Source organism: Carex rostrata, chromosome 5 (assembly GCF_964058835.1).
Source record: "Carex rostrata chromosome 5, lpCarRost1.2, whole genome shotgun sequence".
Lineage (NCBI taxonomy): Eukaryota > Viridiplantae > Streptophyta > Magnoliopsida > Poales > Cyperaceae > Carex > Carex rostrata.
This window is the reverse complement of record NC_135922.1, coordinates 642498-713027: the sequence shown is the minus strand read 5'-3', so window position 1 is coordinate 713027 and position 70530 is coordinate 642498. Positions and strand designations below refer to the sequence as shown.

The 70530-nt window shown below is 37.7% G+C and overlaps 7 protein-coding genes and 1 long non-coding RNA gene across 10 annotated transcripts; 6 read left to right on the top strand and 2 right to left on the bottom strand.

Annotated features, from left to right (window-relative positions):
• The first annotated feature begins 19672 nt into the window (after positions 1 to 19672).
• Positions 19673 to 23140, top strand: LOC144554158 (Peptide chain release factor 1). 2 transcript variants are annotated; one of them, XM_078302425.1, is made up of 9 exons: positions 19673 to 19981; positions 20059 to 20334; positions 20432 to 20480; positions 20593 to 20671; positions 21054 to 21128; positions 21317 to 21394; positions 21594 to 21752; positions 22353 to 22448; positions 22801 to 23140. In XM_078302425.1, the coding sequence occupies exons 1-9, from the start codon at positions 19768 to 19770 to the stop codon at positions 22990 to 22992; spliced, it is 1218 nt and encodes a 405-aa protein (XP_078158551.1). In that variant the 5' UTR covers positions 19673 to 19767; the 3' UTR covers positions 22993 to 23140. The 2 variants fall into 2 exon arrangements, with proteins under 2 accessions (XP_078158551.1, XP_078158550.1); XM_078302424.1 differs by having other exon boundaries at positions 19676 to 19981; positions 20050 to 20334.
• A 518-nt stretch (positions 23141 to 23658) lies between these two features.
• LOC144554160 (pyruvate dehydrogenase (acetyl-transferring) kinase, mitochondrial-like) lies at positions 23659 to 25500 on the bottom strand. The gene is made up of 3 exons (XM_078302426.1): positions 24596 to 25500; positions 24223 to 24439; positions 23659 to 24130 (listed from the first exon to the last, which is right to left on the bottom strand). The coding sequence occupies exons 1-3, from the start codon at positions 25433 to 25435 to the stop codon at positions 24072 to 24074; spliced, it is 1116 nt and encodes a 371-aa protein (XP_078158552.1). The 5' UTR covers positions 25436 to 25500; the 3' UTR covers positions 23659 to 24071.
• Positions 25501 to 28121: 2621 nt separating this feature from the next.
• LOC144554088 (myosin heavy chain, cardiac protein) lies at positions 28122 to 30450 on the top strand. 2 transcript variants are annotated; one of them, XM_078302316.1, is made up of 6 exons: positions 28122 to 28291; positions 28514 to 28707; positions 28893 to 29000; positions 29479 to 29958; positions 30066 to 30167; positions 30253 to 30450. In XM_078302316.1, exons 2-6 carry the CDS (start codon positions 28528 to 28530, stop codon positions 30427 to 30429), a joined length of 1047 nt encoding a protein of 348 aa, XP_078158442.1. In that variant the 5' UTR covers positions 28122 to 28291; positions 28514 to 28527; the 3' UTR covers positions 30430 to 30450. The 2 variants fall into 2 exon arrangements, with proteins under 2 accessions (XP_078158442.1, XP_078158443.1); XM_078302317.1 differs by lacking the exon at positions 28122 to 28291 and having other exon boundaries at positions 28511 to 28707.
• A 9624-nt stretch (positions 30451 to 40074) lies between these two features.
• Positions 40075 to 42441, top strand: LOC144554153 (acyl transferase 4-like). The gene is made up of 2 exons (XM_078302413.1): positions 40075 to 40637; positions 41380 to 42441. Exons 1-2 carry the CDS (start codon positions 40221 to 40223, stop codon positions 42220 to 42222), a joined length of 1260 nt encoding a protein of 419 aa, XP_078158539.1. The 5' UTR covers positions 40075 to 40220; the 3' UTR covers positions 42223 to 42441.
• Positions 42442 to 42614: 173 nt separating this feature from the next.
• On the bottom strand, positions 42615 to 46451 carry LOC144554087 (ABC transporter A family member 2-like). The gene is made up of 12 exons (XM_078302315.1): positions 45504 to 46451; positions 45281 to 45376; positions 44984 to 45184; positions 44711 to 44870; positions 44379 to 44626; positions 44151 to 44268; positions 43926 to 44002; positions 43746 to 43835; positions 43510 to 43653; positions 43128 to 43418; positions 42907 to 42987; positions 42615 to 42821 (listed from the first exon to the last, which is right to left on the bottom strand). Exons 1-12 carry the CDS (start codon positions 46449 to 46451, stop codon positions 42654 to 42656), a joined length of 2622 nt encoding a protein of 873 aa, XP_078158441.1. The 3' UTR covers positions 42615 to 42653.
• A 12385-nt stretch (positions 46452 to 58836) lies between these two features.
• LOC144554788 (uncharacterized) lies at positions 58837 to 60469 on the top strand. Its single transcript, XM_078303137.1, has 3 exons — positions 58837 to 59769; positions 59937 to 60133; positions 60217 to 60469. Exons 1-3 carry the CDS (start codon positions 58882 to 58884, stop codon positions 60344 to 60346), a joined length of 1215 nt encoding a protein of 404 aa, XP_078159263.1. The 5' UTR covers positions 58837 to 58881; the 3' UTR covers positions 60347 to 60469.
• Positions 60470 to 62772: 2303 nt separating this feature from the next.
• On the top strand, positions 62773 to 64439 carry LOC144554789 (uncharacterized). The gene is made up of 4 exons (XR_013511751.1): positions 62773 to 62918; positions 63061 to 63164; positions 63482 to 63636; positions 63908 to 64439. It is a non-coding gene; the product is annotated as an uncharacterized LOC144554789 (long non-coding RNA).
• A 3508-nt stretch (positions 64440 to 67947) lies between these two features.
• On the top strand, positions 67948 to 69617 carry LOC144554430 (uncharacterized). The gene is made up of 5 exons (XM_078302749.1): positions 67948 to 68213; positions 68638 to 68874; positions 68976 to 69059; positions 69206 to 69335; positions 69426 to 69617. The coding sequence occupies exons 1-5, from the start codon at positions 67951 to 67953 to the stop codon at positions 69615 to 69617; spliced, it is 906 nt and encodes a 301-aa protein (XP_078158875.1). The 5' UTR covers positions 67948 to 67950.
• The last annotated feature ends 913 nt before the right edge of the window (positions 69618 to 70530 follow it).

The following is a 70530-nucleotide window of genomic DNA, read 5'->3' as shown; positions in this document are numbered from 1 at the left end:
TCTTTGAACCAACCAGATACGACCTGAACTTGTCAAGAGCAAAGACAACAGCAAGAAGTTCTTTCTCGGTAGTCGTGTAATTCATCTGGGCAGGGTCTAGCACCTTGCTAGCATAGTAGATGGCACATGGCATCGTTCCCTTCCTCTGCCCAAGAACAGCTCCTACTGCGTAGTCGCTCGCATCGCACATGATCTCAAAGGGAAGAGACCAGTCGGGTGGTTGCAGGATAGGTGCTGAGATGAGAGCCTCCTTCAAGCTGTGAAAAGATTTGACGCATTCTTCAGTGAAGACAAAGTCAGACTCCTTGATGAGCAGATTGGTCAATGGCTTAGCAATCTTGGAAAAATCCTTGATGAACCGACGGTAGAATCCAGCATGTCCAAGAAAGCTTCGAACTCCTTTGACGCTCGTCGGAATCTCTAGTTTCTCGATCACTTCGATCTTGGCCTTGTCGACTTCTATGCCTTTTGAGGTCACGACATGTCCAAGGACGACTCCTGACTGGACCATGAAGTGGCATTTCTCCCAGTTCAGAATGAGATGGACTTCCTCACATCTCTGCAAGATCTTGCACAGGTTGGTCAGACAAGTGTCGAAGCATGTTCCATACACCGAGAAGTCATCCATGAAAATTTCAACCTCTTTCTCAATGAAGTCTGAAAAGATGGCCATCATGGCTCTTTGAAAGGTTGCTGGTGCATTGCACAGACCAAATGGCATCCTACGGTATGCGTACGTACCGTAGGGACAGGTAAAAGTGGTCATTTCTTGGTCTTGTGGGTGAATCGGTATCTGGAAGAAACCAGAGTAACCATCCAGATAGCAGAAGTAGGAGTGATCTGCAAGTCGTTCGAGGAGTTGGTCAACGAATGGCAGAGGGAAATGGTCCTTGCGTGTGGCTGCGTTCAGCTTCCTGTAGTCGATGCACATGCGATGTCCCGTCACCACACGGGTTTGGACCAGTTCATTCTTCGCATTTCTCACCACCGTTGCCCCTCCTTTCTTTGGCACCACGTGGACTGGGCTCACCCACCTACTGTCAGAGATAGGGTATATAATACCGGCGTCTAGAAGCTTGAGAATTTCTTTCTTGACTACCTCTTTCAGGTTCGGATTGAGCCGTCTTTGGTGCTCAACAGATGGCTTGTGATCATCCTCCAAGAAGATTCGGTGTGAGCAGATGGACGGGCTGATCCCCTTCAAGTCGTTGATCGAATACCCAATCGCCCCTCGATGAAGTGTCAATTTCTCCAAAAGTTTGGCGGTTTGTTCGGGATTCAATTCGGCGTTTACTATAACGGGGAGAGATTGATCTGGTCCAAGGTACTCATACCTGAGGTTGGCTGGTAGAGGCTTGAGCTCAAGAGTGGGTTTCTCTGCCTGGGCTTTGATGCAAGTCGCATCACACTCCTTGCGAGTCGCATCAGGTGTACTTGAGTCGCCTCTATTAGCTCCAAATTCTCCAGACCTTGGGATGCGACTCGCATGGGGTTGATGCGGGTCGCATCCAGTCTCACCAAAGGCAGCTGCTTTCACATCTGCTCCACATACTTCCGAATTCGTTATTTCAACTTGCATTTCAGACAGAAATTCGAAGTGCTCGTTCATACTCTCATTGGTCCGCTCAAGAAGGTAGTCTTCTACCAAATCCGTTAAACATTCTTCGATCACATCTACTCGGAAACAAGATTCGGTTGAAGGATACTTCATGGCGCGGTCGATTTGAAAACACACTTTCTCTCCTCCAAAGTTCATGGTCAGCGTTCCCTGAGAGACGTCGATGATTGCACCTGCTGTTCTGAGGAAAGGTCGTCCCAAGATGATGGGGACTTCCTTATCCTCTTCCATCTCCATGACAACAAAATCGACAGGTACGAAATACTTACCGACTTGAACTGGTACGTCTTCCACAATGCCAAGTGGTAGTCGTACCGAGGAGTCTGCTAGTTGTAATGACATTCGCGTTGGTCTGAGCTCACCTACCCCCATTCGCTCGTAGATCGTGCGTGGCATGAGACTCACGCTTGCTCCTAGATCGCAGAGAGCTTTCCTGATTGTCGCCTTTCCTATGATGCAAGGAATGGAGAACTTACCTGGATCGTCCAATTTGGGAGGTAGGTCGTTCTTCAGAATGGCACTGCATTGTTCTGTCAACTTCACCGTTTCATTTCCCCCCAAGCTTCGCTTATTGGACAGAATATCCTTCAGGAACTTGGCATAGGAGGGCATTTGAGTCAAGGCATCGGTGAACGGGATCGTGATTTGCAGGCTGATACCTCGCATATTTAGCCTATATTTGACTTGATTTCATACCAAATTCATGTTCCAAATTGTCAAAACCATGTGCATTTCATTGATATATTCTTAGAATTTGGTACTGCTGAGAGTTTGTTTGTTTTCTGCAGGATTGGAGCAAAATACACGAAGAAACGGCATTTTTGGACACCTTGGTACGGCCCTTACCAAACTTGGTACGGCCTGTACCAAACTTGGCCGTTTCAGCCTTCTTCCCACCTTGTACGGCCTGGCCGTACCAAATTGGTACGGGCCGTACATAGGTGCCGCCTGACAGAATTCAAATCTTGGCAGAGGCTATATATAGCGGGGGATCTCTCCATTTTCGGGGATGGGACTTCATTCCAGATTGAGAGCTCAGTGAAAGAGAGAAAGAGGGCAAAGGAGCAAGAAGAGAAGATCAAGGAAGAGGAAGAAGCGAGAATCGACGGATCTACACCTTCTCCATTCCCGATCTTCAATCTAGTTCTTTCATGACTTTCTCTATCTCTTTTCTTGTATATCTGAACAGATCCATGACTTGTGAGTAGTAGACTTTCGTTTCTAGGGTTTGTAGATGGATTTTCTTGATTTGTGTTGCTTTTCTTAATTTGGATCTTGTATGAACTCTTGTGATTGAATTGATTGTGAATTTGCTTGTCTTGATTGCTTTGTGTTTCTGTGATTGCATGTGGTGTGCCTATAGTGGTAGATCAACCCTAACAAGGTCATGTGACCATTGCCTTCTCTCAACCAAACCAATCCCTTTAGGTAGACTTGATCGAATTGAAGCCGAAAGGTTGAATTCTCTTCTAATCGACAGATTAGAGGTTACCTTAGATCTCCAATCAATCAACTAGAGGATCTGGACCAAAACACGAGAGTTGAGGTTTAGAAACCCTAGAAGGTGAAGAATTGAATCCAAAACTTAGATCTTGAACCAACAAACGAGAGTTGAGGTTTAGGAACCTTAGGTATGGTCAATTGAACCTTTATCAAGAGTTTAATACAAGGTACCAGCAAGAAATGCATCAACTCGAACTTGTAAGCTCTGTTCTGGTAAACCAGTACGGCCCTTACAAGAGTGGTGCGGCCTACCCGTACCAAGCCCCATACGGCTTGGTCATACCAGGTTGGTGCGGCCTGGCCGTACCAACTTGGTAAGGGCCGTACCACTAGAGGCAAATCAGAGATGAAGTCTGAAACCCTTGAAACACCTTTTATCCCAAATCAAAACACAGTTTATACCTTTTCTTGCACATTTACTATTCTATATCATTGTGTGATTGCTTGAGTTGATTCCTTAGGAAAATTAAACACCAAAACCCCTTTTTTCTCACTTCTAGTCTTTAGCTAAGCTAAGTAAAATTCTAGATAAAGAAACCGTCCCTGTGGATCGATACCCGATTATACTCCTCGATAGGGTTGTGCACTTGCAACCCTAATCGGAAGGTGTAACCGAGGTTTAAAAGGTACGCTCCCAAGCGTACCGAAACTTGCGTTGCGCTTTTACGCCGATCAAGTTTTTGGCGCCATCAAGTTTTTGGCGCCGTTGCCGGGGACGGCTATCATTCTCTGGATTTTTGCTTATCTTAGCTAATCTAGATTTTAACTTGTATCTTTTCCTTTACGCTACTCTTTCTTATTACTAAAAACTGGCTCTCGAACAACCTCCTGCAGGAAAGTTCAGATTGAAATACCAACTGAGGAGCAGAGGGCCACTCTTTGACGACACTCCTCCAGACGACACTGTCCCTGCCCAGACCTCTCTCGACGCGACTCGAGTCACATCAGACGCGACCCGCATTGAAGAAAAGATGTCCGAAAATCCGAGCAGAGAGGACAGGCGTGAGCGAGAGGAGGACAAAGACAGAGAAGCAGAGCTGACCGATCAGTCTGACCACGAGATGGATGACTTCATGCCCCGAACCTTGAGAGAGTTCAATGTGCCAAGGGCTGAAGATGTGAGAGGTGCAATCCGGCTGCCGCGCATTCCAGGACAACAACCTAACTTCAATCCAGGGGTTGTCAACATGGTGCAGCAGAACACCTTCCATGGACTCGATCACGAGGACCCGCACTCCCATCTCCAGACTTTCCTCGAGTGCATCACGACCATCAAGACCAACGGTGAGAATTCTGATTACACCAAGCTTGCTCTATTTCCTTTCACTCTTAGGGACAAAGCAAAGAAATGGTTGGGATCTTTACCCAAGGACTCGGTTTTGACTTGGAGGGAACTGTCCAAATTGTTTTTGACCAGATTTTTCCCTCATAAACGAACTACCAAGGTAAGACATGACCTGACCAGCTTTAACCAAATTTTTGATGAAACCCTGAATGAGGCATGGGAAAGGTTTAGAGAATTGCAATACTCTTGTCCACACCACGGTATACCAGACTGGCTCTTGATCCAAACGTTTTACGACGGCTTGAACGAGAGCACTCGTGCTTACGTCGACGCTGTTGCGGGAGGCGCGCTGATGTCAAGGGAGCCTTTAGAGGCTATGAACTTGATAGACAGCATGGCGCAGAACCAGCAGTGGTCCGGCCGCGAAAACTCACGACGAAGAGGAGGCCAAGGAGGTAACCAAGGACGTGGCAAGTACGAGGTGGATCACATCACTGCTCTCACCGCCAAGATGGACGCCATGCAGAGAGCGATGGACAAGCTCAGCATCAAGGCAGTCGAACAGCAACCTCAAGCCTGCGTCATGTGCGGAGATGAGAGGCACGCTTACGAGCAATGCCCGCTGGCGCAACAAGACGAGGAAAGCGAGCAGGTCAACTCTCTCAACAGCGAACCTTCTTTCTTCCCGAGACCTCCTTTCAGCCGGTCTTATTCCAAAGATCCGGTTGAGCAGCAGCATTGGAGGTCGAACCAGAACAACCCTGCACCGTTCAACAACTCTTCTTCCAGACCGCCCTTCAACAACAACAACTTTCAGAGACCATCCTTCAACAACAACACATGGAACAATCGAGCGAACAACAACTGGAACAACCCCCCTCCCAACAACAATAACTGGGGCAACCCATCTTCGAGCAACAGCAACAACAACGGCAACAGGAACTTCTACCAGAACGCTTCCTTTTCCAATCAAGGCAACCGAGCAGCTCCATCTGATCCCCCAAAATCACATGCGCCTACCGGAGTGAATGATTTCACCCATGAGCAGGGCAAGATGAATCAAATGATGTGGGAGCAGATGCAAAGCATGACGACTCAGATGGCTGCCCAAAGCAAGTTGTTGGAGCAGCTGAGCCAGATGGTCACCTCAAGCCAACCTCAACCTGGGAAGCTTCCAGCTCAACCAGAACCCAACCCGAGAGGAGAGGCTAAGGCGATTACTCTGAGAAGTGGAACCCACTACGATGAACCACCACTGCCAAGTGACATCGCGGCTGATCCAGCACCTGACGCGACCCTGACCCCCGTGCATACTCCGGCAAGCGAGGTAAATCCAAGACGAACTGATCCCATTCCACCTCAAGCGAGTACGGATTGTACCAGCTCAGCGAAGCCTGTACAACCTTCATCTGAAGCGTCAGGGAGTCAGAAGAAGAAAGGAAACCAGAAACCACCCCCGTACCGGCCACCCGTTCCTTTCCCCCAGAGATTAGCCGAGACCAGATTGAACGAACAATTCGCCAACTTTGCAAACGTCATCAAGCAGCTGCACATCACCATTCCTTTCACCGACGCTCTGACTCAAATGCCCACCTACGCCAAGTTTTTGAAAGACATTTTATCCAACAAGCGAAGCTTAGAGGGGCACGAGACGGTCAAGCTGACGGAGCAGTGCAGCGCAATTCTGAAGAGCGAGCTACCCCCCAAACTGGACGACCCTGGAAAGTTCTCCATTCCATGCACCATTGGGAAGGCCAAAATCAAGAAAGCTCTATGTGATCTTGGAGCGAGCGTGAGTCTCATGCCACGCACCATCTATGAGCGCATTGGAGTGGGGGAGCTCAAGCCCACAAGGATGACGTTGCAATTGGCGGACTCTTCAGTGCGACTCCCACTTGGCATAGTGGAGGATCTGCCAGTCCAAGTCGGGAAGTATTTTGTACCCGTCGATTTCGTAGTCATGGAGATGGAAGAAGACAAGGAAGTCCCCATCATTCTGGGACGACCTTTCCTAAGAACAGCTGGTGCGATAATCGACGTGAGACAAGGAACCCTGACTCTGAACTTTGGAGGGGAGAAGGTGAAATTCCAAATTGAACGTGCCATGAAGTATCCGTCACAATCTGAGACATGTTTCCGGGTTGATGGGATAGAAGAGCTCTTAGCTGATCTAGCTGAGGACTACTTTCTTGACCAAGTCAACAACTCGCTGCGCCATCACTCTGAATTCTTATCCCAGCTGCCAAGCGAAGCAAGCGAGTCAATCTGTGCAGCAGATGTGATTCCTGAAGATCTGGAGGATCTCCGATGCAAGTTGGATGGATCACACGAGGACCGTACGACACACCCTGAGACGAGTGGCGGAGCAGAGCTTGACAAGGCTGACGTCTTGACGTTGCACGAGTCAGATCACCCCGACACGGCTTGTGTCAACGATCAGCCTAAGCGCCCAACACCCGAACTCAAACCTCTCCCAGCTAATCTCAGATACGAGTTCCTCGACCCAGATAAAGCTTGTCCTGTGATTGTCAACGCGAGTTTAAACCCCGATCAAACTGCCAGACTTCTGGAGAAGCTGAAGCTTCACAAGGGCGCCATCGGGTACTCAATCAAGGACTTGAAAGGGATCAACCCAGCAATCTGCTCACACCGGATCCTGCTCGAGGATGATCACAAGCCGTCTGTGGAGCACCAGCGGCGACTCAACCCCAATCTAAAGGAGGTGGTGAAAAAGGAGATCCTCAAGCTCCTAGATGCAGGCATCATCTACCCCATCTCTGATAGCAAGTGGGTGAGTCCCATCCATGTGGTGCCCAAGAAGGGTGGCACAACAGTGGTGAGAAATGAGAAGAACGAGCTGGTCCAGACTCGTGTGGTATCTGGGTACCGCATGTGTATCGACTACAGAAAGCTCAATGCTGCCACGCGCAAAGATCATTTCCCACTGCCATTTGTCGACCAACTTCTTGAGAGGCTGGCCAATCATTCTCATTTTTGCTATCTTGACGGGTACTCAGGATTTTTCCAGATCCCCATTCACCCGAACGACCAAGATAAGACCACTTTCACATGCCCCTACGGTACGTTCGCGTACCGTAGGATGCCATTCGGTCTGTGCAATGCACCTGCCACCTTCCAGAGAGCCATGATGGCTATCTTCTCGGATTTCATCGAGAATGAGGTTGAGGTCTTCATGGACGACTTCTCTGTCTATGGAGCCAGCTTTGACTCATGTCTAACCAACCTCTGCAAAATCCTGGAGAAGTGTGAAGAGGTCAACCTGATCCTAAACTGGGAGAAATGTCACTTCATGGTCCAAGAAGGAGTTGTCCTTGGACATGTGGTGACATCCAAATGAATTGAGGTTGATAAAGCCAAGGTGGAGGTGATCGAGAAGCTGGAGATCCCAACAAATGTCAAAGCAGTCCGAAGCTTTCTGGGACACGCTGGCTTCTACCGCCGATTCATCAAGGACTTCTCAAAGATCGCAAAACCGTTGACCAATTTGCTCATCAAGGACTCTGATTTTGTCTTCTCAGAGGATTGTGTCGACTCGTTTCATCGATTGAAAGGAGCCCTTGTCTCAGCACCCATCTTGCAGCCACCAGACTGGTCCTTGCCATTCGAGCTGATGTGTGACGCGAGCGATTATGCTGTGGGAGCAGTTCTCGGGCAGAGAAAGGAGAACAAGCCATGTGCTATCTACTATGCTAGCAAGGTGCTAGATCCTGCCCAGATGAACTACACGACGACCGAGAAAGAACTTCTGGCTGTTGTGTTCGCTCTCGACAAGTTCAGATCCTACTTGGTTGGTTCCAAGATAGTGATCTACACAGACCATGCCGCGCTCAGGTATCTGGTGAGCAAGCAGGATGCCAAACCTCGCCTGATCAGGTGGATCCTCCTCCTGCAAGAGTTTGATATTGAAATCGGGGACAAAAAGGGAGTCGACAACACTGTGGCTGACCATCTATCCCGGCTTCGCTGGAAAGATGAGGACTCTGCTAACCTGCCAATCAATGATTCATTCCCTGATGATCAATTCCATTCGATCTCTGCCATGGAGGAGATAAACTCGGTCGGTACATCGATGCACACGACCCATGCTGTGCAAGATCGGACATTCCACGCCGCGGACCAAGTAAACACCAAATCTGTGCCCTGGTATGCGGACATTGCGAACTATCTAGCTTCAGGAATACTCCCTCCTACCATGTCCTACCAGCAGAAGAAGAAGCTTCGATCGGATGCCAAGTTTTACTTCTGGGATGACCCCTTCCTATTCAAAACTGGCGTTGATGGCATCTACAGACGCTGTGTGCCATACGACGAGACGCGCTCCATTCTCGAGCACTGCCATTCCTCATCATACGGGGGACACGCTTCATTCTCCAAGACTGCTTCAAAGGTCCTACAATCCGGCTTCTTCTGGCCTACCCTTTTCAGAGACGCTAGGTCCTTCGTTGCAGCTTGTGACAAATGTCAGCGCACCGGGAACATCACCAAGAGGAATGAGATGCCTCTCCACTCTATTCTTGAGGTAGACATCTTCGATGTCTGGGGCATTGACTTCATGGGACCGTTTCCACCCTCTTGTGGGAACGAATACATCCTGGTGGCAGTTGACTACGTCTCCAAGTGGGTGGAGGCAGTGGCATGCAAGAATGCGGACTCCAATGCAGTGAAAAGACTGTTCACTGACATCATCTTCCCTCACTTTGGAGTCCCGAGAGCCGTCATCAGTGATGGTGGCAAACACTTCATCAACCGCCAGTTCGACAATCTTCTCAGTCGTCACGGAGTAACTCACAAGGTGACCACTTCCTACCATCCTCAAGCCAACGGTCAAGCTGAGATTTCCAACAGGGAGATCAAGTCTATCTTGGAAAAGACAGTTGCAAAAACGAGGAAGGATTGGTCGCTTAAGCTGAGTGACGCACTGTGGGCCTACCGTACAGCCTTTAAAACGCCAATTGGGATGAGCCATTTCAAACTGGTGTACGGAAAGTCCTGCCACTTGCCCGTGGAAATCGAGCACAAAGCATACTGGGCTACGCGGGCCATCAACATGGACTTGCTTCCAGCTGGAGAGAAACGCATCCTTGACTTGCACGAGTTGGAGGAGATGCGCCTGAATGCCTACGAAAACGCGAGAATTTACAAGGAAAAGACCAAACGGATTCACGACAAGCGCATCGTGCCTCGTGAGTTCAGTGAGGGAAACCTTGTCCTTCTGTTTAATTCTCGACTGAGGGTCTTTCCAGGAAAGCTGAAGTCCAGATGGTCTGGTCCATTTCGGGTAAGAACAGTGTTCCCGTTTGGCGCAGTGGAACTTGAGAACAAGGAGGGGCAGACTTTCAAAGTCAATGGTCAGCGTCTCAAGCATTACATTGCTGATCATCCCCGAGATATGCCCGTTAACTTGGATCTCTCTGATCCCGCCCCAATTGAAGCATAACAGAGAGATGGTCGAGCTTAAGACCTAAAACAAGCGCTCCTTGGGAGGCAGCCCAAGCCCATTTTTTTGCTTTTTCTGCATCTTAAGAACAGTTAGACATGCATTCATGTTTCTTTTTTTCTGCATCATAAGCGAGATTGAGAAGTCTTCAAGAGCCAAAAGAACAGCAACCTTCCCTGATACAGCTAGGCCGCACTGACTTGGTACGGCTAGACCGCACTAGGTTGGTACGGCCAGGCCGTATCTAGGGTTGGCACGGCTCACGAAAGGCCGGTACGGCCAGGCCGTACCTAGGGCTGGGCGACGCAGAAGGGCATTCAATGCCGCACTTCTCTTCTTAAACCCCTCCCCTCCCCGCACCCCTTCCCTTGCCGTACCTCTCCCTCTCTCTCTCTCTCTCTCAATCTCTCTCTCTCTCTCTTTCTTCCTCCCTACCGTACCTCCACCTCCTTCTCCTTTCTGCCGCGCACCACCGCCCTCCCTGCCGCCTCCGTTTCTCACGTACGGCCCCGCACCACGTACAGCCCGTACCAGCGTAGGCCGCACCCCTTCCTCTTCGGGTAAGTTCTCTTCAACCCCCTCTTTCTTTTCCATTTTTGGTAATTTCATTTTCGTTTTCATTGTTTTCCTCCTTCCATTAGAGGTTCTGCCAATTTTCTGCAAACCCTAACCCTGGTACGGCCTACCCGTACCAGGCTGTACGGCCTGTACCAGCACCAGCACAGGTACCAGACCTTGTACCAGTGCTTACTTGTTTCATTTGAATTGACCAATTTCTGTGTTATGTACATGGTTTGAGGATTATAAGCACTAACTTTACCAATCTGGTGTTGGTACCTATTTGTACGGCCTGTGCCAAAGTCCGGTACGGCCTGTACCAAGTTCTGTACGGCCTACCCGTACCACTTTGTGCGGCCTGGCCGTACCTGATTACGTCCGGCCTACCCGTACCAGACTTGTGCATCCCACCCGTACCAGTCCAGTCAGGCCTCCATCTGCTTAGGTCTTGTGTGAGACGTACATGTCCGACCCATACACAGAACGTCAACGCAAATACGCTCAACAAGAACGTCAAGAGCGTCTTCGCGAGATGCGTCGGCAACTCTCGCACACCCCCACTCCTTCCGGGTCTGATTCTGAGTCCTCCGTCCCCTCCGCTTCTGGCCCCACGTCATCTCGTCTCTCCGGCCGGAGTAGCTCCAGGAGCGCATCGCAGTCTCGGGATGGAGGAGAGTCCTCGTCTAGGAGTGCCTCTCAGGCCGGTTCTGGAGGTGGGCACGAGAGCCCATCCTACCAGCCTTCTGGTACACCCTCCAGTGACCACGCCTCCGACTCCTACGGCACTGATGAGGGTGTCTCCGACTCCACCCAGCGCGCAGCGCAGTTCCACCAGACCCTCCGTCAGAGAAAGTTCGCCAATACGAGGATCGTAGACTTCTCGGCCCTCCAGACTCTGGGACTTGACCAGGAGTTCCTACGTCTCACTGGTCGGATTGGGATATCCTCTTCCTTCTGGAGCATCGCCCAGAGAGGATACTCGGGTCTCACCCTTGAGTTCCTCTCCTCTCTGGAGCTTCGATATAACAAGAAGGATATTCCTTATATCAAGTTCCGCCTTCGTCAGGGGGTTCACCGTGTTTGGCTCTCCCAGTTGCGCGAGTGGTTTGGTTTCGCACCAAACCCGACGACGGACTCCCTCTCATTCGCTGACGATCTGGATCGCAACCACTTCTGGGAGTTGATCTCTGGCAAGAAAGCGGGCTCTGCATTCAACCTGGAGTTCAAGCAGCTGAATGTCCCACATCTCGTCCTCCGCTGTATACTGCGGATCCTCGGCGGCACCTTCTTTGCACGTGGCGAGACGATGACCCGTGCTAATGTCGAGGATCTGCAGTTGCTGGATCATATGCTGCGCCCTGACGACGCACTCGAGCGGCCCGATCTGATGCTCGCGATGATCCACCACTGGCTCGGTCTCCAGCGCGCCACCAAGGTTGGTGGCATTGTCTCTATCTCCGCCTACGTCACGCTCATTGCTGAGCGACTTGGTGTCCAGATCATCGGAGATGAGGAGTGCAAGGGCCCCCGCCATTTCACTCTGACGGCCCTGCACAATTACAAGTTCATCCAACCAGCCGCAGCACGTGATGGACGAGGTGTTTGGGCATGGCGCCTCGGCGACCAGGCCAGCTATGTCATGCCCTTCCCGGTCACTCTCTCCTTTGACGACCGGAGCACCTGGCTGTTCACCCGTCCCCCTCGTATCCAGCAGGGCCCCGCACCACCTCCACCACCACCACCACCACCACCACCCACGGACGATGTGGAGATGCTCGACATTCCCGTTCAGGATCAGGATGAGCATATGACTCCTCACTCTCCACTCCAGATGCCTCCCTCTCCTGGTCAGGTCCCTCTCTTCTCTCCGCAGGGACCTTTCCCTTCTCCTGCTGCAGGCCTTTCCTCATTTGGTGCTGGACCTTCCACCTTCGGTGCTGGACCTTCCACTTTCCAGCCTGGCCCATCCACTTCCACATATCAGGCTGGCCCATCCATTTCCTCAGCTGGTCCCTCTCATGAGCCTACCATGCGCGAGATGTACGCCCTCATCTCCTCCATGCAGGCCACCCAGATCTCCATTCAGGCCTCGCAGCGGGCCATCCAGGAGACTCAGTCCGGCTTGCTCGAGTCTCAGCTCGCCATTCAGGAGACGCAGGCCGCTCAGGGGGACGCTATTTTCGATATTCGGGCCGATGTCGCTCAGCAGGCCCTGAGTATTCAGCGTATGGAGCGACAGATGACTGACTGGCGATTCTTCATGGACCACGGTCACTGGCCTGACCCACCACCACCCTAGACTTCTCAGGTTCGCTTTCCTTTACCCGAGCTTTTACATATTCTTTATCTTTATGTCTTGAAGCATTGAGGACAATGCTCAGGACAAGCTTGGGGGGGAGACATTTGCATGTAGGTCATGTTTACTTTATCGTTATTTTTACTTGTACTTTTTCGTATTTTCTTGCATTATTAGGTGAAAATTTGCGTGAACTGTTAGAATTAAGAGTAACTTTGAAACATTTCTAGTCGTATTTAGGACAGCCCTGAATGAATTAGAACTAACCCATGATTAGTTGATTGAACTACTTAAGTTGAGATGTTTTTAATGATTGAAAAAGATGAAAAATTTAGGATTGTATCGAACGAAATTATTTGAATACACTGAACTATACCTTTAGGAATGGAGATTTTCTATTGGAGTATCCGTTGGTATGAGCAAAAGAATATAAAAAAAAGAATATAATAAAAGATGGAGAAAATAAGAGTACTGGCAATAAGTCCTATTGGGCGCCTTTGAGCTCGTCTCCCAAAATAAATAAAAAATGATGAAAAGAGGAGCAATAAGCGAGTACTGGCAATAAGTCTGATTCAAAATGAATTAGACGCCTTTGAGCTCGCCTCCCAACCTAGGAAATAAAAAAATGAATGAATAAAAAAAATATATATAAATAAATGTATGATTTTGCTTGTACCAACACATGTTTGAAATTTTCTTACCCAAGTTTGTTTCAAGCTTGGGGGAAAATTAAAATAACCATGAATAAAAGCATAGATTTGGTAAAAGAATAAAATTGTTTCGATCAAACCTAATCATGAAACCTTTACAATCATTAAAAGCATCTCAAAATAAGAAGTTCAATCGACCAATTGGTGGAGTGAATTACGGTTTATAAAGAAATGTCCAAACTACAACTAAAATGATTCTAGAAATTCTTAACCATAGCAGATTCACGTAAGTTTTCACAATTAGATTTGCAACAGTATTTAGATTTAGTTGTCTAGCTTCGAATCCAAGTTTGAATCTGTTTGCTTGAGGGCAAGCAAAGGTTTAGCTTGGGGGAATTTGATACCTCGCATATTTAGCCTATATTTGACTTGATTTCATACCAAATTCATGTTCCAAATTGTCAAAACCATGTGCATTTCATTGATATATTCTTAGAATTTGGTACTGCTGAGAGTTTGTTTGTTTTCTGCAGGATTGGAGCAAAATACACGAAGAAACGGCGTTTTTGGACACCTTGGTACGGCCCTTACCAAACTTGGTACGGCCTGTACCAAACTTGGCCGTTTCAGCCTTCTTCCCACCTTGTACGGCCTGGCCGTACCAAATTGGTACGGGCCGTACATAGGTGCCGCCTGACAGAATTCAAATCTTGGCAGAGGCTATATATAGCGGGGGATCTCTCCATTTTCGGGGATGGGACTTCATTCCAGATTGAGAGCTCAGTGAAAGAGAGAAAGAGGGCAAAGGAGCAAGAAGAGAAGATCAAGGAAGAGGAAGAAGCGAGAATCGACGGATCTACACCTTCTCCATTCCCGATCTTCAATCTAGTTCTTTCATGACTTTCTCTATCTCTTTTCTTGTATATCTGGACAGATCCATGACTTGTGAGTAGTAGACTTTCGTTTCTAGGGTTTGTAGATGGATTTTCTTGATTTGTGTTGCTTTTCTTGATTTGGATCTTGTATGAACTCTTGTGATTGAATTGATTGTGAATTTGCTTGTCTTGATTGCTTTGTGTTTCTGTGATTGCATGTGGTGTGCCTATAGTGGTAGATCAACCCTAACAAGGTCATGTGACCATTGCCTTCTCTCAACCAAACCAATCCCTTTAGGTAGACTTGATCGAATTGAAGCCGAAAGGTTGAATTCTCTTCTAATCGACAGATTAGAGGTTACCTTAGATCTCCAATCAATCAACTAGAGGATCTGGACCAAAACACGAGAGTTGAGGTTTAGAAACCCTAGAAGGTGAAGAATTGAATCCAAAACTTAGATCTTGAACCAACAAACGAGAGTTGAGGTTTAGGAACCTTATGTATGGTCAATTGAACCTTTATCAAGAGTTTAATACAAGGTACCAGCAAGAAATGCATCAACTCGAACTTGTAAGCTCTGTTCTGGTAAACCAGTACGGCCCTTACAAGAGTGGTGCGGCCTACCCGTACCAAGCCCCATACGGCTTGGTCATACCAGGTTGGTGCGGCCTGGCCGTACCAACTTGGTAAAGGCCGTACCACTAGAGGCAAATCAGAGATGAAGTCTGAAACCCTTGAAACACCTTTTATCCCAAATCAAAACACAGTTTATACCTTTTCTTGCACATTTACTATTCTATATCATTGTGTGATTGCTTGAGTTGATTCCTTAGGAAAATTAAACACCAAAACCCCTTTTTTCTCACTTTTAGTCTTTAGCTAAGCTAAGTAAAATTCTAGATAAAGAAACCGTCCCTGTGGATCGATACCCGATTATACTCCTCGATAGGGTTGTGCACTTGCAACCCTAATCGGAAGGTGTAACCGAGGTTTAAAAGGTACGCTCCCAAGCGTACCGAAACTTGCGTTGCGCTTTTACGCCGATCACAGGCCTTTGATCACCTCAGTGAATTTCGCGAATTGTGCGTTCAACTTGTTCTCAGCTAATCATCGAGGAAAGGGCACAGGTGATCTGTAAGGTTTTTCAACTCCTTTCCCTTTCTCTCTGTCAGACTTGTCAGATTCTTTTGATGCGGGTCGCACTATACCAATGCGAGTCGCATCCAAAGGTTCTTCTGGAGTCGATGCGAGTCGCACTGTGGTGGTGCCAGTTGCATCAATTAGAATCTGATCAGTTGGGAAAGCTGGTTCATCGTACTGGGTCCCACTCCTCAGTGTGATCGCCTTAGCTTCTCCTCTGGGGTTTGGTTCTGGCTGCGCTAGAAGTTTGCCAGGTTGAGGTTGGCTAGAAGTGACGATATGACTCAGTTGCTCCAACAATTTGCTTTGGGTGGCCATTTGAGTTGCCATTGATTGCATTTGCTCCCACATCATCTGGTTCATCTTCCCTTGCTCGTGTGTGAAGTTCGTCGCATAGGGAGGCACATACGGTCTGGAAGGGCCAGCTTGAGGTGCTCGGTTGTTCTGATTGGGGAAGGAGGCGTTTTGGTAGAAGTTTATGTTGTTGCCTCCTCCAGAATAATTGTTCCAGTTGTTGCCGGATGATGGATTGATGAAGGAGTTATGGTTGTTGGTGGGGTTGGTGAAAGGGGGCCTGGGAGCATTGTTGAAAGGCGCAGGGTTGTTTTGATTCCTATTCCAATTCTGTTGTTCCATTGGATCCTTGGAGTAGGATCGGTTGAAGGGAGGTTTTGGAAAAAAGAAAGGTTCATTGTTGATGGAATTTACCTGCTCGCTCTCCTCGTCAGCTTGCACCAACGGACATTGCTCGTAAGCATGTCTCTCATCACCACATATGACGCATGCTTGAGGTTGCTGTTCAACTGCTTTGACGCTGAGCTTGTCCATCGCTCTCTGCATGGCGTCCATCTTAGCGGTGAGAGCTGTGATGTGATCCACCTCGTACTTGCCACCTCCTTGGCTACCTCCTTGGCCTCCTCTTCGTCTTGAATTGTCACGGCCGGACCATTGCTGGTTCTGCGCCATGCTGTCTATCAAGTTCATAGCCTCTAAAGGCTCCCTCGACATCAGCGCGCCTCCAGCAACAACGTCGACGTAAGCACGAGTGCTTTCGTTCAAGCCGTCATAAAATGTTTGGATCAAGAGCCAGTCTGGTATACCGTGGTGTGGGCAAGAGTATTGCAATTCTCTAAACCTTTCCCATGCCTCATTCAGGGGTTCATCAAAAATTTGATTAAAGCTGGTCAGGTCATGTCTTACCTTGGCAGTTCGTTTATGAGGGAAAAATCTGGTCAGAAACAATTTGGACAATTCCCTCCAAGTCAAAACTGAGTCCCTAGGTAAAGATCCTAACCATTTCTTTGCTTTGTCCCTAAGAGTGAAAGGAAATAGAGCAAGTTTGGTGTAATCAGCATTCTCACCGTTGGTTTTGATGGTCGTGATGCACTCGAGGAATGTTTGGAGATGAGAGTGCGGGTCCTCGTGGTCGAGTCCATGAAAGGTGTTCTGCTGCACCATGTTGACAACTCCCGGATTGAAGTTGGGTTGTTGTCCTGGAATGCGCGGCAGCCGGATTGCGCCTCTCACATCTCCAGCCCTTGGTACATTGAACTCTCGCAAGGTCCTTGGCATGAAGACATCCATGTCGTCGTCAGACTGGTCAGTCAAGTCTTCTCGCTCTCTATTTCTTTCTGCATCCCTGTCCTCCCTGCTCGGATGTTCTGACATTGTCTCTGTGATGCGAGTCGCCTCAGTAGTGATGCGAGTCGCTTCGGTTGTGATGCGAGTCGCGTCAACCTCTGTGCGAGTCGCTTCAGTCGATGTCTGAGCAGGAACTGTATCTTCTGGAGGTGTTTCGTCGAAGAGTGGTCCTCTACTCCTCAGTTGGTAAGTCAGCTTGTATTTACCTGCAGGAGGGGGGATGAAAGCCAGTTTTTAGTAATAAAGAAGTAAAGCAAAAGAAAAGATACAAACTAAAATCTAGATTAACTAAGAAAAGTGTAAATCTAGAGAGGAATTGATAGCCGTCCCCGGCAACGGCGCCAAAAACTTGTTCGCTTCTCAGAGTGTGCTTACAAAGTTTCAGGTACAACAAGTTGTACCAGTTTAAACCTTGAATTTACTCTCGTCTAAGGTTGCAAGTGCACAACCCTATCCGTGTAGTATATTAAGGTATCGATCCTCAGGGACGGTTTAATTCGATTCTAAATTTCTACAAATCCGAGTTAAGTACTAGAAGTGTGAAGGGTTTGGTTTGAATTCGTTTCAATTTCCTAATTTCGGGTGTCAATTCAATTAACAGTAAATGAAAGCAATTAAAAGTTTTGGTTTTGAACAATGATAAAAGGCGTTCCTAGGGTTTCAGGTTTCATCCCAAACTTTGCCTTCTCTGGACCTATCATGCGACTCGCATCATCTCTGATGCGACCCGTATGATGCGACTCGCATCATCTCTGATGCGGGTCGCATGGCCCTCGAGCAGAGCTGACATGTGTTCGTATCTAAGTTGATTTCTTGTGCGAGGCTTCAACCTGTGGCTCTCGCCTACTGGTATCTAACCTAAATTGATTGTCTGGTTAACTAGAAGTATCTACAACCTTTCGATAATAGAAATTTCACCTCTCGGCTACTATTGATCTTAGATCTACCTCAAATGCTCAATCACAATTACAAGATACATCAAGGCCAAATTACTAGAAGAGATGCTATAGACATCTAACAGTAGACAATCAAGAATCAATCAAGAAATCACAATCAAGCAAACAATGAATACTCAAACAACAATCACACAAGTTCAAACTTAGATCGAATCATCATGCAACTCAAAGACAAGGTTTAGAGACTACATCCTAACCCTAAGAACTAGAGATCTACTCAAGCATAGCAAAAGAAAGCATAAAAGAGAGATAGAATAGGCAGATCATAATGAAGCTCGAAGATCCAAGGTGGATTGGAGATGATCTTGAAATCTTCCCTTCTTCTCCTCTTCTTCAATCAAGCTCCAATCTCCTTCTTCTCTCTTGATCTCTGCTCTCTAAGTGTACTCGAATGTAAAGGGGGAAAAAGCTCCCCGAATTCTGGCATAGGACCTCCTTATATAGGCAACAGAGTTGACTTTGGGCTTGTCAGATTTAATTTGAACTGGGCGGCAACAGTTTATGCGACTCGCATCAGGTAGATGCGACTCGCATCAGATGGTCTTCAAGAGAGAGCAGTGAGGGTCGCATCGCAGGTCGCTTTGGGCTTGGATGCGACTCGCACCAGATGAATGCGACTCGCATCAGAGCTTCCTGAAGTCTGCCAATTGCCTGATTTTGCCCAATTTCGCCTGATTCCTGCAAAGTAAGAACCAAAACTTAGCAGTACCACATTCTATGGATGTTCAATGTAAAAGGCACCCTTTGTTGGTTCAAAACATAGATTTTCGTATGGAAACAAGTCGAAATGATAGGTCTAATAATGTGATAACAACTACTACACGGTAGGATTATGCGCTTGTAATTCGACAGAGTAGAATTAGGATAACTAAGTATATATTTATATATACTAAAAGTTAGTAGTACTCATTTAGATCATCAGTATAGAATCGACTCTACTGAGCTCCATGATCACACATCAGACGTAGATACCTCTGATTTGTTTCTATACGATCGGATGGCATGAGAAAGAGAGATCTGATATCAAAACCCAGATAATTTATTATTACAACAAATAATTTATCCTATTTAAGTTTTGAACCCATGACCTCCTACATAGAGACTGTGTATCTTTGTCACTAAATTAAATGCTAATTTTTAATTCAATTTTAAAAGATTGCTTGTTAGAAAACTAAATAACTTAAACTAAACCTAAACCTAAAGTTGATCAATCTAAAAAGGTTGCGAGATGCAAATTTATAGTGCTTAGGCTACCGTCATACTAGACTGAATTCTAATTAACCATTACTCCAAACTTGATTCTCTAATGATGTTTAGCAATTGAGGGATCCTAATTCACAATTAGTCGGATACTAAGTGCATGTAATTTATGCGATTAGTTCAAATGTCCAAACGAAACGAAGAGTTTCCAAACTTTACTATAACACACATTGTCCAATTCTCCAACTTTGGACTTTAGGTGTCCCCGTAGGTCAGCAGTAGACATTCAAAATTTTACAATTTGAAAACACAAATAATACATTTATATCAAATACAACTTCTAAAATCAAAAATGTAATTTTCATACCATGACCACTTTCGATGATATTTTGATCATGGCATCAAAGTACGACAAGTCACATTTTTAACACACTAAATGGGGTTATGGGGGGTATGGAGTTATATATTATAGCGGCCCCACCTGTCAGCAGCTCAGTCGACTAAGAATTGTATTCATCTTCTCTTCTCTTCTCTTCTGCTTCTGGCGGCGATCCCCTAAATCTATGAACTGAATCGAATCGAATTGATGGTGCTGAGACATCTGCTGCTGCACCAGGCGCGCCGCCTCCGCCTCTGCCCCCGGCCACTGTGCTGCTCAAAGAGTCTCTATTCGAGTGGCCATGAACGGAGACAGCAGCAGGACGAGCTCCCTTCTCACCTCCTGAAGATAATGGAGCAACGCATCTCCTCTATAGAGCACCGCCATTCCCAACTCCTTCGGGAGGCAGAGGCCGAGGCAGGTACTTTATTCATTTCAATAATCATTCATTCATTCAATCAATACTATGTCTATGCTAAAGCAAGATAGACAGCTCAGGCAGTCCCCATGACTACTCAAGGGCAAATAAGGAATTGAAGCAACTGGCCTCTTCTATCCACCTTATCCAAACCTTACAAGCCAAAAAGCAGGAGATCAACCAACTCAGATTCATGTTGTCTGATCCTCAAGAAGAAAAAGATGTGCGTGAGATGGCAACTGATGAGTTGAATCAAGCTCTCATTCAACAACAAAACCTTCAAAACTTATTATTCAAATCTTTACTTCCCAAAGATGATGCTGATGCCAGGGATTCCATACTTGAAGTTCGAGCAGGTCAATTTACCTTTTACTCTCTTTTCTACTTCATTTTAATTCAACAGGTTTTCATTATAATTCTACAGGTTTTCATTTTAATTCTACTTATCAACAGGTACCGGGGGAGAAGAGGCTTCTCTATTTGCCATGGACATTTTCAAAATGTACAACCAATACAAAATACCCCCTTTCTTCTTCCTAAATTATGTACCTACCCATTCATCAACCACTGTACCTTAAGGAAACAAAATGGATTTCATAATGTTGGCTTCACAGGTACGAGAAATTCTCGCACAAAAGTGGATGGAAATTTGATGTTATTCAAGTTATGGAGTCTGATTTAAAAGGATACAAGGTAATGATCATTCTCATACTCAAAATCGTAGGATGTTATATGTTCACTTGCACACATATGTATAATGTACAAATTGATTCATGCACAAGGGAAGGGAGAGAGTAATTGTGTCGGAATACTGAGAAAACTAATTAATTATATGTACTTGGGCCTAGAAGCAAATTTTATGGTTTCATGACAAAGGGATAAGACCAGCACCTCATTAGTATCAGATTCTCTGTTTACTAAAATAGAGAAGAGATTGTGCTGGGCCTTTCATACATAGATCCAAGTGTATCAGTACCGTATGCTTGTCTGTATCAGATAAGGGTATGGTATCTGGGTAAATAAAAATTGCTTGTCCTTGTTAGTTTTCTGCATTATTTTTTTCTTTTAATAATAGGAAGCAAGTGGAGCTATATGTGGAACTGGTGCTTACGGAAAACTAAAGTTTGAGAGCGGCATTCACAGAGTTCAGGTTTCACTTTTTGGACAAATTTCAGCAATCTCTTTTTTTTTTACTTTTAGAAAACATTTCATCAATTCCCCCTAAAATAGCCTCTCTTTTTTGTTGTGCATGCTACATGTGTGATATATTAACACTTTGCAGAGTCAGACATGACTGTTTCTTTTTAATAACATATTTTAAGCTTACTAATTTGGTAGAGAGTGCCACTGACAGAGAAGTCAGGACGGGTGCATACAAGTGCAGTCTCAGTTGCAATTCTCCCACAGGCTGATGAGGTACCTTTATATATATATATATATTTCGAAATGTTTTGAAACAAGCCCCTGCATTTTATGCTTGCTGTTGCAACTTTTGCTCTCTAGCATTTGAACTCAGAACGTCAACAATCACCTGAGCTACCTATGATATGATAGGTTGGAGTGACAAATCTTTTTTATTCATCATGTTTAAAAAAAAAAAAAACCTCTGCTGCAGGTGGATGTCCAAGTGAGAACTGAAGATTTGAGAATAGACACGTACAGATCAGGTGGCTCTGGTGGTCAGTCAGTGAACACAACAAATAGTGCTGTAAGAGTTACACATATTCCCTCGGGAATCACCATTGCAATTCAAGATGAAAGATCACAGCACATGGTAAATTCATTTTCTATAATTCTTTCTTTTCTTTTCTTTTCTTTTCTTTTCTGTTCTGTTAGCATTATATGCTCCATTTGTTCCCAGCATTTTTCTTACCTGGAACTAACAAAAAGCATTCATTTCATTTATATTTGACCCAACACTCTTAATACGCAACCCACATCTGGTAGAATATGTATGCTCTGTTAAATGGCAAGTAGGCCCTTACCTAGCAACATATTTTTATTTCTTTTTGTAAGCCAGAATGAAACCCTATCAAATAACTTCTAGGGTCAGGTTTCATTAGCCGATAACCTACAAATAATTGATGTTAGTTGCAATATGCAAACTATGAGCATTATTTGTAAATATGAACTCAACAAAGAAGAGTGCTATTGTTTCTGTTGTTTAAACCAAATGGAATATGGATGCGATAGATAGGTAATCAGGGAAAAACAAATTTCTTCATCTAGTTTTTACATTTCCAGAGGCTGCATGCATGCTAGTATAGCATTTTCAATTATGCATCGAACAATGCAAAGAAAAAAAAGAACACAGTCAACCTATATTTAATTTACCATAGCTTTTTATATAAATGTGGATGTGTTTTTATGTCAGAACAAGGCTAAAGCTCTTAAAGTGCTGCGTTCTAGGCTGTATGAAATAGAGAGAGCAAGACTTCACATGGACCGATCAAAGCTTCGATCTAAACAGGTTTAAACTCGTTCTTGTTTCCTTTTATCATATGATATGGTCCAGTTGTTACAAGACTGCATTAGGTGTGCCGGTTCAGTCAGGTCATTGACTACTGATATTGGTCCAATATTCAACTTGGTTTTGATGTGGGGTCACATGTTGGATTGACATCCTTGATTCCTTGGTCTAATTTCAAAAATTGAATATATATTTTTCTTTGTTTGCTAAATTGTTAGAGCGGGTGTGATATCTCACTATCCCTTAATAGATTGGGCTACTTTCAGCAAGATTGGATCCAATAGAGAATATATTGCTTGGTTAATTTGTTCTAACTATGGAGTTATGTTCATTTGTTTTGTGAAAATATTAGATCGGGAGTGGAGATAGATCAGAACGAATCAGGACATACAATTTCCCGCAAGGACGGGTCACAGATCATCGGGTAGGGATCACTCACCATTCTATAGAAGATATATTAGCAGGAGAAAGCCTTGATATTTTCATCGATGCTCTTCTTTTGAGGGAGGAGATGGATGCAATTGCCTCCTTCACCTCTGAATAATTAATTAATATGCCATTTTTATTCCTTTTATGTCATCCAGTTGGATGGTTTTAAGTTATGTAAGCTATCTTATAGTGTTTAGGAGTAATAAAATTGCAATTATTTTTTTTGCTGTATTTTGATTAATAATTTGGTTTTATTAAACCTTAATACCTTATTATCATTAGCAGGAGTTAAAACTTTGGACTGTGTGACAGCATCAGCATGCCATGCGATACTGATACAGAGAACTCAGTGTCACAGAATGGCAGATGCATTTTCTATGCAATTGCTAGGTATTCAGAACATGAGACTAAAACAAAATTTCTATATATTTGAAGGGGTTTTTTGCTTTTGATTTGAAGCTGTCAGTCTGAATTAAAACAATGTTAATGGTCCAGTTACAGTTATTACAGCAATGTTATGGTCGTACCAGTTGGATGTTATATGAAATCATTCTCATACATAACAATCAATGGTCAAATTAATGTATACTTGAGGAATCACCACCACACAGTTGGTACTTGGTAAAGTAAATAGAATAATAAAATATAGTGTTACAAACTAAGCCGAAAACAAAGAGAAACAATCTTGGAACCAAAATTATACATAGTCAGGTTAGAGTACATGAGCGGAGAGCACTGCATAAAAATTCTAGAATGTACCATACACTCTGATACAAGCACATGAAGAAAAAGAAACTCGATCTAAGAAAGAAAATAGAGAAAAGGAGAAACATTACATTAGCATGTTATTTGCCATTTTGGCAAGTGGCATAGCCATAATCCAACAAAATTCAGAAATTTCAAAGGCAATCCTTATTGAAACTCAGTGCAAGATCGACATATACAATAATCACCAATGATAGTGATACCACTAGAATCATTCATTCAATCTAAAGAGGTAAACATGCATCACATAATTCAGAAAAAGAAAAGAAAAGGGATGGCGCACTGCATAGTATATACAATTATCAGATTTACCCTCGGGATGTTCCGATGGGATTTGAGATGAGACGACTGCTCAAATCAGCACTTTTTTTAGATATAGAAAGCGATTCCATCTGTCGAATCAGAAGAGGGTGGAGCATTCACATTCAGTCATGGAAGCGGCTCTTGCGAATCCCCCAGTCGAGACAGATGGAGGTATGCATCCGTACCTACAACATAAAATAGAAGCCAGTGGACAATTAATTGATATAAATAAATAAACCTCTCCTCTCCTCTCCTAGGAAGCAATATAATTACGTACCATATCCTTCCATAGAGATGATCTGGAGGTCGCCACCAAAATAACGTGCATAGAGTCGGCTGATGGGAAGCCCACATCCGTACCCGGCCATGGTGAAACCTTCGTTCCCCACTGTGCTTCCATAATTCTCATCCACTGGAATTCTTGCTGTACTGTACAGGTACGTAAATATTTTAGGGAGCCCACTTCTTGCTATGCCTCCACCTTCGTCCGAGATCTGCATTCCATGTATCAATCAGATTACAGTTCCATGTATCAATCAGATTACAGTACTATGTGTATGTGCTAGTAGAAAGTGTGCATGAAATTAAGGCTGGTACCAGTATGTTCCTATATGAAGCCAGAAACCATGCACGTATACATAGTTACATACCTTGATTGTGACATCTTCTATACCATCTGCCACTATAATTCTAACAGGAGGTTCAACCTTGTCGGAATCCATAAAGCGTTCTTGTACCGCTCTCAATGAATTCTTGACCAACTCGAACACCATCAAATGCAGATGCGGCGGTACATATGGGAAAGTAAAGTTGGGATCTCCAAAGATTTCAATCTCAGGAGCAGAACCGTATTCACGTAAACAGATTGCACGTGCATCTTCACTTGCGGTACGTGCCACCTCTACAGGAGACATCTTTGTATGGATTTGACCTACACAACCCGGTTGTGGATTGGTATCATGTAAGGCAACATGCTGACCTATGAGCATACGAATACCAATTCTAGACATGTAAAACCTGTCAAGAAATTGTTGGATTTCATCAAGGTCAGGGTGCACGTGGGTAGGATCAGGATCAGGATCAAGTTCAAGTTCCTTCTTTAATTGATGAACACCCAAAGCCATGGTGGGGACGACGTTGTTGTGACGCACCTTGATCATACGAATCATGTTGGTGAAGGCGAGTTCATGTGTAGCATCTTTGATGCAAGGGAAAGAGCGAATGTCTCTGAAGGAATCGAGATACCAATCCTTAACTTTCAAGATTGCGGGTTTAGAAGAGAGACCGAAGGGGAGCGAGTCGAGTTCAAGAGCACGCCTGGCGATGCGAATGGCGAGTTCTTTGTGTAAGAATTGTGCGGAGAGGAGGAGGCGTCTCTCTGTTGGGCGGGCCCCAAAATCCATCATGTAACGGAGACTGACACCTGTCTGACGCATGCAACCCCAGCGCTGTACCTCCTCAGCTGCCGCCTTAAGAGCATGAGCAGCCATTCTTTCTTTCTCAAGGGAAGAAATTGGGAACTGGCGAATGGATAGGAATACGATTCAATCATCCTATTCATTATTCATATTCCTAGGATGAGGATTGTGGAGGAATCCATCTATCTATCTATCTGTCTCTCTGTCTATCCATTCATTCATTCATTCATTCTGTCTCAATCTCAATCTCAATCTCAATTAATAATTATCTTTTTACAAGATTAATTCTTTCTTTATTGTAAATTATCTGAACCGTTCAATCATTATTTTCACTTAACAGCTCCTTCCTCCTTTTCTCCAACCTTATGTGATATGTCATAGTGTGGGGCCCACTAAACCCTAAACCCGTTTTCTCTAGTGTGTGTGGTGAAAGTGAAAGTGAAAGTGAAAGTGAAAGTGAATGTGAAAGTGAAAGTGTGAAACCCCTCAATTCAAAACTGAAACAAAGAAAACAAAAACATTATTGAGTATTAATCATTTAACTTATTAATCTATGTGCTTAGTAAATTATTGAATAGGATAACATCATACATTTCTCGAATATTAGTTTAGGTCAGCGGAAGGCATGTTCATTCAGAAAGCATAAGAATTTGACTGAAACACTTATACTGATACTTTCTTTTACCTAAGCCTACTCCGGCACGTTACATACACTGATTTTTATCCTTCCTTTTCAGCAGAGGAAGGGAGGAAGAGGAGAGGTCCAGCTAAAATCAAAGGGCATATTAGTCAATTTCATTTCTAAATTAATTAAATATAATGTTAAATAGAAGAAATAACATTAACTTTATATGGGGATATTGAATATTATGGTGTTTTAATGGGTTCAAAAGTTTAGATGAACACACTAAATTTTTTCCCTAAATATTATATTATGAACTTTTGAGGGGAACTTCGAAGTTTTTGAGGGTAAACATGAAATTCTCCTTTAGTAATAATTAGAGCGGAGTAGGTTTGATGGGATGAGATTGATTTTGGATTCGATGGGCTCCAAGCCTCCAACCCTCCAAGACTGTCCAATCCGCTTTAAGATTCTTTTTTATCTTAGAAATAATCTTAAAACAAACTCTTATACCTACAACATGCACTATATTTCTTTTGACCCGGTTGGTACTAAATTATGTTGTTATAAGCAATTTTTTGCAATATTTAATTAATTTGCAAAACATATAAAATTAAATTTTACAGTTTCTTTGTTTGAGATGTGTGCATGTTTAATTGCTATACCGATATGATTGTCAAAGAAAAGTCAACGAAAAGCATCACGACATGATCCATGCATGATGATAACAAGTTATATGGAATGATTGGATACGTGATGGAATGATAAGGTACATGATTCACACGAACTAAATGGAATGGTCGGAATACTAATTGGATGTTGAATCATAAAGATCATAGAGATCATAATTAATTTATCAATTTTATCATTTTAATTTGTTCATAAAAAGATGAGGGTCCTCCCCTCCTAATTAGTAATTAGTAATTAGTAATTAGTAATTACCCCCTCAAATGATTTTTCGGGTAATTAAAAATAAATAAAATAAGTGTTAATTTACATAATAATTGATGAGTGTATATTTGTGAATGATTCTGATAATAATAATGTAAGTTGAGTTTAAATAACAAATGGGTATTATTATTATATAAGCGTAAAATGTGTAATAATTAAGTATGGATTCTATAATGAGTTTACAAGACTAGGATATCCCTTGTGAGACATTGTAGTGAGGATATATATAAGAGGATAGATTGTGAATGTTATGTCGTATTATAGAATTAATGGAATGGAATGGAAAGGATAGGATGCTCCCTTAATTTTTTTTCGTAATTAATTAAGTGATACTGATTTCTAAAATGACATATATATATATAGAAGTAAGATGTGGATGGAAATGAAATGAAAGTAAATGAATTATTTTTGATTACTGAGATGTTGACGCGTGGCAAGAACATACATATATAACATCTGATGCTGATTGCAATGCCTACTCAATAAATAAAATAAAATTAAAACAACAAATTGACGTCCTTCGACCTTCGTCTTCTTCATGCCGACTCCGCATCCTCTGCATTAGTGCACCGTTTCCGTTTGATTTGAATTGAATTGAATTGAATGGTTCAGATCTAACCTCAAAATTTGAGTAAACTTAGAATTCGGCCGAGTCAGTTGTCAGTTTGACTACTTGACTGGATCGATTCGGATCAGACGATGTGCGTATCCTAGCTATTGACCTATTCCTATGCTCGCTCTGAGTCTCTGAGAAATCTCAAAGTATTATTTGTGCTTTCAGATTCGTGCTGAACGTATTTGAACGGTTGAGATATATTGAAAAAACACTCAAAGTTTGAGATATATGCGAATTCATCTGGCTCACACATTCACACCGCCTCTGCGCTTCACCAATCACCATATAAATAAATAAATAAATAAATAAATAAATAAATATATAAAAAAATAAATAAAGTTATTGGAGTTCTGTTTTGGACTTTGCCGCGCTTTCAATTTCGAACTTGGCAATGAAATGGGGCTAATTGGGCCCCCCAGTCAGCACAAACTATAAATAAAAGAAGAATTAAAAAAAAAAAAAACATTGAATTGAATTTATTAAATGTGACATTGTCGACTGAAATATAATTGTCTTTTAGTCTTCTCCGTTTAATTTCATTTGAATTCACATCCCCAAGTCCAAGTCCAAGTGCCCCGGCCTCCAGTTCAGTCCTCTTCTTCCTCTCCTCTCCTCAAACCCTAATAACCTTACCTATTAAGCTTCTCTCCTCTCCTCTCCTCTCCTCTCCTTTTAGTTTCTTCTTCTTCTTCTTCGCTCTCCTTAGCTCCATGTGACTCAGGCGTATTTTACGGATCAGGTCAACCTTCCTTCTAAACAACTCTCTCACACACACACACACACCCGCATGCACTCACACAGACTCCTAAAGGCTTTCTCAATTTTTATCCCCATTTTAACATTTTCAAAATTAATTAATTAATTAATTAATTTATTTATTGCTCTCTATTTATATAAAAAAAAATCAACAAATTTTATTTATTGCAAGCCTCTTTCCTCAACTCCTTTAATTTCATAGCAGGCTGAGCTATCTATATGGCTATGTCCTTACAAGATAAAAAGGAAAAGGAACTGGATCCTTTGCTAAAAGACCTAACAGAGAAAAAACTCAGCTTCAAGAGAAATGTTGTTTCCTTAGCAACAGAGCTCAAGGATGTCAGAAATCGACTCGCAACACAAGATAACTTGTTTACTAAAGAGATCAAAACCAGACAGGTCAGTCACTCCTTCATTCGTTGGTTACAATTTAATTTGACTGTTGCTAATGGTACGTTTCTTATTACAATTTATATGTACAAGAAAAGAATTAATATCTTTCTCATTAGGATGCATGCTTTTTGTTATTTGTTTTGCACTGCTACTTTGAATTAATGGTGCCATGATAACATTGACAAATTTAGGCAGCTGAATTGAAGGCAAGGAGCATGGAAGAGGAGGTGAGTAAGCTTCAAAATTGCTTGCTGGAGAAAGACGAACAACTGAGGGTATCTTCATCTACCTCTGAGCAGGTTGCTCCTACTACTATTTCATTTTGTTTCCTTAGTTCAATTACTTTTGCACATTTTTCCAATTGGGGGTTGTGGTTTGGACTTTGGAGGTTTTCGTAATGTCATACGACCATTTTGATTTCAAAATTTAGCGCATTACTTCAATTGTTGTGTTTAAACAATAGTTATTTAAATTAAAATTGCATGCTGCCTTATAATGCTTCACAAAATTTAGCGCATTATTGATCTCGTACTTTATGCTGATTGCCAGTGCGGAACGTTTCCGCAATAGTTGCATTAAAACCCAATTTAACTCAATGAAGCCCTCAAGAGTCCAGCTAAGCTCCATTTATCCTCCATATATTCATACCAGTCAATGCTGCTTACTTCACCAAAAGCTCTCTTTATTAAAGTTTTTTATTAAAAAAAAAAAGAGAAGTGCTGTATGCCAAATGTGGTGTAGATCAATAATGGTTACTAATACAATGTATGCTTTCAGTTTCTGGTGGAGCTTGATGACCTCAGATCTCAGCTCTCAATTACACGTGCTACAGCAGAGTTCAGTGCTGAGTCTGCAGAGTCAGCCCGAGCCCAGTGCTCCTCTCTTGTAGAAGAACTGAATGAGAAGCGAATCTCTCTGAAGCAGCATGAAGAGCGGGTCAACAGGCTGGGGGACCAGGTGGAGAACCTCCAGAAGCTTCTAGAAGCAAGAGAGCTGTCCCAAAAACAGCTCAGGGACGATGTCTTCCAAATGGAGAAAGAAATTGCAAGTGCGGTTTCCAAGGCAAAAGAGAGGTCTGATACTGACACTGACAGGGAATGTGAGTTGAGGAGGGTTCTTGAAGATGTTTCATCGAAGAATATTGAGAATCTGAATCGGCATATGAGTGCCAAGGATGATGAGATCGCACGTCTCAGAGATGAGATCAGAATCCTCTCTGTGCATTGGATCAATAAAACAAAGGAGCTTGAATCACAGGTTATTTCTCTACCTTTTGATTTAATATGCAATGTTTCTATACAAAGCACAGTTGAATGTTTTTGTTTTTTTTTCCTTTTTCTAATAATCTATAATGTTTTGAACAGTTGGAGAAACAAAGGAGAACTGATCAGGAGCTGAAGAAGAAGATTCTTAAGCTGGAGTTTTGCCTTCAGGAATCACGCTCGCAGATGAGAAAGCTTCAGAGGGTAATTTTATTTTTATTTTTATTTTGGAGAAGTAGTTGGTGTTTTTACTTTTGATTTGATAATATTATTAATTTTGTGTGGTTAGATGGGAGAGAGAAGAGACAAAGCGCTGAAAGAGTTGAGAAATCAGATGGCCATGAAGCAACCATACAATACCAGTAGTAGCAGTGATGATGAGAAAAACAACTTTTGGGAGAGTTCGGGCTTCAAATTCATGGTCTCTATTTCAATGTTGGCTCTTGTTATAGTTGCAAAGCGTTGACTGAATTATTTTGGAAGAAAATGTTTCGTCATGCAACTATGACATTGCTAAAAGGGTGGGTTAGTGTAATTAAAGAGGGAGGCTCAGCTTCAATATGTCAGTATGTATGCATGCTTTGAGGCATAGAGACTAATGCTTATTTATTTATTTATTAGGTCTTAAATTAGGGATCCGATCCGATCCATCTGTCAAATTGTAATGTGGGATCTGAATCATATAAATGAACTTATTAATGAATTTAAGGTAGATAAGTTAGGTAGTACCAGTACTAGGAGTACTACATGTTTCATCTGTTGGTACCAGTCTTGTAGTGCACTAAGATAGATTGGTACGAGATCGAAACAATTTCAATTTCAATTATATATATATATATATATTGAAAATTAAACAGTAAAAATTTCTGGATCATCAGATCAGCGATTTTCAAAATTGCTTAATAAATAGTACAAAAGTTTCAAAAAATGTTAAATTTGGTCTCCAAGCACATTTCAATATGGGGATCATGTTGAGCTGTTCGGATCGGTCGTTTGAATTTTCAAAATAAAAATATAGTGTCATGGAGCACTAATTCATTTTACTCCATGGCTCACTGCAGCCCATCTCTCTCTCTCTCTATATATATTTGGATTTTAAACTACACAAAATATGCATTTCAACTAAAAATAAATCGAAATTGCATCCCGTTTAAACAGCTCAACTAAAATACATAAAATCATTACAATTCTTTGAAATTACTATCAAACCTGAAACCCGTTTCTGCGTGGCGGCCTTTTGCCTATTTTCATGGTCTGTGGGCCGTGGGCCGTGAATGGTGCTCTGTATTAAACAAAATCTCACTTTATTTCCAAGAAAGCCCAGCCCGTGTGCTCACAATCACATCGTTATGGACCAACCTTTTCTTTTCTTTCTAAACTTTTTGAATAATAATTTTTTTTGTTCCTCGCTCTTCACTTTGTAAAAAAAAAAAAAAATACTTATTTTAGAACAAATTATTTTTTTTCTGAAAGGATTTACAGTAAAAAAATTTCTACATTAAAAAATGTTTTTATAAATTTTTATACGATAAAAAAACATTATTAACTGCATAAAATTTTGTACGGAATAACAAACATATACATAATTTTAGAGAAGAGAGAATTTGGCAAAAAAAAAAAAAAAAAAAAACTGGACTCATTCAATCATAATAATAAGAAGAGAACAAAATTGGATGGATGAGGATGAGGATGTTTTATAAAGTGACATATATGTAGAGGTGATAATTAAGTTTGAAAAGTTAATTCTCTTTCAAAAACATAAGTTTTGAATAGTTATATTTCTCAATCATGTTTACTCTTTCTGATTTGGAAGGCCATTAATTATATATAGCACTTATTTAGTTAGGCATGTTGATTTAACAGGGACTGTGCAGTGCCACTGTGGTCCTTAATGCTACTTACCTTTTGGATTTAACAAATAATTTTGGAGATTTTTTATTTCTACCTTTTGACTGGGTTACATTCGTTTATGACCGGCTAATACTTTTTTATTTTTATTTTTAATTTTTACAACCGTTGATTGAGTTATTCTTAATTAATAATATATATATTGGTGTTCTTATATATATATTCTAAGTTCTTAATGGATGGATTGCATTGAGCATCGTAAAGTAAATAAATACAGTAATTAATTAATTAAGGTAGTTTTTAGAAGAGATGATATGATATCTATCACCATCTCACCAACCCCCACATCGCTTTTCTCCCTTTCTCTCCCTCTTTGACTTCAAACAATAAACTTATGGCTTGGAACAACTTTCAATTCAATTCAGAGGTAGCTAGCTGACATTGACAACTTCCTATCCATGATGTGTAGTGTCTGGTGACTAGTGTTAGTGTGTACACAGGCCCTTTCCCTCTGGAGACTTTTTTTTTTTTTTTTTTTTAGATTCCTCAGCTTTTCAAAATATACATATATATCACATGATATATTTATAGTTAGTAGGTAGCTATCTATATAGAACTGTTCATGGACTTTATAAAACATGATATATTTGGTAGGTAGCTAGTTAATATAAATAATTAATTGAACTCAAATTGACATGGTAAATGGATATATTTTTTAGAGTAGAATTAGGGTGTTCTTAAGCTCATCAAAATGTTTAGTGAGCTTAACTCCAAAATCCATCAAATCAGTTTCAAATGACGAATCTGAACCGTTAGAACCCGCCTATCTTACGTGTGATGCGTCTACATGTGAAATTTTTAAATATTAGAATTAGTTTAGTATAAAGTCAATCGGTCAAAATTAGAAGGTTAATAAATTAATTTTAGTGCATTCATTTTTTGAACGTTTTTTGACCGCTTGACTTTATACTAAATTAATTCGAATGTTTAAAATTTTTACATGTAGACTCATCACTCGTAAGGTAGGCGGGTTTCAACGGTTCGGATTGGTCATTTGAAACAAATTTGATGGATTTTAAAGTTAAGCTCACCAAACACTTTGGTGAGCTTAAGAACACCCTAGTTCTACTCTATTTTTTTAAATATATATCACTTTTGAATTATTAATTCTCATTGGATGACCGTCTTAGAGGAGAGCTAATTAAGTAACACCATGTATCACTCAATTAATATATATATGAGGAGGGATTAAGTTACAATAATTTTTGAGTTACAACAAGTTACAACAACAATTTTTTATATTTTCAAAGTCTAAATCATCGATCCAAACCGTTAGATTTGATTTCTACAATAAAATGTGCTTGGAGACCAAATTTTACATTTTTTGGATTTTTTTTACTATTTATTAAGATGGGTACAAAATTCAATGGTCTGAATTTGACTAGTTTTTGCACCCATCTTAATAAATAGTAAAAAAATTTCAAAAAAATATAAAATTTGGTCTCCAAGCACATTTTATTGTAGAGATCACATCTAACGGTTTGGATCGACGATTTGGACTTTGAAAATGTAGAAAATTGTTGTTGTAACTCAAAAATTATTGTAACTTAGATCCCTCCTCATTTGCTTTCGCATTTGGATGAGCTTGTTGATTTTAAGCACTAACTAAAAAATAACACTATAATCTGAATTCCTATTTCGTATTTGGACACCATACAAATTAAGCTATTTCTCTCTTAGGTTAGCGGCTATTCCGCTATATATATATCCCAACTATTGTTGGATTAGCTAGCGATTTGATGAGTTGATTAGTTTTAATTAGCGGCTATTCTCACTAGCTAACCTGTCTTTTCATTCAAATGCACTGGTATATATATGCATGACATGTTAATTTAAAACAAATAATTTTTGTTGAGAAGAGCGTCTAATTACTTTACTCTCATTTACACTTATAATTACATGAGGTTGACTTGGATGAGCCATGGAATAAAACACGTTTGTACTCCACGCCATATTTTCATTTTGAAAATTCAAACAATTGATCCGAACAGCTCAACATGATCTCCATATTGAAATGTGCTTGGAGACTAAATTTTACATTTTTTGAATTTTTTTTACTATTTATTAAGTCACTTTGAAAATGGTTGTTTTACTATGAACAGTAAAAATTTCTGGACCGCCGGATCAGTGATTTTCAAAGTGACTTAATAAATAGTAAACAAATTCCAAAAAATATAAAATTTGGTCTCCAAGCACATTTCAATATGGAGATAGTGTTGAGTGGCTCGGATCGGTTGTTTGGATTTTCAAAATAGAAATACAGTGCCATGGAGTAAAACAAGTTTTTACTCCATGACTCATTTTAGCCCAACTCTAATTACATTATGATTTATAATAACAAATAGTATAAATTGCTGCACGTACTTATAACATAATGAAAAGGGATAATTTCACGTATACCCCTAAAAAACTTCAAAATTACGTATTTCCCCTTCTAAACTTCATAAACTCACAAATTTATCCATTTTACAATCTTTTATATTTAAACTCATTCTTAATTTATAAAATAACTATTTTACTCTTTATTAAAAGCATAAAATGTCCATCGGACTCAAATTTTAATCTTATGGGTTCCTCTACCGTTCGAACTGCTTTAAGATATGTGCACACTAGATCAGCACAAATCTTGAAGGGAACAAGCACACATATTGAAGCGTCATGTGCAGATCTTAATGCGATGCTCGCGGAGAGGAACTCTTGAGATCCAAATTTGAGTATGATGGATGTTTTATGTTTTTCATAAATAGTAAAATAGGTATTTTATAATTTAAAATGAGTTATAATATAAAAGACAATAAAATAAGTAAATTTATGAGTTTTTGAAGTTTAGAGGGGAATACGTAATTTCAAAGTTTAGACGAAAAAATACATAATTTTGAAGTTTTTGAGGGGTATATGTGAAATTTCCCCAAAATGGATAAACAGTTAAATACCAATGCCTTGCGTAGCGGTTGACGCTGTCAAAAATATCTCACAAATCTGATTAATATTTAATACAAATTACAAAGCAAAGAAAACATCCACCAATAAAAAGTAGAAACTGATAGATTTGGTTCATCCATAAATAAACATGCACGCAACAAAAAGACTACTGACCTCAGTAGCATACTCTATGCATGGCCCGGGCCCACTCAATAGTCAAAGACAATGAAATAAACCAACTTCAGTACCAATGTTGAATGTACCATACATATATACTTACCAAATCAAGAATTTTTTTTCGTTATCACCAACATACCAAATTGACCACCTATTACTAATTATTCTACCAACATTTAGGGGTGTCAATGGATACGATACGGGTCGGATGGAGACATTTTCATACCCGTATCCGTTATGATAACGAAAAAAAAATCTTTACCCTTATCCATATTTTCAATATGGTACGGTCAGGTAAACGGATAAAAAAATGCCATTAACAATTCAATTTGTGTTTTCGATAAAATAATTTTTAAAATAAAAAATAAATAATAATGAATACAATTAATTTGTATTATGAAAATTTAATAAAATACAAAAACTTTATTGTATCATGTATTATCTTCGTACAAATATATATATATATATATATATAATTTTATTTTTTAAAAATTATCTTATACTAAAACGGGTAAAAGGATGCCATTGACACCCCTACCAACATTCATGTTCACTGTATTTTAGAGAACTACAAAAAAATATTTTATTCATGTATGTAAAAGATAATTATTGCTAAATTGACATAAATTATTATTTTAAGAATATTGCTTTACTAATGTGATGCAAAACGGTTCCGTTAGGATCTTATCCGTTAAGTTCACGTACCGGTTTAGTAGTAGATAGAGGACTAGAGGAGTGTAAAAGAAGAAGAGTAATAAACAAGAACTCACAAATAAAGACTAACTTTCTATTTCATATTCTGCCATCAACAGCAACCTACATAGATATTTAAAAGGAAAATAAATTAAAAGCTATCATTGGTCTTGTAAAAAAAGTAAATTCAAATTTGACTAAACCAAAGAAGCTTTTAGATTACTGTCCCAAAATTAAAAGCTTTCCCATTCAGTCAAAGTTTGCAATTGGTTTATTTCTTGAATATCAAGACCGCTACTTCTTAGATGACCACCCATTCAGTTAAGATAATTAACATGCTTAATTCATTTAAAAATTTTCCTTGGAAACATGACTCATAATTATTTATGTGGATCAAATTTAATTCAAGTTGTATGTCTAAATTCTTGATTGATTTAGATTTATTGTGGCCATCAAGTGTGCCCGAATCAGAGTCAGACATGTCTTCAATACGCACCGCGTTATAATGAGAATATTGACGAGAATACCAACACTGTTAATTATTTTTATTCACACTAATAAAATAGATTTTTGTGGACGGCTACACTTAGTGCTAGTGGTGCAAACAGATCAGATATTATATCCGTTATGTATTTGAACATATATATAATTTGAAGATACGGATATGAATACATATATGATTTATGCGGTTACAACTACAGTTTTAATTTTAGAAGTGGATAAATATCAAGGTTCTAAATAGCGTTTATTGCGTCATAGCGGGAAGCCGAAAAAAAAAGCTATAGCGAATAGCGTCGCTATAGCGAAAGCTATGCCACATAGCGTTTTTTTATTTTTATAAAAATTATATCATATATTTGTACTAAATATCAACATTATCTAAGTCTCATAGAATAATAAATAACATCAAATTGATTAAAAAATTATAGTATTCATATTGAACCAATACAAAGTCCAAATTGCGACTCAAAATATCCATAGTATTACTAATATCATAAACTATCGATCTTTTTCTATTCAAAATATATTCAGCATCATGACGTAATCTATCTTTTTTCTATTTAAATTTCAAAATAACCTAGACATCATGGCATAATTAATTATCTTAATCTATTCAAAATATTCAAACTATCATATAGTAAGTATCATTTTGTTACTTCAAGTAATATCTTAATATATTTAATTTGAGCATTTATTTAAAGCCCATATAAATTAAAAAAAGAAAAAAAAAAACAGCTCATGTTGCATAGCGCGTTGTAGCTTCCTTATTTGATCTCATTTAATAATTAATAAATTTTTATCAAAATAATAATTAATAATTTAATATAAAGCTTAGTATGTCAATTATAAAAAAAAATCACGATTAAAATCCAATCTGAACCCATATAAATTGAAAAGAAAAAAAAAACAGCATGTTGCATAGCGGGCGCTATTTGCGCTACACGCTATGCGCTATAGCGGACCGCTATTACCGCTATAGCGTCTGTAGCTCAAATAGCGTGTTTTAATTGTATAGCTTAGCGTTTTGGGTCCAAAAACGCTATAGCGCGCTATTTAGAACACTGATAAATATACATATACAAATAATTAATTATTTGTATCTATAATTTTTATTTTTCGAATATCGATCTGTTTGTATAGATATTAGATACGGATAGATATATGAATAATTTTTCTTGTATTGTTTTTGTTGAGAGCTAGCTAGCGTCCCTCATCATTTTCATTTACGCAGAGAAAGAGAAGAGAAGAGAAGAGAAGAGAAGAGAAGAGAAGGAAGTAGAAAAGTTGACATATATAGTAAATCGATTTTTGTCAGATTAATTAAGTGTCTCCAATTTTGGATATATAAGACGGTTGAATTAATTATATAATAATTCTCATGACTAGACTAGATCATCGTCATTATTTTATTTCTTATATATATATATATATAGTGTGTCATGATGTACGTACATGACCATGTTACTCAATTCTCAATTCAAAATTGCAAAAAATCTCTTAAGGATAAGATGGTAATCAAGAAATAAAGAGTGAAATTTGTAGATATTGTTTAAAAGGAAAACATAGAATGACAAGAGCCAGAGAAGGCTGAAAAGGTACCTTTATAAAGAAGAGACGTACGTACGTTTTTAAAAATCATTGAGCACGGATATCTAGGTAGTAGAGAAAATAAATTATATATATATATATATATATATATAGAGGTTGGTTAAGATCAAAGTGGTAGTTTCTGAGCTTTGGTGCTACCAATTTATTTTTTAATTTTCAAAGTTTAAAACGTCGATCTGAACCGTTCAAGTTGTTCTCCATATTAAATTGTGCTTGGAGACCAAATTTTACATTTTTTTTAATTTTTTTACTATTTATTAAGGCACTTTGAAAATCGCTGATTTAACAGTGGCTTAACAAAACAGTAAAATCAGAAGCCACTGTTGGATCAGCTGTTTTCAAAGTGGCTTAATAAATAGTAAAAAAATTCAGAAAAATATAAAATTTGGTCTCCAAGCACAATTTAATATGGAGAACAACTTGAACGGTTCAGATCGACGTTTTGAACTTTAAAAATTAAAAAATGAATTGGTAGCACCAAAGCTCAGGAACTACCACTTTGATCTTAGCCAACCTATATATATATATATATATATATAGAGTTAGGCTGGGGTGCTATGGATAGCATAGAGGCCTCTATGCTACGACTCAATATTCGAGTTTTCAAAATCCAAACGGTCGATCCGAATCGTTCATCTTATTCTCCATATTAATATCTGCTTGGAGACCAAATTTTACATTTTTCTGAATTTTTTTACTATTTATTAAGTATTTTACAAAATTGTTGATCCAACGGTGGCTGCACAAAACAGTAAAACCGTTGGATTAGCGATTTTCAAAGTGACTTAATAAATAGTAAAAAAATTCAGAAAATTATAAAATTTGGTCTCCAAGCAGATATTAATATGGAGAATAAGATGAACGGTTCGGATCGACCGTTTGGATTTTGAAAACTCGAATATTGAGCCGTAGCATAGAGGCCACTATGCTATCCATAGCACCCCAGCCTAACTCTCTCTCTCTCTCTATATATATATATAGAGTAAGGCTTGGGTGCTATGGATAGCATAGAGGGCCACCGTGCTACGGCTCAATATTCGAGTTTTCAAAATCCAAACGGTCGATCCGAATCGTTCATCTTGTTCTCCATATTAATATGTGTTTGGAGACCAAATTTTACATTTTTTGAAAATTTTTTACTATTTTTTTAGATAGGTAGAAAATCAAATATCTTAATGGTGCAGAATTTTTTAGATTAAGTGATTTTCTACCTAGCTAAACAAATAGTAAAAAAAATTTCAAAAAATGTAAAATTTGGTCTCCAAACACATATTAATATGGAGAACAAGATAAACGGTTCGGATCGACCATTTGGATTTTGAAAACTCGAATATTGAGCCATAGCACGGTGGCCCTCTATGCTATCCATAGCACCCAAGCCTTACTCTATATATATATTTGTCATTTTTGTTAGTTGTCCATATAAAACTGCCAATTAAATTAAGCTCACCAAACCCTCCCACACAAAAATCTATTCTTTTTTTGTGAAACCGTTAATTACAAGAACAAAAACCAATTGTTCTTGGTGATAAAATTATATAGTTAAGTTGAAGGGAAAATAAAAAAAAATTATTTTGCATGATTCCCCACATAAAAAAGAAAAAAAAAATATAATATGATATAATTATTGAGCAGATATCGAAATCAAGTTGGTAATAAAATACAAGGGTGAAATGTATATGGCAACCACTACAACCACTAAGATTGGAAATTTCTTGGAAGGTATTGGATATTTGCATTGTACGATATTAACATTGAAACTGAATGAATGGGTTGTAACTTGTAAGAGTAAGATAGATAAATCTCAATACCTCATGAGTCATGACATTACATATATATATATTTCCCCTCATAAGATGCGACATCTCAAATACCCAAAACCCTTTACCTCATTCATTCATTCATATTTATACAATTTGCTCACATGTCAACATCATCATCATCATTATTATTATTATTATTATTATTATTATTATTATTATTATTATTAAATTTAACTTAAACTTATATATTGTCAATTATTGAGATAAGGTAAATAATTTCATTCATCATTCATTATAAAATGAATAAAGAAATATTTGAAATTGTTTGATAATTAAAAGATTAAATAAACTTTTGAAAAAAATTCATGATTTTATTTTGAAGGTATAGATATTAATTAGATGGATTTGCAGCATGGGCCGAGTCCAAGTGCTATCAAGTGCTCAAGTGCCCCATCCATTTCCATTACCTACTACCACAACACCATCACATCAACATTTTCATCACTTTCAATTTTCAAAATTTATTTATGAGTTGCACCGGATTGCATTCTTTTCTCGCTCTATATATATATATATATATCTCTCTCTCTCTATATATATATATAACATCAACAACCACCAAAACCGGACCACCCAATAGTTAATTAATTAGGCTTCTTCCATTCATAATACATATAATTAATTAATGACGATTCTCTCTGTTACCAGAACTGCCCAGTACTACGTTCGACCCGACGGAGCCACCCCGTCAGACACCCTGTGCCTCTCTGTGATCGATCGTGTGGCGGGTCTGCGTCACTTGGTGCGATCGCTGCACGTGTTCAAAGGAGGCCATGAGGCCCGCAGAGTTCTAAAGAATGCCCTATCGAAGGCGTTGGTGAAGTACTACCCATTTGCGGGGCGGTTTGTGGACCCGGTGCAGGAAGGTGAGGAGGTGCGGGTGGCGTGCACAGGAGAGGGAGTGTGGTTTGTGGAGGCAGAGGCCGGGTGCAGTCTCGAGGAAGCCAACTACCTCGACCATCCTCTCCTCATCTCGCAAGACGACCTCCTTCCCGAGCCCGATACCGATGTCGATCCCCTCACTTTACCCCTTATGATACAGGTACGTACACTCACTCACACACAGAAATCAGAATTTTGCTTGTGCTATCAATTGGGAGCAAGGCACGTCTGAGAGGTATCAGACTCTTAACTCGGTTAATTTAATGCCAGCTCAGAACCGTCTGATTCGCTTCGTGATCCGTGTGCATTTAATTTGCACGAATATTAAAGTGGAGCACACATATATTGAATTGAAGTGTCCACACGGATCACCGATCACGAAACGAATGGAACGGATCCGACCGATCTCTGGTTCACGTGCTAAACGAGTAGGTAAGCAATAATTAATTGTATTTAGTGAAGCTCCCGGCCTGTTAATTATATCCAATCTTTTGGGGAATTGAGACACAACAAAGTCTGCAAATCATTCTAAAAATAATCTCTATTTATTTATTTATTTATTCGAAAAACACTTTAAAACTGAATAAGCCCTGTTTAATTATTTCAGACCTCTGCTTCTATTAACATAACCTGTAAAACGCCTCAGAGCATAAAATGAAATTACAGTTAGACCCTCCCAAGATTAGCTATTTACAAAGTGAACTAAAAACTCTGTTTTACTAATCTTGACTGGACATGTAAGGCACTGAATTGAAATTGTTTCAAAGACTTCATTCGTTAATTCAATTTGGTTCCTCTTATTCTATAAATAAATATAAGCAGCAGCCAGCCAATAATTAATTATATATGTACAGCACAATCAAACATTAATTAATAGTCAACCGCATTTTGTAATGGATCAGGTCACTGAATTCACATGTGGCAGCTTCGTAGTGGGCCTCATCTCGGTGCACACCATCGCCGATGGGCTCGGAGCGGGCCAGCTCATGAATGCCATCGGAGCCATGGCACGTGGGCTCGACAAGCTCCCGGTAGAACCTGTATGGGCCCGCGACCTCATACCGAACCCGCCCAAGCTCCCACCTGGGCCCCCGCCCGAGTTCCCCTGCTTTGCATTACAGTACCACACCACCGACCTCTCAACAGCAGACATCAACAGCATAAAGGCTCGCTACTTTGAAGCCACGGGCCAACGCTGCTCGACTTTTGATGTGTCAATTGCCAAGGTGTGGCAGGCACGGGTACGGGCCATCAGGTTGGGCCCACAAGAGCGGGTGCATGTTTGCTTCTTCGCAAACACCCGACACTTGCTGCAGCAGGTGCTGCCTAAGGAGGGCGGCTTCTACGGCAACTGCTTCTACACGGTGACAGTGACGAGCACGAGTGAGGCGGTGTCACGTGCGGAGCTGCCAGATGTGGTGAAAATGATACGGGATGAGAAGGCGAGGTTGCCGGCTGAGTTTGCGAAGTGGGCAGCAGGGGACTTCACGGAGGACCCATACGAGTTGACGTTCTCATTCAATTCATTGTTTGTGTCGGACTGGACACGGTTGGGGTTCCTGGAGGTTGATTACGGGTGGGGCCCACCGGTGCATGTAATACCATTTGCATACTACCAGTTCATGGCGGTGGCCATCATAGGGGCCCCGCCAACGCCGAAGAAGGGGGTGAGAATCATGACGCAGTGCGTGGAGAAGGAGCACTTGCTCACCTTCCAGCAGGAGATGAAGGCTGTTGCCTTCTAACTGCTCATGAATTAATTAAGTTGTTTTTAATTTGTTTTACATTACATTACATTACATTACATTGCATGCATGTATGTATGTATGTATGTATATGTCAAGTGTGGATGATTTTCTTTTCTTTGTTTGAACAAATTAATATTCCTCTGCAATTAATATTTTGCAATTAATGTTAATATATACGATCTTTTTGCATGCTTTCAATTTAATATTTTGCAAGTTCACCTAATTTGTGATTTGTGTAATTTGATCAATCAATCATATATGTACATACATGATTGAAATAGCTAGCTCTGATCGATGTTTTACAATTCCTTATATATATATATTGTTTGTTTCACAGAATAGAAGACTTAATATATAAATTCTACCGTACCATGCATATATGATCCCTGTTCCCTGTTCCCTAGCTAGCTAGCCTAGCTCTTCTCATTCTAGCCAGATTGATTTGCTAATTGGGCATGAGCATGAGCCTCAGCCTCAGCCTCAGCCTCAGCCTGCTTGGCGATGTTAAGGAAAACTTCCTCCAGAGTCGTTAGGCCGAGTTGTATGTCTGATATCCCAAATTCACTTTCTCTTTCTTCTAATTCCGCAAAGAAACTCTGCCATTTCACAACACAATTAATTAATACCAACAAATTAATTTAATTAATTCATAATACGTACATGATATATACATATACTTACTGTTAGGAGAGCCTCTTTATCACGAGGGATAACAAAGGTCAAAAACGCCTTGTTCTCCTCTTTCGGTTTCACACCGAGCCTCTGCACAAAATTATATCATTCCTCAGGATAATAATTAGCTAGGTATTATTAACAAATTAAAGTTCGATCAAATTCTAGCTAAATTAATGCATGGTACTAATTAATTTAATTTTGTATGTAATAAATATACATATAATTACTTCATAAAAGAAGCGTTTCACGGGCCCAAGATGAGGATCATCGATAGATCCTTGACCATGCATATGTGCAGAGAAGTTGACATTAGCAATATAACCGGTACCAAATCGGGATTTGAGGCGAATGGAGGTGCCGATGCAACGGAACTTCCCTTTTGCCATGATGGCAATACGGTCGCTCAGGATGTCGGCCTCCTCCATCGAGTGGGTCGTCAGAACTATTGCTCTTCCTTTTTTTGCATCCTCTATTATGTCCCATACATGCCTCCTTGTTATTGGATCCATACCTGTTGTCTGCAAATAAGCAGAGCAGTTAATAAATCTTGCTATGCATGATACTTTTACTGGTATATATATGGAGTAACTGCAGCGCATGTATATTTACCGGTTCATCTAGAAAAACCAATTTGGGGTCGCCGATGAGAGAAATAGCAACACTGAGACGGCGCTTCATACCGCCACTGAAACTCCCAGCTCTAAAATGAGCAGCATGTGCTAGTTTCACATCTACTAGCAATTTCTTCACTACCTGCATCCATTGGCAACAAATTTAATTAATTCTGTTAAATAAGTTCGAGTGGATCTTTTTAATTCCAGGTATTGTTACAAATTAAAGTGTACCGTTTTGGTTTCAGAAGGAGGCAAGCCTTTAATGCTGGCAAACAATGCAAGGTTCTCCTCTGCTGTCAATGCATCCCACAATATATCAAACTACATAACAAAAGGGAAAAAGAGAAAAGGTTATGGACTTGAATTGATGCGAAAATCAAAACAATATTAATTAATTAGATTATATATAACCTGTGGGCAAACACCAATCAATCTTCTGATATTGGCCATGCCAACAGAGCTCCTTACAGAATTGCCGTATATCAATGCTGTCAGAAAAGAAAATTAAGAATTGAATTGAATTGAATTGAATTGAATTGAATTGAATGTAAATCCAAACAAAGAAAAGAAAAGAAAAGAAAAGAAGAAATTAATTAAGACAAGTAATTAATATATAGATGTTTGTAAACTAAATACCATCACCGCCTGTGATGGGGGTAATGCCGGTAAGGCAACTAATCGTAGTAGTCTTTCCTGCTCCATTTGGCCCAAGCAGACAAAACAGTTGGTCTTTTGCAAGATTTACCCATATTCCCTAATAAATTATTTTAAATTAAGGAAGAAATTAACATATATAGGCATCTAACTAGCTAGCTACTTAGCTTTGGTTTTAATTAAAATTGAGATAGATATATACATATATACCTTAATAGAATGATATGGGGAAGTGCGCTTGCACTTGCAGCAGCATGCACTGCAACTGATGTTAAAGGTGCCGGGATATGTTTTCGTTAAACCACGCACTTGTACCGCCACATCGTCTCCTATTTCTATTTGTTGCTTCACAGATTTCTCCTCTGCAACCACATCCTCATCCTCATCCTCTTTCTCATCACTTGGAGATGTCTCTTCCACTGCTGGACTGGACCCCATCCAGCTCAAGATGCTTCCCTCTAATAAATTAATTTATATATATATTCATATACATAGAAAGAAGAACATGCAAATTAATTACAAGAGCATGTAATGTAACTAACCTCTCACCTTGCTACCTCCTCTTCCTGTCCAGTAACCAGGGTTCAAAAAGTAGAAAACCGATTTCCTAACACCATTTGCATTTGGTATTATATTGTCCAAGTAAATCGCCAGGATAAACCAGACACAAAATGTTGTTATGAGCCACTTGTATATTGTTTCCTGCATGCATGCACGAATGCATGTGTTGTGGAATTAATAATTAATATATATATAAAAAGAAAGAAAAAATTAATTAAACAAACAACATATATTATACGTAGTTAGTTACGTACAATGGTAATCACACAGTCGGGTTCTCTTTTAGTGCATTTGCTGATACTGTTCCAGCTAATACCTGGATCTTCAGCAGTAAAAGTTGCATCACTAAGAGTTTTCACAGCTTTTGCAAATAAGTTGGGAGGGAATAAAGACCACATAATCCGAGAACGTTTCTTATATGTCTTCGAATACGGAAACCCAATTGTTGTCACGAGCTACACAATTAAATCACAATTAATAAAAAATTAATTAAACAAACAAACAAACATGCATGATGCATGATGCATGATTGATGAGCTTAATTATATTACCTGAGTCAAGAAGCCAATTATGAAAATGGAGAAGCCGACAGTAGTGGCAGACGATGCTTTGCTAATAAAGGTCGAGATGACGAAAGCAAAGCTAATCTGCCAGGAATATATATATATATATATATGCATGTTATTATATATTAAGCTAGATATATAGCTAGGGAAATGAAATTATGAATTATAATTAAGCTTGAGTCAGAGTGTAGATCGAGTGTATATGTACCATGTTAAGTTGGAAGAGAAAGAACAAAAGGAAGAGCACGACAAAGCTATTGTTCTTAAAGAAGGGGAATTGGAAGATGATGCCGAAGAGCAGGGTGAGGAGAGAAGAGATGAGAGTAAGCATGGCCTCCCATGTGAACCAGGAGAGCCAATATGCCGATTCATACAGCCCCATCATCGACATGGCCTGCCGCAGCTTCAGCTCCTTCTCTGTTACCAGCGAGCTTATCTGGAATACAAACCCAAACATTGCTATTGCCAGAAAGAATGTGGGCCCCGCCTGTCCCAATGCAGAGAACGTCTTCGTTGGTGGGTGAGCGAATTCCTTCACCCCCACATTCCAGCTGAAATTCGGATCCCCAATGAGAGACCTTGCAATTTCCCTCTCCGCAGCAATTTGAAGGGGGATCTGGAACTTGAAAGTGGGGTCCTCATAACGGCCTCTCCTGGCTATTCCTGTAGAATTGGTCTGTATGGCGTAACTTATAACCGTTGCATTTGCATTTTTGACGGTGAAGTGAAGAGCACCAGGACAACGCAAAGGATTGTCTAACATCCACTTGTCAACCTCATCCTGAGTCTTAAATGACATAACCTTGTTGGATGGAATGGGGCGTCGGGGGTTGTTGGTCATAATTGCCTCTACAATGGATGCAATGCGGGAGGAGGAGGAGTTGCCGCTCCAGAAGAAGTCATAGCAAGGGGTTTTGACGAAGAACTTGTCCTCGCAGGGGGGGATGGCATTCATCAATTCAGATGTTAACGCTTCTGGGTCACGGACGTTGTTGTAGGCAGTGCTGCTGCTAAACCGCTGTTGCACGGCCTTGTTCGTGCAAAAAATGAGGAAGATGAAGAAGAGAGATGACAGCAGCTGCACTGATGCTGACCGCTTATGTCGCCATGTCAGTATAGCATTCTTCCGCAGCAATGCCACGTACTGCTGCCACATCAGCCCAACCTCCATTATATATATATATATAAGATCAATATCAAGATCAATATTCAATGGGATATATATATCATATACGTACAGTAGCTAGGTACCTACAATTGTTTTCTATTATTATGCATAGCTATTAATGTATTCTTGAAATGAAACAGTTGGTCCAGCGATGTAATTTAAGAATTGTGTGATCACAGCATAATTTCTAAAAAAAACAGAAAGAAAAGCGACAAGTACGTACCAATTTGACCACATTTAATTAATTCTGTAAGAGCTAAAACCCCTGCATGCATCAATTAGGAAAACGTTCGATCTTGTCATGATTAAAAAACAAAAGGCCTAGATTAATTGCGCCTTTCTCCGATATTCCAAATAATATTTCATTTTCTCCGATATTTCAAAAACATATATACATATTATTGTGTGATCAATTAGTAGATTTTGTTATTTTATTTAAAAAAAGAGTGGCTTAATTATTTTATCACCTACGGTTTAATACAAAATAATTAGTAACTAATTAATTAATTAATTAAGTCCAACCAAAATAACGGGCTAAAAAATTAGTCTTACGGAACATCACATTAATTTTAAGTTTTTAACACGTACTAATTAATTGTTGTTTTATCATCTCCGGCTTCATTAAAATGGAGTTGTCCATTGCACTAAACTATCTGCAAATTGTCTCTATCGTTAAAAAATTAAGAACTTGAAAATATAAATAAATATATAATTGCATTTTCGCTGACTTAATTTATTTGTAATTAATATTGGAAACGAACAAAAGAAAATATTAATAAATTAGAAGATAATTATTTGAAGGAGGCTCAAAATTCTAAACTAAATTAATAATTCTAAATAAATTAAGTATAATTATTAATTCTAAACTAATCAAGGCTCATAAATAAATTCTAAACAAATGTTGTAAGTGTATCCCTCCTCTATTATATAAATCACTCATATATGACGTTGTTAACAAAATAGGATATATAATAGAAAAATGACAGTTAAAAAAGTATAATAAGAGATATTAATTACTCCGCTTGATTAAATTTGGTAAATTTTTTTCTTCTAAAACTTTTTTTTTTTTTAATAAAGATATTAGTCCGCTTAAATGTGATAGCCGAATATAAATTAACTATGTAGAAATGTCTTTTAATAATGTAAGATAAGAAAAAAAAAAAAAAAAAAAGCTAGTGTAAGATAAGAAACGCTATTTTTTTCTAATTCTAACTTGTTTTCAATTACTATTCTCTTATTATACTTTTTAACTGTCATTTTTCTACCATTTTTTTTCTTCTCAGATATGAGCGATTTATATAATATTATAATTAAGAAGATGCATATCAACAAATGAAAAATGTAATTAATTAGCATAATGTAACGTACAAAAGATTCATATGACATATTAGTTTTCAATACATATTTTTCCTTGAAGGAACAACAAATTAAGTGTGTGCTTTTAGTAGCCCTTTGTAATATAAAATAATATGATGGTTGTCAATATAAATAGGACAACGCAGTGTCCAATAGAGTCCTTCCTACAAAATGGACAGGAATGCGCCACACGAATAACCACAGAGGATCCGGCACAGCACATCACAGCAGTAAAATCCTGAGCGGATTTCAGGATTTTCTGTGGCATAATATGGGAAAAGGGCAAAGAGTCTATTCCAGATCCAGACTATAAATCAAGCCTTAATTAATATGTATTATTAATTGAGACAAGGCTCAGAAAACTATTAGTTTATTTTATTTTATTTATAGGTTAATTAATGTATGCACCACTTGTCCGCTAACAACTGTACTAGAATTAAAACCAAAGTGTATTAATTTGTATCACAATCAGTTGTAAATAACGATTATAGAGTGGAGACAAAAAAAAAAAAAAAAAACTATTGCGAATAGTGTAGCTATGTAAAAGCTATCATACATAATGTTTTTTTTTCAAAATTTATATTCTATATTTCTACTAATTATCAACATGATCAATATTGGAGAATTGAGATAGCAACTACGTGACAACTAATCTATCTATATATATATATATATATATATATATATTTTTTTTTTTTCAATCATGCAAATAAGAAGAAAAAAAAAAGATTGTACATAGTAACATTATTTAATATATAGTTCATACTTCATAGTATTACATATTATAATAGACAGAGAGCCATTAATTTTATAAATGAATGAAGTTAGTAAACCTATTTGAAGTGCATTCAGGGGTTTGTTGGATCTTATGTATAAGTTTCTATAGGCTTGGATACATATTTTTGTGGTTTAAGTTTTAATTTAGATGCACTCGTGCACTGCAACAAATATGCAAAAGCAGAGTAGTGCGGTGGGTCATCATGGACTATGAGTCTATGACCGTCGATTAATTGAAGTTGAACACTTGCTTGCTTGACGTTTAATTGTATGAATATTTATTTTTGTGCTTCAACTCGATCGGTACGAAATTATTTCATTTATTTTAACAATTACATGAAACAATTTTCTTTGTTCTTTCTCATTTGAAACATCTACAATACTACATTGTTTCCTTAAATATATTCCCAGGTAATTTAATTTTGACAAAAAAATATATTAAAATAACTACATCATTCTAAAAAAAATAAGATTACAAATATACTAAATTACTTTTAAATGACTTCCTACAGCTCGAAATTATTTTCAAGATCACGAGAACACGGTATGAAATATGATGTTATAAATTTTAGAAGGTGATATTTATAATTTTGTGGTTTTCGAAGAATATACCCCAAATTTGTCCTTATCAATATCATTCATACTATGTGAGGTTGTTAAATAATATTTTTTTTTACTTAACTTGTTGAAGTATATTTTTTCTGGCCTCCATTAGAAACATAAATGTTATGATCTAAATAAGTCTTACACGCGATCTAAATAAATTTCTTGTGAGCTAATTACTTCTCATATAAATGTCTTATGGACTAAGGATTTTACACGTATAATATTATTATGCTACCTCTAGCTATCTGTATTGCACATTTAACTAATTATTTTTTATTTAGATAATGTATCGCATGTATGTATGTGTGTGTATATATTGCTTAAATGAGATATTTGAGAAAACTAAGTATATATGTTTTTTTATTCAAAATTAGTAAAGTTATCTATATATATCTAATTTCGGATGAATGTGTTACTATAATTCTATAGTGTTGCTATAGTATTTCCATTTTTTTCGTCTGTTCAATTCTTCATTTATAATAAAAAGGTAATTTAGGTGTCTACAATATTTGTATTTTTTTCTTTTAAAATATGAGTAAAATGCAATTTTCAACTAAATGAATAAGTGTAAGTATAATATATGTGAGAGTTCTTATTATTTCTAGTAGTTATGAAGTTATTCAATTTCATTTGTATAGATTATACATAAAGAATTTATATATCTTTCTTTATTTTCTTTTTCATAAAGTCGATTAGTTAAAATAAAAGTCAGTTTTTTTAGAAGAATGCTTCTATCTCTTTTTGAACTTTAGATCTTGTTTAATTTAAAATTAGCAATTTTTATTGAAAGAAAAGTTATCTTGGTAGAAATAGATATTTATAGTTTCTGAAACTATTTTAAATTCATTTTCTATCAAACATATTGTTTAAATATTTTAAGTTTTGAATTGAATTGTAATTTGCAACACACTTTTGTTAATTCATATAATCAAATAAAAATTAATTCACTTAGGATAGTTCATAACAAATGCTTTGAGTTTAGAGTAAGTCACTTTGTGTCTAGCTCTTCTTTTTCTCTCTCTGAAATTAAGAAATTGAATTTGCATGTTTAATAAGGATTTATTTGTAGTTTTGTGCATCTGTTAGAAAGTTTTTAATAACAAATCATTTCTCTTATAAAATTAACTCAACGATTATGTCTCTCTTTTCTTTTTATTTTTTGATGAAAATTTGACTAACTAATATCAATGTATGAAAAATATCGAGAAAAAACGTTCGTTCACAACACACATGACAACGTATGATAAAGCACATAAAATCTCCGTTCATAAATAAAATGTCAATCACGTCAGTAGAGATTGGTTCCCAGTACTTGTTGGGACAATATTCTCTTCCATCATTTGTTGTTGTCCCCCCACCCCCACAAAAGTAAGAAATTACAGTTTAGTCCCTTATCAAAACATCGATTATCATAAAAAGAAAAGTCAAAACATCAGATTGCTCAAATTGACAGTGAGCAATCCGTGATAATAACATCACTTATAAAATCACATGATAATCACATCACTTTTAAAATCAGAGGCGCATTTAGAAATATATAATTCAACTAATTTGAGAAAATCCTTGTCAGTGAGTACCTACTTGTATAATTTTTCAACCAGTGAGAACCTACGGGAATAATTTCAACTTGCTGACAGATGATTTGTCTGTGACTGCCTCCACATTGTCCTAGAGTCAATATTTTAGTGTTTATAAGGGCTAACAGTATAAGTACGGTAAATGATGCAAAGAGTAAAATAACATTGAAATTTATATAATAAAGAGATATTCAATCCTATTACAGAAATGGCTCTCATAAATATCTTTATTCCGGTTGTGGTCCCTAATCAAAGTTCATATTTTGATACTAAAACCAGCTCTCATTTTGTCAATACCATCATATTTCCATCCTTTAAACAAATAGAAATCTTGGATTGTGCTGAAGTGATATGAGTCAACTTGTAATAAATGATAAAAATATCAAAACTAGAATGAAACTCCTCAACACTTGGGACCAACACAGAAATAGGACTAATTCAGGACCTGTTGACTCTTACAATATTGCGTAGCTCTATGTGAACCTCTTTTTTTTTATTTTTGCATCTATTTTTTTGGGTTGGGAGCAAAGAAGAGAGAGAGTATAGTGAGCTTTGTGCTTCCTGTTTGTCACGCTCCAGAAGTGTCATTTGATTAGTCAGTTCCTTAATCTCTTTACTAGCTTGCGTTTTCTCATCCTAAATAAAAAGGCCCAAATTCAGAAAGCTACTTTTTTTTTTGGATTCAACTTTAAGAAAATTCTAATGTCAATATAATACAGGCTCGATGATTAAATTTGAGATCATATTGAGATATTAGCCTAAATAGTTCTTAAACAGCAACACACATAAAATGAATTATTGCTACTTTCTGATTCTATACACCAAATATTAACATATGTGTAAGTAACAAACTGAATTTCTCCAATTTACAGCTAACACCGTAATTTTCATTTTTTTTATCTAACTGTAGCTGAAACCAAACCACTAATCCCAAGTGTAACTCCAATTGTTCTAGAAAGAACCAATCACTCCATAACTTGTTATCTAAAGTAAGAACCTTCCACCAAAACTCTTGTTTGCTTGATTCTAGTTTGATTTAGTACAAATTACAATAATATTAGATGGAACAAAACAGCGAATTTGTTGGATATAGCTTGCAAAAAATAACATGAGAAAAATAAAGAACAAAAAAACAAAAACAAAAAGAAGATAGTAACCTCACCTCAAGTTTAATTTTCTCATGATTGGAGGTCTCGAGTTTAGCTTCGATATCCTTGAGCTTAGTCTTTGCATGGTCAAGCTCTTTTCTTAGAGACTCAATTTCGTGTATGAGAGAAGAGGACGAAAGAATTGCTATCTCATTTTGCATCATCAATAACTAACTACACAATTCTTCTTTCTCAAATTCATTTTGTTCTTTCACCTCAGCATTTTCTTACAAAATTAGAGATAACAAGTTTAAACAAATCTTGTATTTCCTTAAAAAAACCCACAAATAATTGTCATACACATCCATAGCAAAACAAAATGCATTCCATATAATCCTCTTAGTCGAGAGAGTTCCATAAAAACTAAATTACCCTTCTTCCCCATAGATGTGGAAATAAACTACCACAAAAGGGGTGATCTTTATCTCTCTTTAAAGTTTGTACGTGAGTGAAACTGCCTCCTAGACTAAATTATACAATAAACAGAGAGAGTGCCTGTGTGATTCTTGTCATGATAATTCTTGGTTAAAGGTCTCGAACAATGCATCTCCAATGAAAAATATATTGATCAACATATATGTGCATATATAATAGAGAATACAAATTCTTAGTTCAAATTTCCGTCCAAAATTTTTCGTCAACATATATGTGCATACAGAATATGTCGTCAACATATATGCCCAAAATTTTTTGTCAACATATATGGAGTATGTTGTCATCCAAATTTTATGTAAAATTCCTTTCAGCTGGTTATAGATCGTTCTCAACATAAGAGCTATGCTCATTCTCTCAAAAGCTCAAGTTCGAGCAGTAAACCAGATGACAAAGGGAAAGGCCCAGTCTTGCACGATTTACGAGATCTAATGTGTTATTCATGCTGTCGTTCCGACTGTGAGCCATCTTGTTTTGAGAATCACAAAATAATATCAAAAGTGGATTATTGGATTACTAATACACACAAAGCCGACATAAGAAAATTTTCACCTCTTAATGTTACGATTAAATCAGGAAATATAATCATAAACTGCAATGCATCATATGAAAATGGAGGAGTGATGTTTGGCGTAGTTGTCCGAAATTCAGAAATGGAATTTATATCCAATCAGGTATACAAAAGGGACCCTCGATCACAGCTAATTTTCATGAGTACTCTAACTATGATGCGGAAGTGAATGCACTGCATTTTGGAATAAAAATTGGGTTGAAAAATATTAGAGGTGACAATTTTCAAATAGAAATTGCACGGTCAAGCTCTTTCCTTAGAGACTTCATTTTGTGTATGAGAGAAGAGGACGAAAGAATTGCTATCTCATTTTGCATCATCAATAATTGACTACACAATTCTTATTTCTCAAATTCATTTTGTTCTTTCACCTCGTGTCAGCATTTTCTTACAAAATTAGAGATAACAAGTTTAAACAAATCTTGTATGCACTTAAAAAAACCACCAATAATTGTTATACACATCCATAGCAAAAAAAAATAATGCATTCCATATAATCCTCTTAGTCGAGAGAGTTCTATAAAAACTAAATTACCCTTCTTCCCCATAGATGTGGAAATAAACTACCACAAAAAGGGTAATCTTTATCTCTCTTTGTAGTTTATACATGAGTGAAACTGCCTCCTAGACTAAATTATACAATAAAGAGAGAGAGTGCCCATGTGATTCTTGACATGATAATTCTTTGTTAAAGGTCTCCAACAATGTATCTCCAATGAAAAATACATTGATCAACATATATGTGCATACATAATAGAGAATATAAATTCTCAGTTTTTTTCGTGCAAAAATTTTCGTCAACAAATGTGCATACAGAGTATGTCGTCAATATATGTCCAAAAAAGTTCGTCAATATATATGGAGTATGTTGCCAATCCAAATTTCTTGTAAAATTTCTTTCAAGTTATGGATCATCCTCAACATAAGAGCTCAACATAAGAGCTATGCTCATGCTCTCCAAAGCTCAAGCTCTAGCAATAAACCAGATGACAGAGGAAAATATCAGTCTTGCATGATTTATGAGATCTATCGTGTTATTCATGTAGTCATCCCGACTGTGTACCATCTTGCTTTGAGAATCACAAAATAATATCAAAAGATGATTATTGGATTACTGATACACACAAAGCCGACATAGGAAAATTTTCACCTCTAAATGTTACGATTAGACCGGGGAATATAATCGTAAACTGTGATGCATCATGTCGAAATAGAAGAGTGATGTTTGGCATAGTTGTTCGAAGTTCAGAATTGAAATTTATATCCAATCAGGTATACAAAAGGGACCCTCGATCACAGCTAATTTTCATAAGTACTCTAACTATGACGCGGAAGCGGATGCACTGCATTTTGGAATAGAAATTAGGTTGAGAAATATTACATGCGGGACCATTCTTGTATTCAGTGATTGAAAACCAGTTGTTGACTGCTTCAACACTGGAGCAACTAACAGATGTACTGGAACAAACATTCCTCATCCTGAGCGTAGAGGTGCTACTTTTACCCGATTACCTGGATCCGATCCAAAACCGAACCGGATCCGACCCGGAACCGATCCGGATCAGATTAATTTGGATAGGGTATGGTTTAAAAAATATAACTGGTTAAATTATGGGTATGGTTACAAAATTAATAATTTAATATCCGACCCAGATTCGAACCGGAACCGATACTGTAATGGGTAGGATATGAGTTTCATTTAATTATCCAACCCATAACCGAACCCGACCCGATACCTGTATAAATACCCGATAAAACATATATTAATAACTATTAATATATAAAAATACAACTTTGCATATTAATTTTTGCATAAGCCGTGGTGAGTCTAGTACTTTTTTGAATATGAGAAAATAGAATGCAGTGACATATTCGCTATGTTCATACACATAGATGGATGCCAAATTTATTCCTTCTATAACAGCCGCATTAAATTTTTAAATAAAATTTATCACTATGGATACATCCTTCAATATTTGTCTTGATATCCTCTACATAATAATGAAAATTTATTGCTCTCATTGATATGTCATTTCTACAAATTATTAGTATTCCATTCATAGATTTTTTGAACCATAGAAAATGAAATCGTCATCTCTAATATTTTACTTTTTAAAAATTATATCTCTTCTTCAATATTTTTTTTTTCAAAAGTTATTTTCTCTCCATCCTCTTGATTTTTTTTGTGACATATACCCGCTCCGAATCCGGAACTGCCTCGTATTCGAACCAGACCCGATAATCTACAAACAAGTTGTGAGTATATATCTACCCGAAACCGAAAGACTGGATCCGAATTATCTACGGGTAGATAAATACCCGGATCCGAACCAGACCCGAATTGAAACAGATAAATGTATGGATCGAAATTTGGACCCAAATACTTTTAGGATACAGGTCCAAATAAATTACAGTCAAGGGACAAAAAATGCGGGCGGATATCGACACGTTGAATGCAACGGTACGTATATGGACAAATTAATTCCCTGTCCCATTCTTCTAAATTCTAATGGAGATCGATCGACATATTGATTTTTGCTAGTTAAATAATTAGACGGATACGTATCGTATTCAGGGGTGCAGTAGGGGTGTGAATAGGGGTGCAAACGGATCGGATATTATTCGATTGTATTCCGATCCGTATCCGAAAATTAGATACATGCATGCATAATGATTGTTGGTGATATATATGGAGGCCAAAATGTGGGGGCACTGTAGCAGTATCAAATCAATACCCGTACGTAGTAATATATATATAATTAATTAAGTAGCTAGTGCTTCGATCGGTTGTGAATTTGGGATTTAATTTGAACCAAAACTGAGATAGAGAATTAGAGATCGATCGATGGAGTACTTTCATAAGTACCGCAGGCATCTCAAGGATTCGCCGCAGACCCAAAATTCTACTGCTCAAGGTACGTAAATACCATAATATATTTTATAAGATTTTAATTAAGAGTTTCTGTTTTCAATTAATATTGTTGGTTTGCTATATAGCTTATTTAGATTTTTAAATTAAGAAACATCCAGGGATACAGAGCAAATCAAATTCTTCTTCAGCTGAGATTCCAGTAGTGGTTTCGATTTTAGTGGTGGTCATGATATGTTGCACATGCTTCTATTTTATATACTGTTGGAGATGGAGAAAAAGAAACGGTACGTAAGACTTAATAATTACTACTGCCTTCTATATTAATTTATATATGGATCGGAATTACAATAAAAGTATGTGATATCATGGAACTCGATCGATCGATCATGAGCTTAATTAGGAAATATACCTACCTAGCTACTTATGTGTCTTATTTACATGTACATCTGTTTTTTTTTCTTTTCAAATAACAGAAATAATATAATAGAAAAAAAGTAACAAATATATATTGCTATTTTGTTTACTTCATGCATGCATAATTAAATATATAGCAATAGAAAAAGAGTAACTAATATATATTACTATTTTTCTGACTTGGTTAATTGTATGATCAACACATGAACAATGTCTAATTTGTTTTGAAAAAATAAATTACAGTCAAGGGACAAAAATAAAATATGAAGTAGGACAGAAATACAAGGAATTAAGGTACAAATTTCCCCTGCCTATATATGAAAAGGCTGAGAAACCAAAGCGAAGAGCTTCTTACCAGAATTTCTTTTACCGTGAATAAATTTACAAACGTGCTCCTGTGTCATATGCAAAGGCTGAGGATTCAAAGAGAAGAGTTTATCAGTGATCATGTAATTTGCTTCTGTCATGTAGCTAGGTTGATCAATCTCCGGGTTTATGATGAAAAATTACAAATGATTTTCTACAATTTTGTTTTTCCATGTGTGTCTACTACGGATCAATTTTGGATCGAGACACTGTTTAGATATTATTATATCAGAATTTCTGCTATTTGGACAAATACTGGTATTTAATTCAAGATCTTCTCTTAGTTTCCTTCCGTTTTGCGAATAAATATATTAGCTCAGCTGGGTCTGACCATGCTTATAAAATTCTTTTGATATAGTTGCTTAATTAGAAATCCATATCCGTCCGATGATCACATACTATACGGTTATTTACAACATTGTTCACAAGTATGTTGTACACCCCGTACCCTGGACCTGGAGTATGGAGTCTGGAGAGGTAGCTGAGACTAGCTGTGGTACCCTGGACCTGGAGTATATATGGAGTCTGGAGAGGTAGCTGAGACTAGCTGTGGTACCCTGGACCTGGAGTATATATGGAGTCTGGAGAGGTAGCTGAGACTAGCTGTGGTACCCTGGACCTGGAGTATATATGAAGTCTGGAGAGGTAGCTGAGACTAGCTGTGGTAGGGACAATTGAAACGAGAGAGTCGTCATGCAGGAGTCCTTTAAACAACTAATGAGTAATACATGCTTAATTGGTCTCTTGGGCTGTGGGCTGTGGGCTGTGGGCTGTGGCTCAAATTAATTAATTCATGAATTCTCGCCTGGGTTGACAAATCCAAGAGGTCAATTTACTGGATTCAAATTAATTCAAATGGGCTTCTTTTCGGTTAGTCTCGGTCTATGTAGTCTATAATCATGACAGTGGGCCCATCTATAGTTTACATCCTTCAAACCGAGTCCATTCAGACCCCCCCATATTAAATCCCCAAGCCAAATTTGGGTGTCTGTCACCGACATGTGGACCCCCTCATATTAAACCGAGTCCATTACAGCTTTATGGTATTTTTGACAATTTTTTTTATCTTCTCTTAGGTAAGAAAAGTTGTAATGTTATCTTCCTCTTAATTGGTGAAACTATTGCTGATTCTTAGATTTTGACATTTTGTAATCATTTATATATGTTAATTAAAAGCGAAAGGTGCCCTTCTATAAGATACTAATTAATTGTGTACCAATAATATTTCCATTACATGCTTAATGCTTAATTTGACTGTGTAAGATGAGCACAAGGCTTTGTTACAACTAACAATCACATATTTGCTTCTTTTGCTAATTTGCTTACATTTCAGTTTGAAGCAAAAGAAACAATTACAACATTAATTGATTTGTTACTGATAATCATTAATCAATGGTACTGTAAAAACAATTTTAAAGAAACTTAAGGTGCATATGTAGGGAGAGAATAACTTTTTCCGAGGTGTACATAATGCCATTTTAATTGAATTATAAATTATTTACGTATAAATATATTTAATTGAATTACATTGAAATCTTACATGTAATTAAATATTTTGGATAAGATTCCAAGGTTTGACACAATTGAATTACAACTTGCTCAATATCATTGAACACCTCATCATTTATCATATCATATTTTGCTCATTTGCTACTAGCACCACCATCAGTTTCAGCAAAATATTTCACTTTGTAGCATACTGTGTAGTGAATAACAGTGTAAGAGAGCTTTGGGAGAGTTGTTCAACTAATTAAAATAAGTAAATTTTAAAAAAGGTCTCTGTTGCTCGTTCTATTGTAAAATAGTTTATTTTTAAGATTTTTTTCTAACCACCTGTGCTGCCGCTTCATTCTCTCGTTGTATTGTAAAATCAATTGATTTAATTAGTCTCAAGCAAAATATTTCAATTTGTAGCATATTGTGTAGTGAATAACAGTGTAAGAGAGCTTTGTGAGAGTTGTTCAACTAATTAAAATAAGTAAATCTTGAAAAGGTGAATAACAGTGTAAGAGAGTTTCAACTAATTAAAATAAGTAAATTTTGAAAAGTTCTCCGGTGTTCAACTAATTAAAACAACAAGGATGATGTGGGCGATTCAAAGTAACCTCTAATAAAATGTTTATAGCTAGCTTGTCGTTATTAAATAAAAAAAATAAAAAAAGTAGATTTAAATAAATTGGAGGGTAAAGTCGCAATTAAGCAAAAAGGTAAATCGAGGGAAAGCGAGGGAAAGAAACATTGGGCGTAATAAACTGAGAACAAATTGGGGGAACTGTGAGAGAGGTAGGGAGAAAAAGAGATGGCATTAAAATCGAAACGGGAGATTGAGAGGGAGAGAGCGAAAGGGAATGAAGAGAGGCTTCCGCCAGAGAAAGGGAAGTCTGTATTCTTTGATTTGCTCGATTCCTTCAGCTACACCGGCAGTAGCAGCAGCAGCGGAAGAGGAAGTGGAAGAGGTCCTTGTTGGATTCCTTCCCTCTCTGTAATTACTAATAACAGGAAACCCACAACTCCCATTCCCCCATCCACACCCTCATCTCTCAAACGTTCACGCCCAATTCCTTTTACCAACAAACCCAACAAGGAGCCACGCCATGATCTGCCAATGGAACCCAAGAATCCACACAACCTGCACCATGGTGATATTTCATCTGGTGTTTGTGCTCTCAATGTCAACAAAGTCAGAAAATCATTTTATTTTACCAACAAACCCAACAAGAAGCCACACACCTCAATTTATTTTACCAACAAACCCAACAAGAAGCCACACACCTCAATTTATTTTACCAACAAACCCAACAAGAAGCCATGTCATCATCTGCCAAAGGAAGCGGCAGCTGCTCCACCCCCACCCATAACAGCTGCTGTCAAGAAACCACGCAAGCCGCATGATGGTGATACTTCATCTGGTGCTTGTGCTGTCAATGTCAACAAAGTGAGAAAATCACACAACCTACCCAAGGCTGCTGTGGCTCTCAATGTCAATGTCAAGACAGTGACAGTGAAGAAGAAAACAACTCAGCTGACGGTTGCTGAGAAAAGGTCAGAGGCTTACCGCAGGGTGCCTCCTGATTTCAACTTTAAGCCACCTCGTTCGTGTCATCACCTCATTCAAGAGGATCACACTTTTGATCATTGGAGGGTCCTTGTCATCTGCATGTTACTTAATATGACCACCGGAAAACAGGTATATGCATAAAAAATTCATATGCTCATTTTTCTCTTTGGCATTTCATCAAACACCTTGCTTGCATCGATCAATTTGGAGGAACCCATTATCGACCTATATTAGACAAAAAGAAATAATCGTAACATCGATCGGTCAAACTAATAATGCTATAAATTGATAAATAGGTTAAGAAAGTAGTACAAGACTTCTTTGTTCTATGTCCCGATGCTGAGACTACAACAAAAGTTGACACACAACAAATTCAGAATGTGATTTCCACTCTGGAATTGCACAATAAGCGTGCTCACATGATTAAACGCCTCTCAGAAGAGTATTTAAGGCCTGATTGGACTCACGTCACTTCTCTCCATGGCATTGGAAAGTAAGCTTATCTTATCTATTGTACTCTTAACTAATCTTTCTATGAGGTGGCATGTGGGTGAATAATTTATTTTTGCTTTTCAGGTATGCAGCTGATGCATATGCAATATTTTGCACTGGAAAGGGGGCAGATGTGAGACCCCAAGATCATAAGTTGGTTGCTTATTGGAACTCTATTTATGGCAATGACATCAGCTCTGATGCCCCCATGTAAGCGAAGGGGCTGATTATTGTATTTTGGGTTTTTGTGTGGTTTGGTTTGGCTTTGTGTAAGTATAGGTTCTCGGGTTTTATATTAACAAAGAAAAGGAAGTTCAGGCTATGTTGTTAATTTTGATATAGTTGAAGAAATATTTAACCTTTCACAATGGAGAAGTTTAAAAAAAAAATGATCTCCTTTTTTACTTCGAATAGAGATCAGAAGCTTTTTTTTCTGACTCACATAACCATAATAAAATAAAATAAAAAAATAACATGGACCCTAGATCACTGTGTATATTAGATTGTTGTTGTACCTAGATCTTGTAATCAACATATACGCACCATAGTTTGTTAAGACTATTCAAATATTCAATATACTATGGTTACAGATAATTTTTCCGTAAAATAAGGATCCAAGTCTCATCATCTTTTATATACATGACATATATATGAAAGTTGTTCAATTAATGAATTATAAAAGCCATGCAAGTAAATTTGAAAACATGGTGACATTTTGCCTCAATCTAGTATTGTAAGAGTAACACTAGACTTGGTGTACTTATAAATTGTCTTTGTTTCAGTTTAACTGAGAAAAGTTGAGAGCAACGCTGGATAGTGCAAGCATGAATTTCTATGCATTAGTTTCACTGATTAGATTTATTGATCTATCTTGATCCAACTTTCTACCCTTTTAATGGCTAAATATGCTATTATGACAGTTTATCAAGCTATCTGTCATGGTAATTCTGAAACTTTATAACATTATTTAGTATTAGTAAACCTCCTTGAAAAATCCAAGTTTTGTTCACTTTAGTACTTCACTTAAAAACTAAATAAAAATCAGTAAAACAGAAAACATATCAGCACAACTGGTACATTAGTTTGGTACTTTCCATTAGTTGGGAGCAAAATTGTCAATATTTACAAAAATGCCAAAGGAGGTTGGTTATCAGCTGCAAATATGTGAATTGCTGGTTTATGTTCAAATATTGGGCATTATTTGCAAGGTCTCAATTTTTTTTTTTTTTATTGAAGGTCCCATTTTTAAAATAGCTTACATTTTTTTTTGCTTTCCAAAGGACTTGTTTATTTTCAATTGAGTGATTCAGTTTTAAGAAGCTATCCTCTGCTTGCAGTAGCAGCAGCATCAATTGAAGGCACAGAACTTTGTGTCACTGTTCTATGCCTTGAGATTTCAGATTTTTTTAGTGTAGTTCAAGGTTGGATATTGACATGATAAAGAAGTTGAGAAGATAGAATATCATTTGCTAATTGCTATGAGGACAATATAACAAGGCACTATTTTCATGTGAAATTGCTTGATGATTCTCTGCCTGAGAATTGGCATGGTATCTGGATTTTGTTGCGAGAAAATGAGATTTTGATTGGGTATGAAATTCTTTATTTCCAATTATGCTCCTGAATGGTGGCTATTTACATGTGCATGTCCTTCATTTCTCTCTCCACTTTGATGGGCATTGAGAGTTTGAAAAAAAATGCATATGAAATAATTTACATCAATGGATATTTGACAACACCTTTTGTTGTTAGATGGTAAAGCTTTTTGAGAGAGGTTTGATTCCATGTTCCAACTACCCTGAGTTTTGGATTCGGTACATGGTGGCAAAGAAATTGTCAATTATGCCCATGGTCGCTCGCCCCCATTCTTCCATAAGGTAATTTTATTTTCTCAAAATAGTTAATGTTAGTTGCATGGGGGTTAGTGCAGGTATTAGGGTTAGTTTGGGGATTGAGCATTAATTTGTTACCAAACACTATACCAGGGATTTTGTTGAAACATCAGTTGGCACTGTATCGATACAAAGTAAGCATGCTGATGTCACATGTCTTTTGTGCTACCTGTTGTAAGAGAATTAGCTAGATGAGAAGCACATCATATTTCATACTAATTTTGTTAGTAATATTTAAATTTTACCTCTTTCCAAGGCCCAGACAGTGGTCTTATAAATAGGTACAGTGTAAACTATCATTCTGTCCTTTGTCCATTTTTTGTTAAATTATTTTGCAGTTTTCCTCTTTTGAAATATGGATTGCTTTTTGTGGAATAACGTAAGGCAGGATGTAATTGAAACCAATAACTTGTTCAATTTTGTTTTAGATTTGACCAAGAAAGATGTTTCCATGCCCCTTCTGTGACTGTGCCTTACTTTTCTTTTTTGCTTTTGTTTTCTTTTTACTTATTTTCATTATCCTTTTTTATATCAGGTAAATATCAAGGGTGCTTTCAAGTGATATATATGAGAATGAAATTGAAATTTGCTGTTTAGGAAAAGAATGTTGAAGGGTGCTTTCAAGTCTTTACATTGAAGGGTGCTTTCAAGTCTTTACATTGAGGGTCTGATCAGAACCACCAATTCTCTTTCAAAATGAGAAACGGAATTTGAAGTTTCCGATAATTCTCTGATAGGATCAGTCGACAGGAGATCGATCCCCAAACTGGTGGGAAGGTGGAGATTTGCTGGTGGCAAGGTAGAGATTTGGAGCGTTCACCGAAGAGAAGGTGAAATTGGTAGGTAACGGGAAGCTGGTAAGGTGGTCAAGGGGGGCATCCAGAGAGTTTTGAGGTAATATTCTAGTTAACAAAAAATCAAACTAAATGTGGATTGACTTGGTAGGCAATTGAAAAACATAAAATTGGGACTACTGGTATGATAAGAACTTGCAATACCCAAGGCCAAAGGACTAATATTTGCAGCACCGACACAGTCACAGGCATTCATCACACTAAATTAAGGGTGGATCAACCGAAGGAGGATTATCGAGGATGATAGGCCAAGAAGTTATGCACTGCCCCTCTTCTCTTCTCTATTGTAAGTACACTTAATTGAATAATGAAACTGGTAGTGAGTTGAACTGTTGGAAATTAGACAATTGTTTAATTTTGTTAGACAAGCTTTTCTTACAATTTTCTTAAAGTTAAAATTGTTTAATAAAAAAGGTGGATGTCATCATTCCATTGTAACTCAGCCTGATCTGAACCGGGTTAACTCAATCCGACACATTAGAACTCTACCAAGTACATGATAATGCAAATGTCTCCTTTAAGAACTAAACTTTAGATTATAGGTGGTTATTTAGTTTAATTGAGAGCACCAGTAACCATTAAATCTTAACTTGAATTTAACAGATTTAAATTTAGAAGAATGGAAGAATCTCCCCATAAGCTCCATTCGATGTTGCGGCTATAGGAATATCCAGACAAATACATTTTTCAGCCGGTTGATGGTGTCACTGATTCTATTCTTCAAATTAACCGAGCAGATGGATCCATGGAAACAATAAGTATCTTTTTTCTTTTTTATTTTGCACTTTATGAATGTTGCCATTAAACTGAATTCCAAGTATACATTACCCACAAGATATGAAAAAAATAATGGAATTCTGGAGCTATACAGATACAATAGTAGTATATGTAAAACTTGTAGTTGATCCTCTTCATTTTACGGGGCTTTTATTCTTAGTATTATACATTTTTTATTTGTTGAGCAATGTTGTAACACTTTTAGAAAAATTGAGTGCTCTGAATTTTAAGGAATTATGAAATTGGGTGCAGGAGAGATACCGCAGCACACACCAGCACACACCAGGGAACTGTGTATGGTGTGGTTGGAATGATTAGACTCTTAATTGGTAATTTACATCTTCCCTATAGAGACCTAGTTTTTCTTTGTATTATATTACTAGTATGTTAACAACCAAATGGGCCAGACCATATAATAAATTTCGAATTACCAGTAAAATAATGCAACTTTCATGTCAATACCATACCTACTAAATGCCACACCTATGCATGGATAGTTTACTGTCAGCCTAGCTACAAGTACCTGTTAATTTAATTTGCTGGTCACTTGTGCGATTTTCTTTATTTTTTGTTAGTTACTTCTTTTGCAACTTCAAGATATTATCATCCAAACCAGAATCATTTTACCTCAAATTCTGGTACCACTACTAATCAATATGCCAGTGCAGAGGCAACAAAATAATTTCAACATGGCAGCAACATATATTTAAATGTTTACAAAATATTTGCTTGTGCAAAAGTAACAAGCAACAACAAAATATATATATTTGTTTCAAATTTAAACAACAATTAGGAGGATTGTCTCATTTTCTTCTTTCCAAATTCTCAATTTCTCACCACATTGTTGGATTTGGATGAAGAGCCTACAACATTCTTTTGCTTCTTGTCTAGAGAACCTGCTGCTGGTGCTGCTAATTGTTTTTATTTTCCGTTTCCTTTTCCTTTTCCATTTCTTTTTGGTGCCATGCCTTTTAGACTTTAGCTTGTTTGTTTTCTTTCTTATGAATTACAAATGGAATGGAGGCGGAGGAGAAACTAAGAGCTGAAGAGAACATTAAATAGTAATTTTTCTCCTTGAATTAATTTACCCTCACCACCATTATTTCATCTCCTATACGTAATTAATTAACGATGCGTTATGTTATGATTGGCGTCAGGCGTCAGCGGCAGTGTGATTAGATTAGTAGTATAGTCTATTAGTCTATAGGAGCATATTAATTACTAGTTTTTGGGAAGCCACTAGGGGTGTTCATTGGGTCCGGTTTATTCGGTTTTGAACCGAACCGAATTGGTTTTGGTGGTGATATTGAAGTCAGTTTGTACTTTCTTTTGAATTGCTAAAATTTTAAGATTTATTTTTTAAGTGTTAGAATTATGGACCGTTTAATTTTGTAAAGATTTTTTATATTACTAAAATTTAAAAAATATACAGATTTATAAAATTTATTTTGCTATAATTTTTTTTTCATTCTTTTATAACAATTGTTCATTTTTGGTACCATATTCACTAGAAAGAACATCGTCATAATTTTTTGTAAAGACTCTTTAGAAAAATAAAAGAAATCTGATATTTTAAAGTATCAAATTAAACTTCGATCCAAACGAGCATGCGTTAAATTTTAACTATAAAACCAAAAAAAAAATTCTGAAAAAAATGACGTACATATAATTCTTAAAGTACTTAAATTTATGAAAAAAAAAACAATAGAAGTATCCAAAAATAATTTAGGAAGTATGAAAAAATATACTGAAACGTATTCTTTCAGTTGAGTATGCAAAACATAAAAATAAAAATAAAAATAAAAATAAATTAAAATCAAGTGACAAGTGAGCATTCAAATTACAAGATACAAGTTCTTGCATTTAAATAAACTTATATAATAAAAGTAAAGTTTAGAAAGTTTACATAATCCCTTCCAAAACAATTATTTTTTCAGTCATAGAGGTTACGCGGGGCTAACTACATGTATAGGCATAGCTTGTTGTCTGACAGCATGAAATTAAAGCCGAAATTTTTATAAATATTCAAATCAAATAACAAATTACGGAATCTACCCTGTTTTGCAATGAAATTCGAAAAATACCCAATCCGGTTATCCAATAACCGGATTTAATACAAATGTCCGGTTACCCACTCCCCGGACTAAAAAAAACAAATCCGGTTAATGGTTAACCGGATTTGTGCATTTTTTTTTTTTTTTTAAACAGAAATTTTTTATTTTTTGTATTAAAATATTATAAATGTTGAATATATTTCTTTAAAAATAGATGGAATACAATATAATTTAATTTATTAGAAAGACTGCAACAAATAACCCGGATCAATATTTTTCAGATCGGATTTTTCGCGGCTGTAAGAAAAATTAATATATTTCTTTATGTGTTATTGAAAAAAAAAAAATAATTAGATTCTGAGTTATTGATCCGGTTCAAAAGTCACTTCTAGGTAATCCAGAAAATATTGTGACTTTTCTAGTACATTTAATTTATAAAATATTGATCCGGGTTATTTGTTGCAGTCTTTCTAATAAATCAAATTATATTGTATTCCATCTATTTTCAAAGAAATATATTCAACATTTCTAATATTTTAATACAAAAAATAAAAAATAATAAAAAATTTATGTTTTCAAAAAAAAAAAAAAAATGCACAAATCCGGTTAACCATTAACTGGATTTGTTTTTTTGAGTTCAGGGAGTGGGTAACCGGACATTTGTATTAAATCCGGTTATTGGATAACCGGATTGGGTATTTTTCGAATTTCATTGCAAAACAGGGTAGATTTCGTAATTTGTTATTTGATTTGGATATTTATAAAAATTTCGGAAATTAAAGCAATAGAATGTCATACTCTAGCTGTACTTCTAACTGAGTATTGACTCGATGAGTTAGAAGTCATTTGTTCGCTTTGCGAGAAGGAAATGCCATTTACTCTACATATTAAAATTAACATATAAAAATAATTCTAACAAATCATTCTAATCTAACATATCATATTAAAATCAAAATAAATTCGAATTTAAAAATAAATCTAACATAACATATCTAACATATTTATAAATAAAATCTAACCTATCAAAAAAGAGATCTAATTATCTAACATATTCAAAAATAAATCTAACATATTTATAAATAAAACCTAACCTATTAAAAAATAGATCTAATTATCTAACATATTCAAAAATAAATATAACATATTTATAAATAAAATCTAACCTATTAAAAATAGATCTAATTATCTAACATATTCAAAAATAAATCTAACATATTTATAAATAAAATCTAACCTATTTAACATTCAATTTAAATTCTAAATTTCTCTACAAAAATAAATCTAACATAATATTTAAATTTTAAATTAATCTACAAAAATAAATATAACATTCAATTTAAATTCTAACATTCTCTACAAAATCTAACAAAAATAAATTTAAGTCAAAGAAATTGTAACATAAAATAAATTTAACATTCAATATTTCAATTTAATTTTAAATTACTTACTCTACAAAATCTAACAAAAATTAATTTGACATAAACTAAATCTAACCTTTAAATCTTGCAAGAAAATCTAGTGGGAGGTGCCGAACTTCGTAATTCCATTTTTGTCTTTGTGGAAATAAATTTGCAACTATATCTTTTTTTTAATAATGAAATTAAAATTTGATGTGAAAATGTACGGTTTGAGGGGTTAATTTATGAATTTTTTTTTTTTTTGGGAGGGAATAGGGAGCCTTTTTTTTCAAAAAAAAAATTTGAATTCTAGGGGTTGGAGGGGATCCCAGGCGAGTCGGGTCAGGGTTGGGACGGGTTTAGTCGGGTCGGGTCCGGTTCAGTTTGCGGGTTGGAATGGGTCCGGTTTAGCACGCGTTGGCTAAAAAATCTTGAACCGGACCCGTGTCTAGCAAAGAGATGGTCCGGTCCGGTCCGGTATGAGTCCGGTTCACGGGTTGGCCGGTCTGATCATGGACCGGACGGGTTTTATGACAACACTAGTACACATACATATCATGTTGGAGGATTTCAAAGTTTGACCCAGCTCAATTCTTAACAAAAAAAACAAAAACAAAAATAGTAAAAATAATTTGAAAATATAAGCATGACTTGTTATCATATTTTTGATATATGGATCACATGATGTCGGACGAAGCGCGGGAATAACATCCCTTTCCATTTTCCAATGTAAGAAGCGCGGGCATAATCATAAATGAAATCCAATATTTCTATTTCCGTCGTGTCCTCTAATCCAATATTTATTCACTAAACCCTGCTACTCCTAGTCCTAGCTAGCGAAGCCATGGATCAGGATCAAGCTCCAAGTATTGTTGATTACGAAAAGTACAGGGAGGAGAGGATCAAGTCCAACATGGAGAGAATGCGGCAGCTTGGCCTTCTCAATCTCTCACGCCATCTCAACACTACTGCTAGTGCTAGTGCTTTCCATCAAACCCCTACTAAATCTAAAATCCCCACAGATGAATCGAAGAAGAAGAAGAAGAAGAATAAGAATAAGAAGGTTGAACATCTAACCCCTCCCTTGCCTTCTAGGCGCTCATCCAGGTATCTATGATTTTGGCTCTTTTAAGACTTTTTCTCAATAAACCCCTCAAAGATAGATTAATTAAAAGTAATCAAGTACAAGCTAGCGCCACATCTTACATGAATACGTACCTATTTTGGTCATTTTAATTTGTTTTAATCCTCTCTAACAAACAACTAATTAATGTTAAACAGCAAATACTAAAATTAAAAACTTCATTCATTGGTCTCCTCCTAATAGAGGAGATGTATCACTAACTATCAAATGCAAATGAAAAATTAACTTGTCAATTAAACTCTTTAGGTACAATGAAAAAGGCATCATCACACATTCACACTCTTCGTCTTTGGTGATGCATGCTTACTGTAGAAGCCACAATTACTACTTGTGTGCATATATAGAACCAACATCATTTTAAATTTTCATTATGTATAAAACTAATAGGTTGGAAAATATGGCGCATGTTAACTACACCGAAGCCCGTGGCAAGAAGAGCCATGAAAAATCTGATCATGTAGTGGTGATTGAAGAATTGGACGGGAGAGGAGAGTTGTACACTGAAGAGCATGAGAAATTGCTTGGTTCATGTGAGGTGCCATGGACTCTGTTTGTGGATGGATATGATAAGAACAAGAAGCGCATTTATGATTCACTCAAAGGCAAAACCTGTCACCAATGCAGGTACTGCTTACTTGAGAGTTGAGAAAGAGACTCAAGCCTCAATTTAATTGATATAATTAGTGACTTCATTAATTAAAATCGTAATTAATAATTATTTTCAGGCAGAAGACTATGGGTTATCATACCAGCTGTTGCAAATGCCAACTTGTGAAGGGTCAATTTTGCGGAGATTGTCTTTATATGAGGTGACTTACGAATTAGTTCACCAACTTTTCAATACATATACATCCTATCTTGTTTGCCAATTTGTAATTGCCTTATTTTATTTTATGCAGTAAGTATATATTTCAATCGTAATCGTATTCAATTATTGTTAATGCAATTAATACAGATATGGTGAAAATGTTTTAGAAGCAATTAAGAAGCCTGACTGGATCTGTCCAGTTTGTAGGGGCATTTGCAATTGCAGCCTATGTAGGCTTAAAAAAGGATGGAAACCCACTAGAACTCTCTATAACAAGGTAACTTAGTTATGATTCCTTGCTGAGCCTGAGATTGATGTTGTAAATATCATAAATAATTAATTGTCTTGCCTAATAATGCCTATGTAGGTTGTGAATCTTGGATACAAATCAGTGGCACATTATCTGATCCAAACTCGTCAGAAGCCATCCAATTCTAATTCTGATTCAGAAATCAAAGCTGCCATGTCAGATAGCACAGAAGCTGCCAAAGAAAAAGAACCTGAATTGATTATATCAGATGAGAAATTAGGAGATGAGAGTAGTGGTATTAATGATTAAGAGAAAGAAAGGAAAGGGGCATGCTGGTAATCTATTTTTTTCTGGTTCCATTGCCACTAGGCTTAGAAGACGTCTTTACTAGGTTAGGACAGAGATCAGCTTGCATTTGCATTGCATATTTTGGAGTTTGATTTTGTGTTTTGAGCAACAATTAGCTAGCTAGGGTCAAAATGAAAACCAGTTGTTAATGGATTTCATTTTCTAGGTATATATGTTGCCGATCCAATTGATACAACAACTAGCCTGAAATGATGGCTAGTAAAGCTCATGTGTGCTCTGCTCTATAAAGTATATAGACTCTGCATGCATATGCATCAATTACGATATTTTTACATTTATAAATTTGTGCTCAGCCCCACTAAGCGCAAGTAATACTAAATGCATTTCACTTGTAGTAATTAGAAAAAGTATTATGGAAAAAATAAAATCAATTTAATATTTGAAGTAGATTGGGAACAAAAGTATTAGCAAAATAAAATTATGAAATGAAGAGAGACAAAAGCACCTTTGGGCTGGGCCGCTTGGGTCTTTTAGACTGATAAACACCGTATTCGATCTCAAGTTACCAGCAAAGAGGATTTGAAATAAATTACTTGTTTATTTGGTTTTTTAAGTCACGTTGTTTAAGGATTGTTAGATTTAATTAAGTAGTTTTGTTGGAGCTAAATATGATAGCCGTGTGTTGTGTTCACATGATTTTAATTATGTCTAAAGCATGGTGACCAAATCAAATGCTAGCTATTGTTTTTGGGTCACTCTTATGTAACAGGTGATGATGTGGAATGTGTTTATATTGTTATGTTTGTCCTTGGTGATATTTCTGTTAGATAAAAATAAATCAATTGATTTATATTTCCACTGATTTAACTAAGCTTAAGTTTCACTTCTAACAGTTTAACAAGATATACCAAAA

Excerpts from the sequence above, each read along its gene's own strand:
- LOC144554158 (XM_078302424.1), top strand. The coding sequence starts at position 19,768 with ATGGTGCTGAGACATCTGCTGCTGCACCAGGCGCGCCGCCTCCGCCTC. Across the intron at positions 20,335-20,431 it reads CATACTTGAAGTTCGAGCAG|GTACCGGGGGAGAAGAGGCT; the intron begins GTCAATTTACCT and ends ACTTATCAACAG. Across the intron at positions 21,395-21,593 it reads TTCTCCCACAGGCTGATGAG|GTGGATGTCCAAGTGAGAAC; the intron begins GTACCTTTATAT and ends CCTCTGCTGCAG.
- LOC144554160 (XM_078302426.1), bottom strand. The coding sequence starts at position 25,435 with ATGGCTGCTCATGCTCTTAAGGCGGCAGCTGAGGAGGTACAGCGCTGG. Across the intron at positions 24,440-24,595 it reads TAGAAGATGTCACAATCAAG|ATCTCGGACGAAGGTGGAGG; the intron begins GTATGTAACTAT and ends CATGGAATGCAG. Across the intron at positions 24,131-24,222 it reads CATCTCTATGGAAGGATATG|GTACGGATGCATACCTCCAT; the intron begins GTACGTAATTAT and ends TTTATGTTGTAG.
- LOC144554088 (XM_078302316.1), top strand. The coding sequence starts at position 28,528 with ATGGCTATGTCCTTACAAGATAAAAAGGAAAAGGAACTGGATCCTTTG. Across the intron at positions 28,708-28,892 it reads AAGAGATCAAAACCAGACAG|GCAGCTGAATTGAAGGCAAG; the intron begins GTCAGTCACTCC and ends TGACAAATTTAG. Across the intron at positions 30,168-30,252 it reads AGATGAGAAAGCTTCAGAGG|ATGGGAGAGAGAAGAGACAA; the intron begins GTAATTTTATTT and ends TTGTGTGGTTAG.
- LOC144554153 (XM_078302413.1), top strand. The coding sequence starts at position 40,221 with ATGACGATTCTCTCTGTTACCAGAACTGCCCAGTACTACGTTCGACCC. Across the intron at positions 40,638-41,379 it reads CTTTACCCCTTATGATACAG|GTCACTGAATTCACATGTGG; the intron begins GTACGTACACTC and ends GTAATGGATCAG.
- LOC144554087 (XM_078302315.1), bottom strand. The coding sequence starts at position 46,451 with ATGTGGCAGCAGTACGTGGCATTGCTGCGGAAGAATGCTATACTGACA. Across the intron at positions 45,185-45,280 it reads TAATTGGCTTCTTGACTCAG|CTCGTGACAACAATTGGGTT; the intron begins GTAATATAATTA and ends TTAATTGTGTAG. Across the intron at positions 44,627-44,710 it reads AGGAGGTAGCAAGGTGAGAG|AGGGAAGCATCTTGAGCTGG; the intron begins GTTAGTTACATT and ends TTAATTTATTAG.
- LOC144554788 (XM_078303137.1), top strand. The coding sequence starts at position 58,882 with ATGGCATTAAAATCGAAACGGGAGATTGAGAGGGAGAGAGCGAAAGGG. Across the intron at positions 59,770-59,936 it reads ATATGACCACCGGAAAACAG|GTTAAGAAAGTAGTACAAGA; the intron begins GTATATGCATAA and ends ATTGATAAATAG. Across the intron at positions 60,134-60,216 it reads TCTCTCCATGGCATTGGAAA|GTATGCAGCTGATGCATATG; the intron begins GTAAGCTTATCT and ends TTTGCTTTTCAG.
- LOC144554430 (XM_078302749.1), top strand. The coding sequence starts at position 67,951 with ATGGATCAGGATCAAGCTCCAAGTATTGTTGATTACGAAAAGTACAGG. Across the intron at positions 68,214-68,637 it reads CCTTCTAGGCGCTCATCCAG|GTTGGAAAATATGGCGCATG; the intron begins GTATCTATGATT and ends TAAAACTAATAG. Across the intron at positions 69,060-69,205 it reads GGAGATTGTCTTTATATGAG|ATATGGTGAAAATGTTTTAG; the intron begins GTGACTTACGAA and ends CAATTAATACAG.